The following is a 55,680-nucleotide window of genomic DNA, read 5'->3' on the forward strand; positions in this document are numbered from 1 at the left end:
TAGTCAGATATATCCGGGAGAGGGGACACTGCAGAATACAAGTCCTATAACAGTCAGATATAGCCGGGAGAGAGGAAACTGCAGAATACAAGTCCTATAACAGTCAGATATATCCGGGAGAGGGGAAACTGCAGAATACAAGTCCTATAACAGTCAGATATATCCGGGAGAGAGGACACTGCAGAATACAAGTCCTATAACAGTCAGAATATAGCCGGGAGAGGGGACACTGCAGAATACAAGTCCTATAACAGTCAGATATATCCGGGAGAGGGGAAACTGCAGAATACAAGTCCTATAACAGTCAGATATAGCCGGAGAGGGGACACTGCAGAATACAAGTCCTATAATAGTCAGATATATCCGGGAGAGAGGAAACTGCAGAATACAAGTCCTATAACAGTCAGATATATCCGGGAGAGGGGAAACTGCAGAATACAAGTCCTATAACAGTCAGATATAGCCGGGAGAGGGAAACTGCAGAATACAAGTCCTATAACAGTCAGATATATCCGGGAGAGGGGACACTGCAGAATACAAGTCCTATAACAGTCAGATATATCCGGGAGAGAGGACACTGCAGAATACAAGTCCTATAACAGTCAGATATATCCGGAGAGGGAAAACTGCAGAATACAAGTCCTATAACAGTCTGATATATCCGGGAGAGAGGGGACACTGCAGAATACAAGTCCTATAACAGTCAGATATATCCGGGAGAGGGACACTGCAGAATACAAGTCCTATAACAGTCAGATATAGCCGGGAGTGGGGACACTGCAGAATACAAGTCCTATAACAGTCAGATATAGCCGGGAGAGGGGAAACTGCAGAATACAAGTCCTATAACAGTCAGATATAGCCGGAGAGAGAGGGAACTGCAGAATACAAGTCCTATAACAGTCTGATATATCCGGGAGAGAGGGACACTGCAGAATACAAGTCCTATAACAGTCAGATATATCCGGGAGAGGGGACACTGCAGAATACAAGTCCTATAACAGTCAGATATATCCGGGAGAGAGGACACTGCAGAATACAAGTCCTATAACAGTCAGATATATCCGGGAGAGGGGACACTGCAGAATACAAGTCCTATAACAGTCAGATATAGCCGGGAGAGGGGAAACTGCAGAATACAAGTCCTATAACAGTCAGATATATCCGGGAGAGAGGAAACTGCAGAATACAAGTCCTATAACAGTCAGATATATCCAGGAGAGAGGAAACTGCAGAATACAAGTCCTATAACAGTCAGATATATCCGGGAGAGAGGACACTGCAGAATACAAGTCCTATAACAGTCAGATATAGCCGGGAGAGGGGAAACTGCAGAATACAAGTCCTATAACAGTCAGATATATCCGGGAGAGAGGAAACTGCAGAATACAAGTCCTATAACAGTCAGATATATCCGGGAGAGGGGACACTGCAGAATACAAGTCCTATAACAGTCAGATATATCCGGGAGAGGGGACACTGCAGAATACAAGTCCTATAACAGTCAGATATAGCCGGGAGAGGGGACACTGCAGAATACAAGTCCTATAACAGTCAGATATATCCGGGAGAGAGTACACTGCAGAATACAAGTCCTATAACAGTCAGATATATCCGGGAGAGGGGAAACTGCAGAATACAAGTCCTATAACAGTCAGATATATCCGGGAGAGAGGAAACTGCAGAATACAAGTCCTATAACAGTCAGATATATCCGGGAGAGGGGACACTGCAGAATACAAGTCCTATAACAGTCAGATATAGCCGGGAGAGGGGACACTGCAGAATACAAGTCCTATAACAGTCAGATATATCCGGGAGAGAGGAAACTGCAGAATACAAGTCCTATAACAGTCAGATATACCCGGGAGAGGGGACACTGCAGAATACAAGTCCTATAACAGTCAGATATATCCGGGAGAGGGGACACTGCAGAATACAAGTCCTATAACAGTCAGATATATCCGGGAGAGAGGACACTGCAGAATACAAGTCCTATAACAGTCAGATATAGCCGGGAGAGAGGAAACTGCAGAATACAAGTCCTATAACAGTCAGATATAGCCGGGAGAGGGGACACTGCAGAATACAAGTCCTATAACAGTCAGATATATCCGGGAGAGGGGAAACTGCAGAATACAAGTCCTATAACAGTCAGATATATCCGGGAGAGAGGACACTGCAGAATACAAGTCCTATAACAGTCAGATATAGCCGGGAGAGAGGACACTGCAGAATACAAGTCCTATAACAGTCAGATATATCCGGGAGAGGGGACACTGCAGAATACAAGTCCTATAACAGTCAGATATATCCGGGAGAGAGGGAACTGCACAATACAAGTCCTATAACAGTCAGATATAGCCGGGAGAGAGGACACTGCAGAATACAAGTCCTATAACAGTCAGATATATCCGGGAGAGAGGACACTGCAGAATACAAGTCCTATAACAGTCAGATATAGCCGGGAGAGAGGATACTGCAGAATACAAGTCCTATAACAGTCAGATATATCCGGGAGAGAGGAAACTGCAGAATACAAGTCCTATAACAGTCAGATATATCCGGGAGAGAGGAAACTGCAGAATACAAGTCCTATAACAGTCAGATATATCCGGGAGAGAGGGAACTGCAGAATACAAGTCCTATAACAGTCAGATATAGCCAGAAGAGAGGAAACTGCAGAATACAAGTCCTATAACAGTCAGATATATCCGGGAGAGAGGAAACTGCAGAATACAAGTCCTATAACAGTCAGATATAGCCGGGAGAGGGGAAACTGCAGAATACAAGTCCTATAACAGTCAGATATAGCCGGGAGAGAGGAAACTGCAGAATACAAGTCCTATAACAGTCAGATATATCCGGGAGAGGGGACACTGCAGAATACAAGTCCTATAACAGTCAGATATATCCGGGAGAGGGGACACTGCAGAATACAAGTCCTATAACAGTCAGATATATCCGGGAGAGGGGACACTGCAGAATACAAGTCCTATAACAGTCAGATATATCCGGGAGAGAGGAAACTGCAGAATACAAGTCCTATAACAGTCAGATATATCCGGGAGAGGGGACACTGCAGAATACAAGTCCTATAACAGTCAGATATATCCGGGAGAGGGGACACTGCAGAATACAAGTCCTATAACAGTCAGATATATCCGGGAGAGGGGACACTGCAGAATACAAGTCCTATAACAGTCAGATATATCCGGGAGAGGGGAAACTGCAGAATACAAGTCCTATAACAGTCAGATATATCCGGGAGAGAGGGAACTGCACAATACAAGTCCTATAACAGTCAGATATAGCCGGGAGAGAGGACACTGCAGAATACAAGTCCTATAAACAGTCAGATATATCCGGGAGAGAGGACACTGCAGAATACAAGTCCTATAACAGTCAGATATAGCCGGGAGAGAGGATACTGCAGAATACAAGTCCTATAACAGTCAGATATATCCGGGAGAGAGGAAACTGCAGAATACAAGTCCTATAACAGTCAGATATATCCGGGAGAGAGGAAACTGCAGAATACAAGTCCTATAACAGTCAGATATATCCGGGAGAGAGGGAACTGCAGAATACAAGTCCTATAACAGTCAGATATAGCCAGAAGAGAGGAAACTGCAGAATACAAGTCCTATAACAGTCAGATATATCCGGGAGAGAGGAAACTGCAGAATACAAGTCCTATAACAGTCAGATATAGCCGGGAGAGGGGAAACTGCAGAATACAAGTCCTATAACAGTCAGATATAGCCGGGAGAGAGGAAACTGCAGAATACAAGTCCTATAACAGTCAGATATATCCGGGAGAGGGGAAACTGCAGAATACAAGTCCTATAACAGTCAGATATATCCGGGAGAGGGGACACTGCAGAATACAAGTCCTATAACAGTCAGATATATCCGGGAGAGGGGACACTGCAGAATACAAGTCCTATAACAGTCAGATATATCCGGGAGAGGGGAAACTGCAGAATACAAGTCCTATAACAGTCAGATATATCCGGGAGAGGGGACACTGCAGAATACAAGTCCTATAACAGTCAGATATAGCCGGGAGAGAGGAAACTGCAGAATACAAGTCCTATAACAGTCAGATATATCCGGGAGAGAGGAAACTGCAGAATACAAGTCCTATAACAGTCAGATATATCCGGGAGAGAGGAAACTGCAGAATACAAGTCCTATAACAGTCAGATATATCCGGGAGAGGGGAAACTGCAGAATACAAGTCCTATAACAGTCAGATATATCCGGGAGAGGGGACACTGCAGAATACAAGTCCTATAACAGTCAGATATATCCGGGAGAGAGGAAACTGCAGAATACAAGTCCTATAACAGTCAGATATAGCCGGGAGAGAGGAAACTGCAGAATACAAGTCCTATAACAGTCAGATATATCCAGGAGAGAGGAAACTGCAGAATACAAGTCCTATAACAGTCAGATATATCCGGGAGAGAGGAAACTGCAGAATACAAGTCCTATAACAGTCAGATATAGCCGGGAGAGGGGACACTGCAGAATACAAGTCCTATAACAGTCAGATATAGCCGGGAGAGGGGACACTGCAGAATACAAGTCCTATAACAGTCAGATATATCCGGGAGAGGGGAAACTGCAGAATACAAGTCCTATAACAGTCAGATATATCCGGGAGAGAGGAAACTGCAGAATACAAGTCCTATAACAGTCAGATATAGCCGGGAGAGGGGAAACTGCAGAATACAAGTCCTATAACAGTCAGATATATCCGGGAGAGAGGAAACTGCAGAATACAAGTCCTATAACAGTCAGATATATCCGGGAGAGAGGACACTGCAGAATACAAGTCCTATAACAGTCAGATATATCCGGGAGAGGGGAAACTGCAGAATACAAGTCCTATAACAGTCAGATATATCCGGGAGAGAGGAAACTGCAGAATACAAGTCCTATAACAGTCAGATATATCCGGGAGAGGGGAAACTGCAGAATACAAGTCCTATAACAGTCATATATATCCGGAAGAGAGGAAACTGCAGAATACAAGTCCTATAACAGTCAGATATAGCCGGGAGAGAGGAAACTGCAGAATACAAGTCCTATAACAGTCAGATATATCCGGGAGAGGGGACACTGCAGAATACAAGTCCTATAACAGTCAGATATAGCCGGGAGAGGGGAAACTGCAGAATACAAGTCCTATAACAGTCAGATATATCCGGGAGAGAGGAAACTGCAGAATACAAGTCCTATAACAGTCAGATATATCCGGGAGAGGGGACACTGCAGAATACAAGTCCTATAACAGTCAGATATAGCCGGGAGAGGGGAAACTGCAGAATACAAGTCCTATAACAGTCAGATATATCCGGGAGAGAGGAAACTGCAGAATACAAGTCCTATAACAGTCAGATATATCCGGGAGAGGGGACACTGCAGAATACAAGTCCTATAACAGTCAGATATATCCGGGAGAGAGTACACTGCAGAATACAAGTCCTATAACAGTCAGATATAGCCGGGAGAGGGGACACTGCAGAATACAAGTCCTATAACAGTCAGATATAGCCGGGAGAGAGGAAACTGCAGAATACAAGTCCTATAACAGTCAGATATATCCGGGAGAGGGGACACTGCAGAATACAAGTCCTATAACAGTCAGATATAGCCGGGAGAGAGTACACTGCAGAATACAAGTCCTATAACAGTCAGATATATCCGGGAGAGAGGAAACTGCAGAATACAAGTCCTATAACAGTCAGATATACCCGGGAGAGAGGAAACTGCAGAATACAAGTCCTATAACAGTCAGATATATCCGGGAGAGAGGACACTGCAGAATACAAGTCCTATAACAGTCAGATATAGCCGGGAGAGGGGACACTGCAGAATACAAGTCCTATAACAGTCAGATATAGCCGGGAGAGAGGAAACTGCAGAATACAAGTCCTATAACAGTCAGATATATCCGGGAGAGGGGACACTGCAGAATACAAGTCCTATAACAGTCAGATATAGCCGGGAGAGAGGAAACTGCAGAATACAAGTCCTATAACAGTCAGATATATCCGGGAGAGAGGAAACTGCAGAATACAAGTCCTATAACAGTCAGATATATCCGGGAGAGAGGACACTGCAGAATACAAGTCCTATAACAGTCAGATATATCCAGGAGAGAGGAAACTGCAGAATACAAGTCCTATAACAGTCAGATATATCCGGGAGAGAGGACACTGCAGAATACAAGTCCTATAACAGTCAGATATATCCGGGAGAGAGGAAACTGCAGAATACAAGTCCTATAACAGTCAGATATATCCGGGAGAGAGGAAACTGCAGAATACAAGTCCTATAACAGTCAGATATATCCAGGAGAGAGGAAACTGCAGAATACAAGTCCTATAACAGTCAGATATATCCGGGAGAGAGGACACTGCAGAATACAAGTCCTATAACAGTCAGATATATCCGGGAGAGAGGAAACTGCAGAATACAAGTCCTATAACAGTCAGATATATCCGGGAGAGAGGAAACTGCAGAATACAAGTCCTATAACAGTCAGATATATCCGGGAGAGAGGACACTGCAGAATACAAGTCCTATAACAGTCAGATATAGCCGGGAGAGGGGAAACTGCAGAATACAAGTCCTATAACAGTCAGATATATCCAGGAGAGAGGAAACTGCAGAATACAAGTCCTATAACAGTCAGATATAGCCGGGAGAGGGGACACTGCAGAATACAAGTCCTATAACAGTCAGATATATCCGGGAGAGAGGAAACTGCAGAATACAAGTCCTATAACAGTCAGATATATCCGGGAGAGGGGACACTGCAGAATACAAGTCCTATAACAGTCAGATATATCCGGGAGAGAGGAAACTGCAGAATACAAGTCCTATAACAGTCAGATATAGCCGGGAGAGGGGAAACTGCAGAATACAAGTCCTATAACAGTCAGATATATCCAGGAGAGAGGAAACTGCAGAATACAAGTCCTATAACAGTCAGATATATCCGGGAGAGGGGAAACTGCAGAATACAAGTCCTATAACAGTCAGATATATCCAGGAGAGAGGAAACTGCAGAATACAAGTCCTATAACAGTCAGATATAGCCGGGAGAGAGGATAGTGCAGAATACAAGTCCTATAACAGTCAGATATATCCGGGAGAGAGGAAACTGCAGAATACAAGTCCTATAACAGTCAGATATAGCCGGGAGAGAGGAAACTGCAGAATACAAGTCCTATAACAGTCAGATATATCCGGGAGAGAGGAAACTGCAGAATACAAGTCCTATAACAGTCAGATATAGCCGGGAGAGGGGACACTGCAGAATACAAGTCCTATAACAGTCAGATATATCCGGGAGAGGGGAAACTGCAGAATACAAGTCCTATAACAGTCAGATATAGCCGGGAGAGGGGACACTGCAGAATACAAGTCCTATAACAGTCAGATATATCCGGGAGAGGGGAAACTGCAGAATACAAGTCCTATAACAGTCAGATATAGCCGGGAGAGGGGACACTGCAGAATACAAGTCCTATAACAGTCAGATATAGCCGGGAGAGGGGACACTGCAGAATACAAGTCCTATAACAGTCAGATATATCCGGGAGAGGGGAAACTGCAGAATACAAGTCCTATAACAGTCAGATATATCCGGGAGAGGGGAAACTGCAGAATACAAGTCCTATAACAGTCAGATATATCAGGGAGAGAGGACACTGCAGAATACAAGTCCTATAACAGTCAGATATATCCGGGAGAGGGGAAACTGCAGAATACAAGTCCTATAACAGTCAGATATATCCGGGAGAGAGGAAACTGCAGAATACAAGTCCTATAACAGTCAGATATATCCGGGAGAGGGGAAACTGCAGAATACAAGTCCTATAACAGTCAGATATATCCGGGAGAGGGGACACTGCAGAATACAAGTCCTATAACAGTCAGATATATCAGGGAGAGAGGACACTGCAGAATACAAGTCCTATAACAGTCAGATATATCCGGGAGAGGGGAAACTGCAGAATACAAGTCCTATAACAGTCAGATATATCCGGGAGAGAGGAAACTGCAGAATACAAGTCCTATAACAGTCAGATATATCCGGGAGAGAGGACACTGCAGAATACAAGTCCTATAACAGTCAGATATAGCCGGGAGAGGGGACACTGCAGAATACAAGTCCTATAACAGTCAGATATAGCCGGGAGAGGGGAAACTGCAGAATACAAGTCCTATAACAGTCAGATATAGCCAGAAGAGAGGAAACTGCAGAATACAAGTCCTATAACAGTCAGATATAGCCGGGAGAGGGGACACTGCAGAATACAAGTCCTATAACAGTCAGATATATCCGGGAGAGAGGAAACTGCAGAATACAAGTCCTATAACAGTCAGATATAGCCGGGAGAGGGGAAACTGCAGAATACAAGTCCTATAACAGTCAGATATATCCGGGAGAGGGGACACTGCAGAATACAAGTCCTATAACAGTCAGATATATCCGGGAGAGGGGAAACTGCAGAATACAAGTCCTATAACAGTCAGATATATCCGGGAGAGGGGACACTGCAGAATACAAGTCCTATAACAGTCAGATATAGCCGGGAGAGAGGAAACTGCAGAATACAAGTCCTATAACAGTCAGATATATCCGGGAGAGGGGACACTGCAGAATACAAGTCCTATAACAGTCAGATATAGCCGGGAGAGAGGAAACTGCAGAATAGAAGTCCTATAACAGTCAGATATATCCGGGAGAGAGGAAACTGCAGAATACAAGTCCTATAACAGTCAGATATATCCGGGAGAGGGGACACTGCAGAATACAAGTCCTATAACAGTCAGATATAGCCGGGAGAGGGGACACTGCAGAATACAAGTCCTATAACAGTCAGATATAGCCGGGAGAGAGGAAACTGCAGAATACAAGTCCTATAACAGTCAGATATATCCGGGAGAGGGGACACTGCAGAATACAAGTCCTATAACAGTCAGATATAGCCGGGAGAGAGTACACTGCAGAATACAAGTCCTATAACAGTCAGATATATCCGGGAGAGAGGAAACTGCAGAATACAAGTCCTATAACAGTCAGATATACCCGGGAGAGAGGAAACTGCAGAATACAAGTCCTATAACAGTCAGATATATCCGGGAGAGAGGACACTGCAGAATACAAGTCCTATAACAGTCAGATATAGCCGGGAGAGGGGACACTGCAGAATACAAGTCCTATAACAGTCAGATATAGCCGGGAGAGAGGAAACTGCAGAATACAAGTCCTATAACAGTCAGATATATCCGGGAGAGGGGACACTGCAGAATACAAGTCCTATAACAGTCAGATATAGCCGGGAGAGAGGAAACTGCAGAATACAAGTCCTATAACAGTCAGATATATCCGGGAGAGAGGAAACTGCAGAATACAAGTCCTATAACAGTCAGATATATCCGGGAGAGAGGACACTGCAGAATACAAGTCCTATAACAGTCAGATATATCCAGGAGAGAGGAAACTGCAGAATACAAGTCCTATAACAGTCAGATATATCCGGGAGAGAGGACACTGCAGAATACAAGTCCTATAACAGTCAGATATATCCGGGAGAGAGGAAACTGCAGAATACAAGTCCTATAACAGTCAGATATATCCGGGAGAGAGGAAACTGCAGAATACAAGTCCTATAACAGTCAGATATATCCAGGAGAGAGGAAACTGCAGAATACAAGTCCTATAACAGTCAGATATATCCGGGAGAGAGGACACTGCAGAATACAAGTCCTATAACAGTCAGATATAGCCGGGAGAGGGGACACTGCAGAATACAAGTCCTATAACAGTCAGATATAGCCGGGAGAGGGGAAACTGCAGAATACAAGTCCTATAACAGTCAGATATATCCAGGAGAGAGGAAACTGCAGAATACAAGTCCTATAACAGTCAGATATATCCGGGAGAGGGGACACTGCAGAATACAAGTCCTATAACAGTCAGATATATCCGGGAGAGGGGACACTGCAGAATACAAGTCCTATAACAGTCAGATATATCCGGGAGAGAGGAAACTGCAGAATACAAGTCCTATAACAGTCAGATATATCCGGGAGAGAGGAAACTGCAGAATACAAGTCCTATAACAGTCAGATATATCCGGGAGAGAGGACACTGCAGAATACAAGTCCTATAACAGTCAGATATAGCCGGGAGAGGGGAAACTGCAGAATACAAGTCCTATAACAGTCAGATATATCCAGGAGAGAGGAAACTGCAGAATACAAGTCCTATAACAGTCAGATATATCCGGGAGAGAGGAAACTGCAGAATACAAGTCCTATAACAGTCAGATATATCCGGGAGAGGGGACACTGCAGAATACAAGTCCTATAACAGTCAGATATATCCGGGAGAGAGGAAACTGCAGAATACAAGTCCTATAACAGTCAGATATAGCCGGGAGAGGGGAAACTGCAGAATACAAGTCCTATAACAGTCAGATATATCCAGGAGAGAGGAAACTGCAGAATACAAGTCCTATAACAGTCAGATATATCCGGGAGAGGGGAAACTGCAGAATACAAGTCCTATAACAGTCAGATATATCCAGGAGAGAGGAAACTGCAGAATACAAGTCCTATAACAGTCAGATATATCCAGGAGAGAGGAAACTGCAGAATACAAGTCCTATAACAGTCAGATATAGCCGGGAGAGAGGATAGTGCAGAATACAAGTCCTATAACAGTCAGATATATCCGGGAGAGAGGAAACTGCAGAATACAAGTCCTATAACAGTCAGATATATCCGGGAGAGGGGAAACTGCAGAATACAAGTCCTATAACAGTCAGATATAGCCGGGAGAGGGGACACTGCAGAATACAAGTCCTATAACAGTCAGATATATCCGGGAGAGGGGAAACTGCAGAATACAAGTCCTATAACAGTCAGATATATCCGGGAGAGGGGAAACTGCAGAATACAAGTCCTATAACAGTCAGATATATCAGGGAGAGAGGACACTGCAGAATACAAGTCCTATAACAGTCAGATATATCCGGGAGAGGGGAAACTGCAGAATACAAGTCCTATAACAGTCAGATATATCCGGGAGAGAGGAAACTGCAGAATACAAGTCCTATAACAGTCAGATATATCCGGGAGAGAGGAAACTGCAGAATACAAGTCCTATAACAGTCAGATATATCCGGGAGAGGGGAAACTGCAGAATACAAGTCCTATAACAGTCAGATATATCCGGGAGAGAGGAAACTGCAGAATACAAGTCCTATAACAGTCAGATATATCCGGGAGAGAGGACACTGCAGAATACAAGTCCTATAACAGTCAGATATAGCCGGGAGAGGGGAAACTGCAGAATACAAGTCCTATAACAGTCAGATATAGCCGGGAGAGGGGACACTGCAGAATACAAGTCCTATAACAGTCAGATATATCCGGGAGAGAGGAAACTGCAGAATACAAGTCCTATAACAGTCAGATATAGCCGGGAGAGGGGAAACTGCAGAATACAAGTCCTATAACAGTCAGATATATCCGGGAGAGAGGAAACTGCAGAATACAAGTCCTATAACAGTCAGATATATCCGGGAGAGGGGACACTGCAGAATACAAGTCCTATAACAGTCAGATATATCCGGGAGAGGGGACACTGCAGAATACAAGTCCTATAACAGTCAGATATAGCCGGGAGAGAGGAAACTGCAGAATACAAGTCCTATAACAGTCAGATATATCCGGGAGAGGGGACACTGCAGAATACAAGTCCTATAACAGTCAGATATAGCCGGGAGAGAGGAAACTGCAGAATAGAAGTCCTATAACAGTCAGATATATCCGGGAGAGAGGAAACTGCAGAATACAAGTCCTATAACAGTCAGATATATCCGGGAGAGAGGAAACTGCAGAATACAAGTCCTATAACAGTCAGATATAGCCGGGAGAGGGGACACTGCAGAATACAAGTCCTATAACAGTCAGATATATCCGGGAGAGGGGAAACTGCAGAATACAAGTCCTATAACAGTCAGATATATCCGGGAGAGGGGAAACTGCAGAATACAAGTCCTATAACAGTCAGATATAGCCGGGAGAGGGGACACTGCAGAATACAAGTCCTATAACAGTCAGATATAGCCGGGAGAGGGGACACTGCAGAATACAAGTCCTATAACAGTCAGATATATCCGGGAGAGGGGAAACTGCAGAATACAAGTCCTATAACAGTCAGATATAGCCGGGAGAGGGGACACTGCAGAATACAAGTCCTATAACAGTCAGATATAGCCGGGAGAGGGGACACTGCAGAATACAAGTCCTATAACAGTCAGATATAGCCGGGAGAGAGGAAACTGCAGAATACAAGTCCTATAACAGTCAGATATATCCGGGAGAGAGGAAACTGCAGAATACAAGTCCTATAACAGTCAGATATATCCGGGAGAGAGGGAACTGCAGAATACAAGTCCTATAACAGTCAGATATATCCGGGAGAGAGGAAACTGCAGAATACAAGTCCTATAACAGTCAGATATATCCGGGAGAGAGGGAACTGCAGAATACAAGTCCTATAACAGTCAGATATAGCCAGAAGAGAGGAAACTGCAGAATACAAGTCCTATAACAGTCAGATATATCCGGGAGAGGGGACACTGCAGAATACAAGTCCTATAACAGTCAGATATATCCAGGAGAGAGGAAACTGCAGAATACAAGTCCTATAACAGTCAGATATATCCGGGAGAGGGGAAACTGCAGAATACAAGTCCTATAACAGTCAGATATATCCGGGAGAGGGGAAACTGCAGAATACAAGTCCTATAACAGTCAGATATATCCGGGAGAGAGGAAACTGCAGAATACAAGTCCTATAACAGTCAGATATATCCGGGAGAGGGGAAACTGCAGAATACAAGTCCTATAACAGTCAGATATATCCGGGATATACAGATACACTTTGGCTACCATCTCCACCACATGACTAATGCTATCAGTGTAACCCTACGAGTCGGCCATTTTCTGAGTAGTCGCCTATAGGTTGTATATAGTCCATCCACATACATTAGTGACGTGGGCTTACTGTGAGGTTTGGTCATGTGACAGAAGTTACAGTCGCCCTAAGATAGCGCCATATGTACAATGCTCAGTAACACGAAGGATAGAGCAGATAGCAACACACACTGCGCATGCCCCTTCTCCTGGCGCTCGCTCACAATATCTCCGATCACACTGCGCATGCCCCTCCTCCTGGCGCTCGCTCACAATATCTCCGGTCACACTGCGCATGCCCCTTCTCCTGGCGCTCGCTCACAATATCTCCGGTCACACTGCGCATGCCCCTTCTCCTGGCGCTCGCTCACAATATCTCCGGTCACACTGCGCATGCCCCTTCTCCTGGCGCTCGCTCACAATATCTCCGATCACACTGCGCATGCCCCTTCTCCTGGCGCTCGCTCACAATATCTCCGATCACACTGCGCATGCCCCTTCTCCTGGCGCTCGCTCACAATATCTCCGGTCACACTGCGCATGCCCCTCCTCCCGGCGCTCGCTCACAATATCTCCGGTCACACTGCGCATGATCATACCTTCTCTCTGCACGCGCCTCTGACGCAGTATGGGAAGTCACATGAGCACAGGGGCACGTGATCGTGTGACGTCAGCGGCTGATCGTTTGCGGCTGTTTGTTCCGCTCCGGCCTGAGGCCCGGGATTGTCGGTGCTGATCCGGTGAGTGCGGGAGGCGAGGCCGGGCTATGGAGGACGAGCTATAGGAGACAATATACGGAGCGCTTTATTTGGTGCCAGTCTATAGTACATGATATTTAGGACACAATATAGAGCGAATGTTATTGGGGGAGTCTTCTATAGGAAACACTACTATATAGGAAATATATATAGGAAAAAGTGATTAATAATAGAGAATACTGAGCTGTGGTCAGAGATGATGTCATAGCCCCGCTATATACCATGTATACACACATATATATACAGTATACAGAGATCAGTAACAGATAGTATACAGAGATCAGTAACAGATAGTATACAGAGATCAGTAACAGATAGTATACAGAGATCAGTAACAGGATAGTATACAGAGATCAGTAACAGGATAGTATACAGAGATCAGTAACAGGATAGTATACAGAGATCAGTAACAGGATAGTATACAGAGATCAGTAACAGGATAGTATACAGAGATCAGTAACAGATAGTATACAGAGATCAGTAACAGATAGTATACAGAGATCAGTAACAGGATAGTATACAGAGATCAGTAACAGATAGTATACAGAGATCAGTAACAGGATAGTATACAGAGATCAGTAACAGGATAGTATACAGAGATCAGTAACAGGATAGTATACAGAGATCAGTAACAGGATAGTATACAGAGATCAGTAACAGGATAGTATACAGAGATCAGTAACAGGATAGTATACAGAGATCAGTAACAGGATAGTATACAGAGATCAGTAACAGGATAGTATACAGAGATCAGTAACAGGATAGTATACAGAGATCAGTAACAGGATAGTATACAGAGATCAGTAACAGGATAGTATACAGAGATCAGTAACAGGATAGTATACAGAGATCAGTAACAGATAGTATACAGAGATCAGTAACAGGATAGTATACAGAGATCAGTAACAGGATAGTATACAGAGATCAGTAACAGATAGTATACAGAGATCAGTAACAGGATAGTATACAGAGATCAGTAACAGATAGTATACAGAGATCAGTAACAGGATAGTATACAGAGATCAGTAACAGGATAGTATACAGAGATCAGTAACAGGATAGTATACAGAGATCAGTAACAGGATAGTATACAGAGATCAGTAACAGATAGTATACAGAGATCAGTAACAGGATAGTATACAGAGATCAGTAACAGATAGTATACAGAGATCAGTAACAGGATAGTGTACAGAGATCAGTAACAGATAGTATACAGAGATCAGTAACAGGATAGTATACAGAGATCAGTAACAGATAGTATACAGAGATCAGTAACAGATAGTATACAGAGATCAGTAACAGGATAGTATACAGAGATCAGTAACAGATAGTATACAGAGATCAGTAACAGGATAGTATACAGAGATCAGTAACAGGATAGTATACAGAGATCAGTAACAGGATAGTATACAGAGATCAGTAACAGATAGTATACAGAGATCAGTAACAGGATAGTATACAGAGATCAGTAACAGGATAGTATACAGAGATCAGTAACAGGATAGTATACAGAGATCAGTAACAGGATAGTATACAGAGGTCAGTAACAGGATAGTATACAGAGGTCAGTAACAGGATAGTATACAGAGGTCAGTAACAGGATAGTATACAGAGGTCAGTAACAGGATAGTATACAGAGGTCAGTAACAGGATAGTATACAGAGGTCAGTAAGAGGATAGTATACAGAGGTCAGTAAGAGGATAGTATACAGAGATCAGTAACAGGATAGTATACAGAGGTCAGTAAGAGGATAGTATACAGAGGTCAGTAAGAGGATAGTATACAGAGGTCAGTAACAGGATAGTATACAGAGAGGTTATCATATAGATATACAAAATGAAATACATTTAGACTAATAAATCATTATGATTTTGTAGACCAAAACATGTCCTATTGCAAATATGTGGAGATCAGTATATGGCGCTCAGTATAGGAGGACCAGTATATGGCTGTTAGTATAGGAGGATCAGTATATGGTACTTAGTATATGAGAACCAATATATGGGGTCAGTATATGAGGACCAGTATATGGCGCTCAGTATAGGAGGACCAGTATATGGGGTCAGTATATGAGGACCAGTATATGAGGACCAGTATATGGCTGTTAGTATAGGAGGACCAGTATATGGCGCTCAGTATAGGAGGACCAGTATATGGCTGTTAGTATAGGAGGACCAGTATATGGGGTCAGGATATGAGGACCTTTATATGGCGCTCAGTATATGGGGTCAGTATATGGCACTCAGTATATGGGGTCAGTATATGAGGACCAGTATATGGGGTCAGTATATGAGGACCAGTATATGGGGTTAGTATATGCCACTCAGTATATGAGGACCAGTATATGGGGTCAGTATATGGCACACATTATAGGAGGACCAGTATATGGCGGTCAGTATAAGAGGACCAGTATATGGGCTCAGTATATGAGGACCAGTATATGGGGTCAGTATAGGAGGACCAGTATATGGGGTCAGTATATGAGGACTAGTATATGGGGTCAGTATAGGAGGACCAGTATATGGGGTCAGTTTATGAGGACCAGTATATGGGCTCAGTATGTGAGGACCAGTGTCACGGGATGGTTAGAGTCTATACTATAGGCAATGTGTAATATATATTTCATGTGGAATGTATTCTCTAACCTGTTATATACATCAATGTGTAGTTGGCTGATTAGGGTCTAGTGTGTTAGCACATTGTATGCAAATCCCTCTAACTAGTGAGGACCAGTGAGGACAATGGGTGGAGATAATCTGATCAGTGTCTCCAAGAAGATGTTGGACGGTGCATTGTCCATAGTAGACAGGGAGTCTGCTCTCCTTGGTATAGGTGAGGGGGGAAGGATCTGTGACTCAGCCCTTCCCACCCACAGATATAGGTGTAACAGTCTTAGTATATAGTTGTAGCTGGAGTTAGTATGTGTTAGCCGGCCTGTGCACAGCTCTGCAGAGAGCCAGGATATAGTTACAGGACCAAGGAACCAAAGTTATCATTGGATTGTGACTTCTGTGGACTTATTGTTATTACGGTTGATGTGACCGCCGCCGGCTACTAACTTTGTGGATTACAATAAATTGCTGTTGTCTCCCGACCTCTTGCGTCCCTGTTGATTCAAGATATCCTCCGGAGGAAGACGTATACCTTCGCTCCGTGACAACTGGTTGGCAGCGGTGGGATCAACAGCGGACAGCGAGATGGACTACAGCAGCCCAGCGATTAATGGAGCCACAACCTCAGAATACAGGAACTGGACTATGGCAAGTCTACAAGTAAGGGCCCGGGAACTAAACCTGAGTTACCAGGGAAGAACGAAAGAGCAACTGATCGAGGCACTGGAGGAGATGACCCTGCAAAGCGACCATGAGGAGGGCTGCCCCCAGGAGACTATAGAGATACAGGAGTGGCAGGTACAGACCCAAAAGAGCAGATGGGTTGTTTTGTATGAGGAGGAGTTGGCAGTGCTGGGGCTAGGAGCAACTGCAGAGCAAAGGAGTAGAGCATTACAGAGGGCTCAGGAAACGGAGAAGGAGGAACAGAGAATGGCGTATGAAAAGGAAAGAATGGCGCATGAAATGCGAATGGCTGAGATAACTACGAGGAATTATAATCAAACGTCGACCCCCAGCCCAACAGTGAGAGAACCACCATATGTCTCCCATAAACACTTCAAGACCTTTGATGAAGCGGCTGGGGATGTTGATGGATATTTTCAGGACTTCGAACACCAGTGCCGCCTGATGGAAGTCCCAGAGAAGGATTGGGTCCGGTATCTGGTGGGGCACCTACGAGATGGGGCTGCGGAAGCTCTCAGAGCCATGGACCCTAGTGATCAGCGGGACTATGAGGCCATTAAAAGAGCGGTGCAGAAGTATTATGCAGTCACTCCAGAGACCTACCGAGTTCAGTTCCGCTCTTTGTCTTACAATGGGGGAAGCTCCTTCCACATGTTCGCCCACAAGTTGAAGCAAGCATGCAAGCGCTGGCTAGAAGGAGAGGAGGCTGTCACAGTCGATAAGATCCTCCAAGTCATACTTAAGGAACAGTTCTTTTCCCAGTGCCCCGCTGAGATCCGTGAGTGGGTGCTGGAAAGGAACCCAGCCACAGTTGAGCAAGCTGCTTCTCTTGCAGATGAGGGCCTGACCATCAAGCCGCAGTGGAAGAGGTTGTTTGCAGAGGAGCGGAAAACTACCACAGTCCCCCAGACACCCTTCAGCCACCCATCCACCTTTCGTGCCCGGCCTCAGGATTACAATTCCCCCTCAACCCCTGCCCCAGCCCATCGGCCTCCAGCTATGAACAACCCTGTCCCTAGACAACGACCTACTGGAAGAATGCTAGAGCGCAGATGTTTTGGGTGCGGGCGGCCTGGACATTTGCAAGCTAGCTGCCCTGCTAACATGGGGGCACGGGCCACCGTGGCATCCCGGCCTATTCACTACCTGGGAACCACCCCTAGGACAGAAAGTTTGGCCCCATTTCCAGATGACTCCATGAATGACCCATCTGTTCCACCTCCAGGGGTCTATGGGATTCAGCCTTCCGCCACACATCCCGCAAACCTTCAGCGGAAGCACTTGCAGGAGGTCCTATTGGATGGCCGAACAGTTATTGGATTCCGGGACTCGGGAGCTTTCCTAACGGTAGCGGACCCCCGAGTTGTGCGACCCGAAGCCCTAGAGGAGGGCCCTGGCATTTCCATCAAGTTGGCAGGAGGTACTCAAAGATGTATTCCTAAAGCTACCGTGGAACTCGACTATGGTTATATGGGGTTAGTATAGGAGGACCAGTATATGGGGTCAGTATATGAGGACCAGTATATTGGGTCAGTATATGGCACTCAGTATATGGGGTCAGTATATGAGGACCAGTATATGGGGTCAGTATATGAGGACCAGTATATGGGGTTAGTATATGCCACTCAGTATATGAGGACAGTATATGGGGTCAGTATATGGCACACAATATAGGAGGACCAGTATATGGCGCTGAGAATAGGAGGGCCAGTATATGGGGCTCAGTATAGGAAGACCAGTATATGGCGCTCAGTATAGGAGGACCAGTATATTGGGCTCAGTATATGAGGACCAGTATATGGGGTCAGTATAGGAGGACCAGTATATTGGGCTCAGTATATGAGGACCAGTATATGGGGTCAGTATAGGAGGACCAGTATATTGGGCTCAGTATATGAGGACCAGTATATGGCGCTCAGTATTTGAGGACCAGTATATGGTACTCAGTATATGGGGTCAGTATATAAGGACCAGTATATGGGGTCAGTATATGGCACTCAGTATAGGAGGACCAGTATATGGGGTCAGTATATGGCACTCAGTATAGGAGGACCAGTATATGGGGTCAGTATATGAGGACCAGTATATTGGGCTCAGTTTATAAGGACCAGTATATGGGCTCAGTATATGAGGACCAGTATTTGGCGCTCAGTATAGGAGGACCAGTATATGAGGACCAGAATATGGGGTCAGTATATGGGGTCAGTATATGAGGACCAGTATATGGCGCTCAGTATAGGAGGACCAGTATATGGCGCTCAGTATAGGAGGACCAGTATATGAGGACCAGTATATGGCGCTCAGTATAGGAGGACCAATATATGGGGTCAGTATATGAGGACCAATATATGGGGTCAGTATATGAGGACCAGTATATGGGCTCAGTATAGGAGGACCAGTATATGAGGACCAGTATATGGGGTCAGTATATGAGGACCAGTATATGGGGCTTAGTATATGAGGACCAGTATATGGGGTCAGTATATGAGGACCAGTATATGGGGTTAGTATATGCCACTCAGTATATGAGGACCAGTATATGGGGTCAGTATATGGCACACAATATAGGAGGACCAGTATATGGCACTCAGTATAGGAGGACCAGTATATGGGGACAGTATAGGAGGACCAGTATATGGCGCTCAGTATAGGAGGACCAGTATATGGCGGTCAGTATAGGAGGACCAGTATATGGCGCTCAGTATAGGAGGACCAGTATATGGGGTCAGTATATGAGGACCAGTATATGGCGTTCAGTATATGGCACTCAGTATATGGGGTCAGTATATGAGGACCAGGATATGGGGTTAGTATATGCCACTCAGTATAGGAGGACCAGTATATGGGGTCAGTATATGGCACACAATATAGGAGGACCAGTATATGGCGCTGAGAATAGGAGGACCGGTATATGGGGTCAGTATATGGCACTCAGTATATGGGGTCAGTATATGAGGACCAGTATATGGCGCTCAGTATAGGAGGACCAGTATATGGGGTCAGTATATGAGGACCAGTATATTGGACTCAGTATAAGAGGACCAGTATATGGGGTCAGTATATGAGGACCAGTATATGGGGCTCAGTATAGGAGGACCAGTATATGGCGCTCAGTATATGGGGTCAGTATATGAGGATCAGTATATGGGGTCAGTATATGAGGACCAGTATATGGTGCTCAGTATGTGAGGACCAGTATATGGGGTCAGTATATGGCACACAATATAGGAGGACCAGTATATGGCGCTGAGAATAGGAGGACCAGTATATGGGGTCAGTATATGGCACTCAGTATATGGGGTCAGTATAGGAGGACCAGTATATGGGGTCAGTATAGGAGGACCAGTATATTGGGCTCAGTTTATGAGGACCAGTATATGGGCTCAGTATATGAGGACCAGTATATGGCGCTCAGTATAGGAGGACCAGTATATGGTGCTCAGTATAAAAGGACCAGTATATGGGGTCAGTATATGAGGACCAGTATATGGGGCTCAGTATAGGAGGACCAGTATATGGCGCTCAGTATAGGAGGACCAGTATATGGGGTCAGTATATGGCACTCAGTATATGGGGTCAGTATATGAGGACCAGTATAGGAGGACCAGTATATGGCGCTCAGTATAGGAGGAGTAGTATATGGCGCTCAGTATAGGAGGACCAGTATATGGCGCTCAGTATAGCAGGACCAGTATATGGCGCTCAGTGTAGGAGGACCAGTATATGGGGTCAGTATAGGAGGACCAGTATATGGGGTCAGTATATGATGACCAGTATATGGGGTTAGTATATGCCACTCAGTATATGAGGACCAGTATATGGGGTCAGTATATGGCACACAATATAGGAGGACCAGTATATGGCGCTGAGAATAGGAGGACCAGTATATGGGGTCAGTATATGGCACTCAGTTTAGGAGGACCAGTATATGGGGACAGTATATGAGGACCAGTATATGGCGCTCAGTATAGGAGGACCAGTATATGGGGTCAGTATAGGAGGACCAGTATATGGGGTCAGTATATGAGGACCAGTATATAGGGTCAGTATATGAGGACCAGTATATGGCGCTCAGTATATGAGGACCAGTATATGGCGCTCAGTATAAGAGGACCAGTATATGGGGTCAGTATATGAGGACCAGTATATGGGGCTCAGTATAGGAGGACCAGTATATGGCGCTCAGTATATGGGGTCAGTATATGAGGACCAGTATATGGCGCTCAGTATAGGAGGACCAGTATATGGGGTCAGTACATGAGGACCAGTATATGGCGCTCAGTATGTGAGGACCAGTATATGGGGTCAGTATATGGCACACAATATAGGAGGACCAGTATATGGCGCTGAGAATATGAGGACCAGTATATGGGGTCAGTATATGGCACTCAGTATATGGGGTCAGTATATGAGGACCAGTATATGGGGTCAGTATAGGAGGACCAGTATATGGGGTCAGTATATGAGGACCAGTATATTGGGCTCAGTTTATGAGGACCAGTATATGGGCTCAGTATATGAGGACCAGTATATGGCGCTCAGTATAGGAGGACAAGTATATGGCGCTCAGTATAAAAGGACCAGTATATGGGGTCAGTATATGAGGACCAGTATATGGGGCTCAGTATAGGAGGACAAGTATATGGCGCTCAGTATAAAAGGACCAGTATATGGGGTCAGTATATGAGGACCAGTATATGGGGCTCAGTATAGGAGGACCAGTATATGGCGCTCAGTATAGGAGGACCAGTATATGGGGTCAGTATATGGCACTCAGTATATGGGGTCAGTATATGAGGACCAGTATAGGAGGACCAGTATATGGCGCTCAGTATAGGAGGACTAGTATATGGCACTCAGTATAGGAGGACCAGTATATGGCGCTCAGTATAGGAGGACCAGTATATGGGGTCAGTATAGGAGGACCAGTATATGGGGCTCAGTATAGGAGGACCAGTATATGGGGTCAGTATATGATGACCAGTATATGGGGTTAGTATATGCCACTCAGTATATGAGGACCAGTATATGGGGTCAGTATATGGCACACAATATAGGAGGACCAGTATATGGCGCTGAGAATAGGAGGACCAGTATATGGGGTCAGTATAGGAGGACCAGTATATGGGGTCAGTATATGAGGACCAGTATATTGGGCTCAGTTTATGAGGACTAGTATATGGGCTCAGTATAGGAGGACCAGTAAATGGGGTCAGTATATGAGGACCAGTATATGGCGCTCAGTATAGGAGGACCAGTATATGGCTGTTAGTATAGGAGGACCAGTATATGGCGCTCAGTATATGAGGACCAGTATATGGAGTCAGTAAATGAGGACCAGTATATGAGGACCAGTATATGCCACTCAGTATATGAGGACCAGTATATGGGGTCAGTATATGATGACCAGTATATGGGGTCAGTATATGGCACACAATATAGGAGGACCAGTATATGGGGTCAGTATAGGAGGACCAGTATATTGGGCTCAGTATATGAGGACCAGTATATGGCGGTCAGTATAAGAGGACCAGTATATGGGGTCAGTATATGGGGCTCAGTATAGGAGGACCAGTATATGGGGACGGTATATGGGGTCAGTATAGGAGGATCAATATATGGTACTCAGTATATGAGGACCAATATATGGGGTCAGTATATGAGGACCAGTATATTGGGCTCAGTTTATGAGGACCAGTATATGGGCTCAGTATAGGAGGACCAGTATATGGCTGTTAGTATAGGAGGACCAGTATATGGCGCTCAGTATAGGAGGACCAGTATATGGGGTCAGTATATGAGGACCAGGATATGGCGCTCAGTATATGGGGTCAGTATATGGCACTCAGTATATGAGGACCAGTATATGGGGTCAGTATATGGCACTCAGTATAGGAGGACCAGTATATGGGACAGTATATGAGGACCAGTATATGGCGCTCAGTATAGGAGGGCCAGTATATGGCGCTCAGTATAGGAGGGCCAGTATATGGCGCTCAGTATAGGAGGACCAGTATATGGGGTAAGTATAGGAGGACCAGTATATGGCGCTCAGTATATGAGGACCAGTATATGGGGTCAGTATAGGAGGACCAGTATATGGGGTGAGTAAATGAGGACCAGTATATGGCACTCAATATATGGGGTCAGTATATGGCACTCATTATATGGGGTCAGTATATGAGAACCAGTATATGGGGTCAGTATATGAGGCCCAGTATATGGGGTTAGTATATGGCACACAATATAGTAGGACCAGTATATGGCGCTGAGAATAGGAGGACCAGTATATGGGGTCAGTATATGGCACTCAGTATATGAGGACCAGTATATGGCGCTCAGTATTTGAGGACCAGTATATGGGCTCAGTATAGGAGGACCAGTATATGGGGTCAGTATATGAGGACCAGTATATTGGGCTCAGTTTATAAGGACCAGTATATGGGCTCAGTATATGAGGATCAGTATATGGCGCTCAGTATATGAGGATCAGTATATGGCGCTCAGTATATGAGGATCAGTATATGGCGCTCAGTATATGAGGACCAGTATATGGCGCTCAGTATATGAGGATCAGTGTATGGGGTCAGTATATGGGGCTCAGTATATGAGGACCAGTATATGGGGCTCAGTATATGAGGATCAGTATATGGGGTCAGTATATGGGGCTCAGTATATGAGGACCAGTATATGGGGCTCAGTATATGAGGACCAGTATATGTTGCTCAGTATAGGAGGACCAGTATATGGCACTCAGTATATGGGGTCAGTATATGAGGACCAGTATATGGGGGTTAGTATATGAGGACCAGGATTTGGCGCTCAGTATATGAGGACCAGTATATGGGGTCAGTATATGAGGACCAGTATATGGCGCTCAGTATATGAGGACCAGTATATGGGGTCAGTATATGAGGACCAGTATATGGGGCTTAGTATATGAGGACCAGTATATGGCGCTCAGTATATGGGGCTTAGTATATGAGGACCAGTATATGGCACTCAGTATATGGGGTCAGTATATGAGGACCAGTATATGGGGCTCAGTATATGAGGACCAGTATATGGGGTCAGTATATGGCGCTCAGTATATGGGGTCAGTATATGGCGCTCAGTATATGAGGACCAGTATATGGTGCTCAGTATATGAGGACCAGTATATGTTGCTCAGTATAGGAGGACCAGTATATGGCACTCTGTATATGGGGTCAGTATATGAGGACCAGTATATGGGGCTTAGTATATGAGGACCAGTATATTGCGCTCAGTATATGAGGACCAGTATATGGGGTTAGTATATGGCACACAATATAGTAGGACCAGTATATGGCGCTGAGAATAGGAGGACCAGTATATGGGGTCAGTATATGGCACTCAGTATAGGAGGACCAGTATATTGGGCTCAGTATATGAGGACCAGTATATGGCACTCAGTATATGGGGTCAGTATAGGAGGACCAGTATATGGGGTCAGTATATGAGGACCAGTATATGGGGTCAGTATATGAGGACCAGTATATGGGGTCAGTATATGAGGACCAGTATATTGGGCTCAGTTTATGAGGACCAGTATATGGGCTCAGTATATGAGGATCAGTATATGAGGATCAGTATATGGCGCTCAGTATATGAGGACCAGTATATGGCGCTCAGTATATGAGGATCAGTGTATGGGGTCAGTATATGGGGCTCAGTATATCAGGACCAGTATATGGGGCTCAGTATATGAGGACCAGTATATGGGGCTCAGTATATGAGGATCAGTATATGGGGTCAGTATATGGGGCTCAGTATATCAGGACCAGTATATGGGGCTCAGTATATGAGGACCAGTATATGTTGCTCAGTATAGGAGGACCAGTATATGGCACTCAGTATATGGGGTCAGTATATGAGGACCAGTATATGGGGGTTAGTATATGAGGACCAGTATATGGCGCTCAGTATATGAGGACCAGTATATGGGGTCAGTATATGGCGCTCAGTATATGGGGTCAGTATATGGCGCTCAGTATATGAGGACCAGTATATGGGGTCAGTATATGAGGACCAGTATATGGGGCTTAGTATATGAGGACCAGTATATGGCGCTCAGTATATGAGGACCAGTATATGGCGCTCAGTATATGAGGACCAGTATATCGGGTCAGTATATGAGGACCAGTATATGGGGCTTAGTATATGAGGACCAGTATATTGGGTCAGTATATGGCACTCAGTATATGGGGTCAGTATATGAGGACCAGTATATGGGGCTCAGTATATGAGGACCAGTATATGGGGTCAGTATATGGCGCTCAGTATATGGGATCAGTATATGGCGCTCAGTATATGAGGACCAGTATATGTTGCTCAGTATAGGAGGACCAGTATATGGCACTCAGTATATGGGGTCAGTATATGAGAACCAGTATATGGGGCTTAGTATATGAGGACCAGTATATGGCGCTCAGTATATGTGGACCAGTATATGGGGTCAGTATATGAGGACCAGTATATGGGGCTTAGTATATGAGGACCAGTATATGGCGCTCAGTATATGAGGACCAGTATATGGGGTAAGTATATGAGGACCAGTATATGGGGCTTAGTATATGAGGACCAGTATATGGCGCTTAGTATATGGCGCTCAGTATATGAGGACCAGTATATGGGGTCAGTATATGAGGACCAGTATATGGGGCTTAGTATATGAGGACCAGTATATGGCGCTCAGTATATGAGGACCAGTATATGGGGTCAGTATATGATGACCAGTATATGGGGCTTAGTATATGAGGACCAGTATATGGCGCTCAGTATATGAGGACCAGTGTATGGGGTCAGTATATGAGGACCAGTGTATGGGGTCAGTATATGAGGACCAGTATATGGCGCTCTGTATATGAGGACCAGTATATGGGGTCAGTATATGGCGCTCAGTATATGAGGACCAGTATATGGGGTCAGTATATGAGGACCTTTATATGGCGCTCAGTATATGGCACTCAGTATATGGCACTCAGTATATGGGGTCAGTATATGAGGACCAGTATATGGGGTCAGTATATGAGGACCAGTATATGGGGTCAGTATATGAGGACCAGTATATGGCGCTCTGTATATGGGGTCAGTATATGGCGCTCAGTATATGAGGACCAGTATATGGGGTCAGTATATGATGACCAGTATATGGCGCTCAGTATATTAGGACCAGTATATGGGGTCAGTATATGAGGACCAGTATATGGGGTCAGTATATGAGGACCTTTATATGGCGCTCAGTATATGAGGACCAGTATATGGCGGTCAGTATAAGAGGACCAGTATATGGGGTCAGTATATGAGGACCAGTATATGGGGTCAGTATATGAGGACCAGTATATGGCGCTCTGTATAGGAGGACCAGTATATGGTGCTCAGTATATGGGGTCAGTATATGAGGACCAGTATATGGGGTCAGTATATGAGGACCAGTATATGGGCTCAGTATATGAGGACCAGTATATGATCTCTTCTCAGTATTAGGGCTGCACTCACATTTTCGTGATATCTGTTTTTCATCCTTTGTCCCAGACTTTGCAGCATTTGAGGCTTTCCGGCCACAGACAGACCCTTTTTCTTGCCCATATTGCTGAAGTGTGGGGCTGCTTAATAATGTGGAACAAGTCGTTTCCTTTAATTGGTGTCCCCTGGCAAAGTAATGGAGGGCTGAACCCAAAGAGCTCGAGACACAGAACAGCCACAAGGGCAATGGAAAGACAACAAATAAATCCAGCTTACAGAATAATCTGTGCAGTGTATAGAGATCAGTATGGGGCACAGTATATAGAGTGCAGCGTATAGAGATCAGTATGGGGCACAGTATATAGAGTGCAGTGTATAGAGATCAGTATGTGGCACAGTATATAGAGATCAATATGTGGCACAGTATATAGAGTGCAGCGTATAGAGATCAGTAGGTGGCACAGTATATAGAGATCAGTATGTGGCACAGTATATAGAGATCAGTATGTGGCACAGTATATAGAGTGCAGTGTATAGAGATCAGTATGTGGCACAGTATATAGAGTGCAGTATATAGAGATCAATATGTGGCACAGTATATAGAGTGCAGCGTATAGAGATCAGTAGGTGGCACAGTATATAGAGATCAGTATGTGGCGCAGTGTATAGAGATCAGTATGTGGCACAGTATATAGAGTGCAGCGTATAGAGATCAGTATGTGGCACAGTATATAGAGTGCAGCGTATAGAGATCAGTATGTGGCACAGTATATAGAGTGCAGTGTATAGAGATCAGTATGTGGTACAGTATATAGAGTGCAGTGTATAGAGATCAGTATGGGGCACAGTATATAGAGTGCAGTGTATAGAGATCAGTATGGGGCACAGTATATAGAGTGCAGCGTATAGAGATCAGTATGTGGCACAGTATAGAGATCAGTATGTGGCACAGTATATAGAGTGCAGTGTATACAGATCAGTATGGGGCACAGTATACAGTCCTATGAAAAAGTTTGGGCACCCCTATTAATCTTAATCATTTTTTGTTCTAAATATTTTGGTGTTTGCAGCAGCCATTTCAGTTTGATATATCTAATAACTGATGGACACAGTAATATTTCAGGATTGAAATGAGGTTTATTGTACTAACAGAAAATGTGCAATATGCATTAAACCAAAATTTGACCGGTGCAAAAGTATGGGCACCCTTATCATTTTATTGATTTGAATTCTCCTAACTACTTTTTACTGACTTACTGAAGCACAAAATTGGTTTTGTAACCTCAGTGAGCTTTGAACTTCATAACCAGGCGTATCCAATCATAAGAAAAGGTATTTAAGGTGGCCAATTGCAAGTTGATCTCCTATTTGAATCTCCTCTGAAGAGTGGCATCATGGGCTACTCAAAACAACTCTCAAATGATCTGAAAACAAAGATTGTTCAACATAGTTGTTCAGGGGAAGGATACAAAACGTTGTCTCAGAGATTTAACCTGTCAGTTTCCACTGTGAGGAACATAGTAAGGAAATGGAAGAGCACAGGGACAGTTCTTGTTAAGCCCAGAAGTGGCAGGCCAAGAAAAATATCAGAAAGGCAGAGAAGAAGAATGGTGAGAACAGTCAAGGACAATCCACAGACCACCTCCAAAGAGCTGCAGCATCATCTTGCTGCAGATGGTGTCACTGTGCATCGGTCAGCAATACAGCGCACTTTGCACAAGGAGAAGCTGTATGGGAGAGTGATGAGAAAGAAGCCGTTTCTGCACGTACGCCACAAATAGAGTTGCCTGAGGTATGAAAAGCACATTTGGACAAGGTAGCTTCATTTTGGAAACAAAAATTGAGTTGTTTGGTTATAAAAAAAAGGCGTTATGCATGGCGTCCAAAAAGAAACAGCATTCCAAGAAAAACACATGCTACCCACTGTAAGATTTGGTGGAGGTTCCATCATGCTTTGGGGCTGTGTGGCCAATGCCGGCACTGGGAATCTTGTTAAAGTTGAGAGTCGCATGGATTCCACTCAGTATCAGCAGATTCTTGAGAATAATGTTCAAGAATCAGTGACGAAGTTGAAGTTACGCCGGGGATGGATATTTCAGCAAGACAATGATCCAAAACACCGCTCCAAATCAACTCAGGCATTCATGCAGAGGAACAATTACAATGTTCTGGAATGGCCATCCCAGTCCCCAGACCTGAATATCATTGAACATCTGTGGGATGATTTGAAGCGGGCTGTCCATGCTCGGCGACCATCTAACTTAACTGAACTTGAATTGTTTGTCCAAAATACCTTTATCCAGGATCCAGGAACTGATTAAAAGCTACAGGAAGCGACTAGAGGCTGTTATCTTTGCAAAAGGAGGATCTACTAAATATTAATGTCACTTTTCTGTTGAGGTGCCCATACTTTTTCACCGGTCAAATTTTGGTTTAATGCATATTGCGCATTTTCTGTTAGTACAATAAACCTCATTTCAATCCTGAAATATTACTGTGTCCATCAGTTATTAGATATATCAAACTGAAATGGCTGCTGCAAACACCAAAATATTTAGAACTAAAAATGATTAAGATTAATAGGGGTGCCCAAACTTTTTCATAGGACTGTATAGAGATCAGTATGGGCACAGTATATAGAGTGCAGTGTATACAGATCAGTATGTGGCACAGTATATAGAGTGCAGTGTATAGAGATCAGTATGGGGCACAGTATATAGAGTGCAGTGTATAGAGATCAGTATGGGGCACAGTATATAGAGTGCAGTGTATAGAGATCAGTATGTGGCACAGTATATAGAGTGCAGTGTATAGAGATCAGTATGTGGCACAGTATATAGAGTGCAGTGTATAGAGATCAGTATGTGGCACAGTATATAGAGTGCAGTGTATAGAGATCAGTATTTGGCACAGTATATAGAGTGCAGTGTATAGAGATCAGTATGTGGCACAGTATATAGAGATCAGTATGTGGCACAGTATATAGAGTGCAGTGTATAGAGATCAGTATGTGGCACAGTATATAGAGTGCAGTGTATGAAGATCAGTATGGGGCACAGTATATAGAGTGCAGTGTATAGAGATCAGTATGGGGCACAGTATATAGAGTGCAGTGTATAGAGATCAGTATGTGGCACAGTATATAGAGTGCAGTGTATAGAGATCAGTATGGGGCACAGTATATAGAGTGCAGTGTATAGAGATCAGTATGTGGTACAGTATATAGAGTGCAGCGTATAGAGATCAGTATGTGGCACAGTATATAGAGTGCAGCGTATAGAGATCAGTATGGGGCACAGTATATAGAGTGCAGTGTATAGAGATCAGTATGTGGCACAGTATATAGAGTGCAGCGTATAGAGATCAGTATGTGGCACAGTATATAGAGTGCAGCGTATAGAGATCAGTATGGGGCACAGTATATAGAGTGCAGTGTATAGAGATCAGTATGTGGCACAGTATATAGAGTGCAGCGTATAGAGATCAGTATGTGGCACAGTATATAGAGTGCAGTGTATACAGATCAGTATGTGGCACAGTGTATAGAGATCAGTATGTGGCACAGTATATAGAGTGCAGTGTATACAGATCAGTATGTGGCACAGTATATAGAGTGCAGTGTATAGAGATCAGTATGGGGCACAGTATATAGAGTGCAGTGTATAGAGATCAGTATGGGGCACAGTATATAGAGTGCAGTGTATAGAGATCAGTATGTGGCACAGTATATAGAGTGCAGTGTATAGAGATCAGTATGGGGCACAGTATATAGAGTGCAGTGTATAGAGATCAGTATGGGGCACAGTATATAGAGTGCAGTGTATAGAGATCAGTATGGGGCACAGTATATAGAGTGCAGTGTATAGAGATCAGTATGTGGCACAGTATATAGAGTGCAGTATATAGAGATCAGTATGTGGCACAGTATATAGAGATCAGTATGTGGCACAGTATATAGAGTGCAGTATGTGGCACAGTATATAGAGATCAGTATGTGACACAGTATATAGAGTGCAGTGTATAGAGATCAGTATGGGGCACAGTATATAGAGTGCAGTGTATAGAGATCAGTATGTGGCACAGTGTATAGAGATCAGTATGTGGCACAGTGTATAGAGATCAGTATGTGGCACAGTGTATAGAGATCAGTATGTGGCACAGTATATAGAGATCAGTATGTGGCACAGTATATAGAGTGCAGCGTATAGAGATCAGTATGTGGCACAGTATATAGAGTGCAGTATATAGAGATCAGTATGTGGTACAGTGTATAGAGATCAGTATGTGGCACAGTATATAGAGATCAGTATGTGACACAGTATATAGAGTGCAGTGTATAGAGATCAGTATGGGGCACAGTATATAGAGTGCAGTGTATAGAGATCAGTATGGGGCACAGTATATAGAGTGCAGTGTATACAGATCAGTATGTGGCACAGTATATAGAGTGCAGTGTATAGAGATCAGTATGTGGCACAGTATATAGAGTGCAGTGTATAGAGATCAGTATGTGGCACAGTATATAGAGTGCAGTATATAGAGATCAGTATGTGGTACAGTGTATAGAGATCAGTATGTGGCACAGTATATAGAGTGCAGTATATAGAGATCAGTATGTGGTACAGTGTATAGAGATCAGTATGTGGCACAGTATATAGAGATCAGTATGTGACACAGTATATAGAGTGCAGTGTATAGAGATCAGTATGTGGCACAGTATATAGAGTGCAGTGTATAGAGATCAGTATGTGGCACAGTATATAGAGTGCAGTGTATAGAGATCAGTATGTGGCACAGTATATAGAGTGCAGTGTATAGAGATCAGTATGGGGCACAGTATATAGAGTGCAGTGTATAGAGATCAGTATGTGGCACAGTATATAGAGTGCAGTGTATAGAGATCAGTATGTGGTACAGTATATAGAGTGCGGCGTATAGAGATCAGTATGTGGTACAGTATATAGAGTGCAGTGTATGCAGATCAGTATGTGGCACAGTATATAGAGATCAGTATGTGGCACAGTATATAGAGTGCAGTGTATAGAGATCAGTATGTGGCACAGTATATAGAGTGCAGTGTATACAGATCAGTATGTGGCACAGTATATAGAGTGCAGTGTATAGAGATCAGTATGTGGCACAGTATATAGAGTGCAGTGTATACAGATCAGTATGGGGCACAGTATATAGAGTGCAGTGTATAGAGATCAGTATGTGGCACAGTATATAGAGTGCAGTGTATAGAGATCAGTATGTGGTACAGTGTATAGAGATCAGTATGTGGCACAGTATATAGAGTGCAGTGTATACAGATCAGTATGTGGCACAGTATATAGAGTGCAGTGTATAGAGATCAGTATGTGGCACAGTATATAGAGTGCAGTGTATACAGATCAGTATGTGGCACAGTATATAGAGTGCAGTGTATAGAGATCAGTATGGGGCACAGTATATAGAGTGCAGTGTATAGAGATCAGTATGTGGTACAGTATATAGAGTGCAGTGTATACAGATCAGTATGTGGCACAGTGTATAGAGATCAGTATGTGGCACAGTATATAGAGATCAGTATGTGGCACAGTATATAGAGTGCAGCGTATAGAGATCAGTATGTGGCACAGTATATAGAGTGCAGTGTATAGAGATCAGTATGTGGTACAGTATATAGAGTGCAGTGTATAGAGATCAGTATGTGGCACAGTATATAGAGTGCAGCGTATAGAGATCAGTATGTGGCACAGTATATAGAGTGCAGTGTATAGAGATCAGTATGTGGTACAGTATATAGAGTGCAGCGTATAGAGATCAGTATGTGGCACAGTATATAGAGTGCAGTGTATAGAGATCAGTATGGGGCACAATATATAGAGTGCAGTGTATACAGATCAGTATGTGGCACAGTGTATAGAGATCAGTATGTGGCACAGTATATAGAGATCAGTATGTGGCACAGTATATAGAGTGCAGCGTATAGAGATCAGTATGTAGCACAGTATATAGAGTGCAGTGTATAGAGATCAGTATGTGGTACAGTATATAGAGTGCAGTGTATAGAGATCAGTATGTGGCACAGTATATAGAGTGCAGTGTATAGAGATCAGTATGTGGTACAGTGTATAGAGATCAGTATGTGGCACAGTATATAGAGTGCAGTGTATGAAGATCAGTATGGGGCACAGTATATAGAGTGCAGTGTATAGAGATCAGTATGGGGCACAGTATATAGAGTGCAGTGTATAGAGATCAGTATGGGGCACAATATATAGAGTGCAGTGTATAGAGATCAGTATGGGGCACAGTATATAGAGTGCAGTGTATAGAGATCAGTATGGGGCACAGTATATAGAGTGCAGTGTATAGAGATCAGTATGGGGCACAGTATATAGAGTGCAGTGTATAGAGATCAGTATGTGGCACAGTATATAGAGTGCAGTATATAGAGATCAGTATGTGGTACAGTATATAGAGTGCAGTGTATGCAGATCAGTATGTGGCACAGTATATAGAGATCAGTATGTGGCACAGTATATAGAGTGCAGTGTATAGAGATCAGTATGTGGCACAGTATATAGAGTGCAGTGTATACAGATCAGTATGTGGCACAGTGTATAGAGATCAGTATGTGGCACAGTATATAGAGATCAGTATGTGGCACAGTATATAGAGTGCAGCGTATAGAGATCAGTATGTGGCATAGTATATAGAGTGCAGTATATAGAGATCAGTATGTGGTACAGTGTATAGAGATCAGTATGTGGCACAGTATATAGAGATCAGTATGTGACACAGTATATAGAGTGCAGTGTATAGAGATCAGTATGTGGCACAGTATATAGAGTGCAGTGTATAGAGATCAGTATGGGGCACAGTATATAGAGTGCAGTGTATACAGATCAGTATGTGGCACAGTATATAGAGTGCAGTGTATAGAGATCAGTATGTGGCACAGTATATAGAGTGCAGTGTATAGAGATCAGTATGTGGCACAGTATATAGAGTGCAGTATATAGAGATCAGTATGTGGTACAGTGTATAGAGATCAGTATGTGGCACAGTATATAGAGATCAGTATGTGACACAGTATATAGAGTGCAGTGTATAGAGATCAGTATGTGGCACAGTATATAGAGTGCAGTGTATAGAGATCAGTATGTGGCACAGTATATAGAGATCAGTATGTGGCACAGTATATAGAGTGCAGTGTATAGAGATCAGTATGTGGCACAGTATATAGAGTGCAGTGTATAGAGATCAGTATGTGGCACAGTATATAGAGTGCAGTATATAGAGATCAGTATGTGGTACAGTGTATAGAGATCAGTATGTGGCACAGTATATAGAGATCAGTATGTGACACAGTATATAGAGTGCAGTGTATAGAGATCAGTATGTGGCACAGTATATAGAGATCAGTATGTGGCACAGTATATAGAGTGCAGCGTATAGAGATCAGTATGTGGCACAGTATATAGAGTGCAGTGTATAGAGATCAGTATGTGGTACAGTATATAGAGTGCAGTGTATAGAGATCAGTATGTGGCACAGTATATAGAGTGCAGTGTATAGAGATCAGTATGTGGCACAGTATATAGAGTGCAGTGTATAGAGATCAGTATGTGGCACAGTATATAGAGTGCAGTGTATGAAGATCAGTATGGGGCACAGTATATAGAGTGCAGTGTATAGAGATCAGTATGGGGCACAGTATATAGAGTGCAGTGTATAGAGATCAGTATGGGGCACAGTATATAGAGTGCAGTGTATAGAGATCAGTATGTGGCACAGTATATAGAGTGCAGTATATAGAGATCAGTATGGGGCACAGTATATAGAGTGCAGTGTATAGAGATCAGTATGTGGTACAGTATATAGAGTGCAGTGTATGCAGATCAGTATGTGGCACAGTATATAGAGATCAGTATGTGGCACAGTATATAGAGTGCAGTGTATAGAGATCAGTATGTGGCACAGTATATAGAGTGCAGTGTATAGAGATCAGTATGTGGCACAGTATATAGAGTGCAGTGTATAGAGATCAGTATGTGGCACAGTATATAGAGTGCAGTGTATGAAGATCAGTATGGGGCACAGTATATAGAGTGCAGTGTATAGAGATCAGTATGGGGCACAGTATATAGAGTGCAGTGTATAGAGATCAGTATGTGGCACAGTATATAGAGTGCAGTATATAGAGATCAGTATGTGGTACAGTGTATAGAGATCAGTATGTGGCACAGTATATAGAGATCAGTATGTGACACAGTATATAGAGTGCAGTGTATAGAGATCAGTATGTGGCACAGTATATAGAGTGCAGTGTATAGAGATCAGTATGTGGCACAGTATATAGAGTGCAGTGTATAGAGATCAGTATGGGGCACAGTATATAGAGTGCAGTGTATGCAGATCAGTATGTGGCACAGTATATAGAGATCAGTATGTGGCACAGTATATAGAGTGCAGTGTATAGAGATCAGTATGTGGCACAGTATATAGAGTGCAGTGTATACAGATCAGTATGTGGCACAGTGTATAGAGATCAGTATGTGGCACAGTATATAGAGATCAGTATGTGGCACAGTATATAGAGTGCAGCGTATAGAGATCAGTATGTGGCACAGTATATAGAGTGCAGTATATAGAGATCAGTATGTGGTACAGTGTATAGAGATCAGTATGTGGCACAGTATATAGAGATCAGTATGTGACACAGTATATAGAGTGCAGTGTATAGAGATCAGTATGTGGCACAGTATATAGAGTGCAGTGTATAGAGATCAGTATGGGGCACAGTATATAGAGTGCAGTGTATACAGATCAGTATGTGGCACAGTATATAGAGTGCAGTGTATAGAGATCAGTATGTGGCACAGTATATAGAGTGCAGTGTATAGAGATCAGTATGTGGCACAGTATATAGAGTGCAGTGTATAGAGATCAGTATGTGGCACAGTATATAGAGTGCAGTATATAGAGATCAGTATGTGGTACAGTGTATAGAGATCAGTATGTGGCACAGTATATAGAGTGCAGTATATAGAGATCAGTATGTGGTACAGTGTATAGAGATCAGTATGTGGCACAGTATATAGAGTGCAGTGTATAGAGATCAGTATGTGGCACAGTATATACAGTGCAGTATATAGAGATCAGTATGTGGTACAGTGTATAGAGATCAGTATGTGGCACAGTATATAGAGTGCAGTGTATAGAGATCAGTATGTGGCACAGTATATAGAGTGCAGTGTATAGAGATCAGTATGGGGCACAGTATATAGAGTGCAGTGTATACAGATCAGTATGTGGCACAGTATATAGAGTGCAGTGTATAGAGATCAGTATGTGGCACAGTATATAGAGTGCAGTGTATAGAGATCAGTATGTGGCACAGTATATAGAGTGCAGTATATAGAGATCAGTATGTGGTACAGTGTATAGAGATCAGTATGTGGCACAGTATATAGAGTGCAGTATATAGAGATCAGTATGTGGTACAGTGTATAGAGATCAGTATGTGGCACAGTATATAGAGATCAGTATGTGACACAGTATATAGAGTGCAGTGTATAGAGATCAGTATGGGGCACAATATATAGAGTGCAGTGTATAGAGATCAGTATGGGGCACAGTATATAGAGTGCAGTGTATAGAGATCAGTATGGGGCACAGTATATAGAGTGCAGTGTATAGAGATCAGTATGTGGCACAGTATATAGAGTGCAGTGTATAGAGATCAGTATGTGGCACAGTGTATAGAGATCAGTATGTGGCACAGTATATAGAGATCAGTATGTGGCACAGTATATAGAGTGCAGCGTATAGAGATCAGTATGTGGCACAGTATATAGAGTGCAGTGTATAGAGATCAGTATGTGGTACAGTATATAGAGTGCAGTGTATAGAGATCAGTATGTGGCACAGTATATAGAGTGCAGTGTATAGAGATCAGTATGTGGTACAGTGTATAGAGATCAGTATGTGGCACAGTATATAGAGTGCAGTGTATGAAGATCAGTATGGGGCACAGTATATAGAGTGCAGTGTATAGAGATCAGTATGGGGCACAGTATATAGAGTGCAGTGTATAGAGATCAGTATGGGGCACAATATATAGAGTGCAGTGTATAGAGATCAGTATGGGGCACAGTATATAGAGTGCAGTGTATAGAGATCAGTATGGGGCACAGTATATAGAGTGCAGTGTATAGAGATCAGTATGGGGCACAGTATATAGAGTGCAGTGTATAGAGATCAGTATGTGGCACAGTATATAGAGTGCAGTATATAGAGATCAGTATGGGGCACAGTATATAGAGTGCAGTGTATAGAGATCAGTATGTGGTACAGTATATAGAGTGCAGTGTATGCAGATCAGTATGTGGCACAGTATATAGAGTGCAGTGTATGCAGATCAGTATGTGGCACAGTATATAGAGATCAGTATGTGGCACAGTATATAGAGTGCAGTGTATAGAGATCAGTATGTGGCACAGTATATAGAGTGCAGTGTATAGAGATCAGTATGTGGCACAGTGTATAGAGATCAGTATGTGGCACAGTATATAGAGATCAGTATGTGGCACAGTATATAGAGTGCAGCGTATAGAGATCAGTATGTGGCACAGTATATAGAGTGCAGTATATAGAGATCAGTATGTGGTACAGTGTATAGAGATCAGTATGTGGCACAGTATATAGAGATCAGTATGTGACACAGTATATAGAGTGCAGTGTATAGAGATCAGTATGTGGCACAGTATATAGAGTGCAGTGTATAGAGATCAGTATGGGGCACAGTATATAGAGTGCAGTGTATACAGATCAGTATGTGGCACAGTATATAGAGTGCAGTGTATAGAGATCAGTATGTGGCACAGTATATAGAGTGCAGTGTATAGAGATCAGTATGTGGCACAGTATATAGAGTGCAGTGTATAGAGATCAGTATGTGGCACAGTATATAGAGTGCAGTATATAGAGATCAGTATGTGGTACAGTGTATAGAGATCAGTATGTGGCACAGTATATAGAGATCAGTATGTGACACAGTATATGGAGTGCAGTGTATAGAGATCAGTATGTGGCACAGTATATAGAGTGCAGTGTATAGAGATCAGTATGTGGCACAGTATATAGAGTGCAGTGTATAGAGATCAGTATGTGGCACAGTATATAGAGTGCAGTGTATAGAGATCAGTATGGGGCACAGTATATAGAGTGCAGTGTATAGAGATCAGTATGTGGCACAGTATATAGAGTGCAGTGTATAGAGATCAGTATGTGGTACAGTATATAGAGTGCAGCGTATAGAGATCAGTATGTGGTACAGTATATAGAGTGCAGTGTATGCAGATCAGTATGTGGCACAGTATATAGAGTGCAGTGTATGCAGATCAGTATGTGGCACAGTATATAGAGATCAGTATGTGGCACAGTATATAGAGTGCAGTGTATAGAGATCAGTATTTGGCACAGTATATAGAGTGCAGCGTATAGAGATCAGTATGTGGCACAGTATATAGAGTGCAGTGTATACAGATCAGTATGTGGCACAGTGTATAGAGATCAGTATGTGGCACAGTATATAGAGATCAGTATGTGACACAGTATATAGAGTGCAGTGTATAGAGATCAGTATGTGGCACAGTATATAGAGTGCAGTGTATAGAGATCAGTATGTGGCACAGTATATAGAGTGCAGTGTATAGAGATCAGTATGTGGCACAGTATATAGAGTGCAGTGTATACAGATCAGTATGTGGCACAGTATATAGAGTGCAGTGTATAGAGATCAGTATGGGGCACAGTATATAGAGTGCAGTGTATAGAGATCAGTATGTGGCACAGTATATAGAGTGCAGTGTATACAGATCAGTATGTGGCACAGTATATAGAGTGCAGTGTATAGAGATCAGTATGTGGCACAGTATATAGAGTGCAGTGTATACAGATCAGTATGTGGCACAGTATATAGAGTGCAGTGTATAGAGATCAGTATGGGGCACAGTATATAGAGTGCAGTGTATAGAGATCAGTATGTGGTACAGTATATAGAGTGCAGTGTATAGAGATCAGTATGGGGCACAGTATATAGAGTGCAGTGTATAGAGATCAGTATGGGGCACAGTATATAGAGTGCAGTGTATACAGATCAGTATGTGGCACAGTGTATAGAGATCAGTATGTGGCACAGTATATAGAGATCAGTATGTGGCACAGTATATAGAGTGCAGCGTATAGAGATCAGTATGTGGCACAGTATATAGAGTGCAGTGTATAGAGATCAGTATGTGGTACAGTATATAGAGTGCAGTGTATAGAGATCAGTATGGGGCACAGTATATAGAGTGCAGCGTATAGAGATCAGTATGGGGCACAGTATATAGAGTGCAGTGTATACAGATCAGTATGTGGCACAGTATATAGAGATCAGTATGTGGCACAGTATATAGAGTGCAGTGTATAGAGATCAGTATTTGGCACAGTATATAGAGTGCAACGTATAGAGATCAGTATGTGGCACAGTATATAGAGTGCAGTGTATAGAGATCAGTATGTGGCACAGTATATAGAGTGCAGTGTATAGAGATCAGTATGGGGCACAGTATATAGAGTGCAGTGTATAGAGATCAGTATGGGGCACAGTATATAGAGTGCAGTGTATAGAGATCAGTATGTGGCACAGTATATAGAGTGCAGTGTATAGAGATCAGTATGGGGCACAGTATATAGAGTGCAGCGTATAGAGATCAGTATGTGGCACAGTATATAGAGTGCAGTGTATGCAGATCAGTATGTGGCACAGTATATAGAGATCAGTATGTGGCACAGTATATAGAGTGCAGTGTATAGAGATCAGTATGGGGCACAGTATATAGAGTGCAGTGTATAGAGATCAGTATGGGGCACAGTATATAGAGTGCAGTGTATAGAGATCAGTATGTGGCACAGTATATAGAGTGCAGTGTATAGAGATCAGTATGGGGCACAGTATATAGAGTGCAGCGTATAGAGATCAGTATGTGGCACAGTATATAGAGTGCAGTGTATGCAGATCAGTATGTGGCACAGTATATAGAGATCAGTATGTGGCACAGTATATAGAGTGCAGTGTATAGAGATCAGTATGTGGCACAGTATATAGAGTGCAGTGTATAGAGATCAGTATGGGGCACAGTGTATAGAGTGCAGTGTATAGAGATCAGTATGGGGCACAGTATATAGAGTGCAGTGTATAGAGATCAGTAGGTGGCACAGTATATAGAGTGCAGTGTATAGAGATCAGTATGGGGCACAGTATATAGAGTGCAGTGTATAGAGATCAGTATGGGGCACAGTATATAGAGTGCAGTGTATAGAGATCAGTATGGGGCACAATATATAGAGTGCAGTGTATAGAGATCAGTATGGGGCACAGTATATAGAGTGCAGTGTATAGAGATCAGTATGGGGCACAGTATATAGAGTGCAGTGTATAGAGATCAGTATGGGGCACAGTATATAGAGTGCAGTGTATAGAGATCAGTATGGGGCACAGTATATAGAGTGCAGTGTATAGAGATCAGTATGTGGCACAGTATATAGAGTGCAGTGTATAGAGATCAGTATGGGGCACAGTATATAGAGTGCAGTGTATAGAGATCAGTATGTGGCACAGTATATAGAGTGCAGTGTATAGAGATCAGTATGGGGCACAGTATATAGAGTGCAGCGTATAGAGATCAGTATGTGGCACAGTATATAGAGTGCAGTGTATAGAGATCAGTATGGGGCACAGTATATAGAGTGCAGTGTATAGAGATCAGTATGGGGCACAGTATATAGAGTGCAGTGTATAGAGATCAGTATGTGGCACAGTATATAGAGTGCAGTGTATAGAGATCAGTATGGGGCACAGTATATAGAGTGCAGTGTATAGAGATCAGTATGGGGCACAGTATATAGAGTGCAGTGTATAGAGATCAGTATGGGGCACAGTATATAGAGTGCAGTGTATAGAGATCAGTATGGGGCACAGTATATAGAGTGCAGTGTATAGAGATCAGTATGGGGCACAATATATAGAGTGCAGTGTATAGAGATCAGTATGTGGCACAGTATATAGAGTGCAGTGTATAGAGATCAGTATGGGGCACAGTATATAGAGTGCAGTGTATAGAGATCAGTATGTGGCACAGTATATAGAGTGCAGCGTATAGAGATCAGTATGGGGCACAGTATATACAGTCATGGCCACAAATCTCCTCTTGTCACATGATCTGCTCCCTCTGGTTTCTGTGTGTTGTCAGATGTTTTTATCACATACAGAAATAGAATTGCAATCATATTCTGAGTAATAAAAGCTTATAGTGACAGTTAGAAGGAGTTAGTGCAGCGGTGTAATATTTGCAGTGTTGCCCCTTCTTCTTCTTCAGGACTCTGCAATTCACCCTGGCAGCTCTCAATCACCTTCTGGACCAAATCCTGACTGATAGCCGTCCATTCTTGCACAATCAATGCTTGCATTTTGTCAGAATTTGTAGGTTTTTGTTTGTCCACCCGTCTCTTGATGATTGACCACAAGTTCTCAATGGGATTAAGATCTGGGGAGTTTCCAGGCCATGGACCCAAAATCTCTCTGTTTTGTTCCCTGAGCCATTTAGTTCTCCCCTTTGCTTTATGACAAGGTGCTCCATCATGCTGGAGAAGGCATTGTTGGTGGCCAAACTGCTCTTGGACGGTTGGGAGAAGTTGCTCTTGGAGGACATTCTGGTCCCATTCTTTATTCATGGCTGTGTTTTTAGGTAAGACTGTGAGAGAGCCGATTCCCTCGGCTGAGAAGCCACCCCACACATGAATGGTTTCAGGATGCATTACAGTTGGCATGAGACAAGACTGGTGGTAGCGCTCACCTCCTCTTCTCCCAATAAGCTGTTCTCCAGATGTCCCAAACAATCGAAAAGGGGATTCATCAGAGAAAATGACTTTCCCCCAGTCCTCAGCCGTCCACTCCCTGGACCTTCTGCAGAATATCAGTCTGTCCCTGATGTTTTTTCTGGAGAGAAGTGGCTTCTTTGCTGCCCTCCTTGAGACCAGGCCTTGCTCCAAGAGTCTCCGCCTCACAGTGTGTGCAGATGCACTCACACCTGCCTGCTGCCATTCCTGAGCAAGCTCTGCACTGCTGGTAGCCCGATCCCGCAGCTGAAACACTTTTAAGAGACGGTCCTGGCGCTTGCTGGTCTTTCTTGGGCGCCCTGGAGCCTTTTTGCCAACAATGGAACCTCTCTCCTTGAAGTTCTAGATGATGCGATAGATTGGTGACTGAGATGCAATCTTTCTAGCTGCGATACTCTTCCCTGTTAGGCCATTTTTGTGCAGTGCAATGATGACTGCACACGTTTCTTTAGAGATAACCATGGGTAACAGAAGAGAAACAATGATGCCAAGCACCAGCCTCCTTTTACAGTGTCCAGTGGTGTCATTCTTACTTAATCATGACAGATTGATCTCCAGCCCTGTCCTCATCAACACCCACACCTGTGTTACTGGAGCAATCACTGAAACCATGTTAGCTGGTCCTTTTAAGGCAGGGCTGCAATGATGTGGAAATATGTTTTGGGGGATAAAGTTCATTTTCTAGGCAAATATTGACTTTACAAGTAATTGTTGTTCAGCTGATCACTCTGTATAACATTCTGGAGTATATGCAAATTGTCATTAGGAAAACTGAAGCCGTAGACTTTGTAACAATTACTATTTGTAGCATTCTCAGAACTTGTGGCCATGACTGTAGATAGCGTCAGTGTGTAGTGATTAGTATGGGGGTCATTATATGTAGAGTAGTATATTGGGATCCGTAGGGGGTTCAGTATATAGATTATAGAATATAGTGGTCAGTATATAGAGTGCAGCATATAGGGGTCAGTATATAGAGTATAGTATATGGGGGTCAGTATATAGATTGCAACATATAGCGCTTAGTATGGGGGTCAGTATATAGAGTGTAGTATATTGGGATCCGTAGGTGGTTCAGTATATAGATTATAGAATATAGTGGTCAGTATATAGAGTGTAGCATATAGGGGTCAGTATAGAGTGTAGTGTGTGGGGGTCAGTATATAGAGTGAAAATGCAAAGAGAGAAGTCATGCAAGCAGGAAGCCCAGCGTATGCCTTAGTCTATGGGTATATATAATGTGTAGGATACTCTGGTGTGATATAGGAGGGTATATATAATGTCTAGGACACCCTAGTGTGATATATGAGGGTATATATAATGTCTAGGACACCCTGGTGTGGTATATGAGGGTATATATAATGTGTAGGACACCTTGGTGTGATATAGGAGGGTATATATAATGTGTAGGACACCTTGGTGTGATATAGGAGGGTATATATAATGTGTAGGATACTCTGGTGTGATATAGGAGGGTATATATAATGTGTAGGACACCCTGGTGTGATATAGGAGGGTATATATAATGTGTAGGACACCCTGGTGTGATATAGGAGGGTATATATAATGTCTAGGACACCCTGGTGTGATATATGAGGGTATATATAATGTCTAGGACACCCTGGTGTGATATAGGAGGGTGTATATAATGTGTAGGACACCCTGGTGTGATATAGGAGGGTATATATAATGTGTAGGACACCCTAGTGTGATATAGGAGGATATATATAATGTGTAGGACACCCTGGTGTGATATAGGAGGGTATATATAATGTCTAGGACACCCTGGTGTGATATAGGAGGGTATATATAATGTGTAGGACACCCTGGTGTGATATAGGAGGGTATATATAATGTGTAGGACACCCTGGTGTGATATAGGAGGGTATATATAATGTGTAGGACACCCTGGTGTGATATAGGAGGGTATATATAATGTGTAGGACACCCTGGTGTGATATAGGAGGGTATATATAATGTGTAGGACACCCTGGTGTGATATAGGAGGGTATATATAATGTCTAGGACACCCTGGTGTGATATAGGAGGGTGTATATAATGTGTAGGACAGCCTAGTGTGATATAGGAGGGTATATATAATGTGTAGGACACCCTAGTGTGATATAGGAGGATATATATAATGTGTAGGACACCCTGGTGTGATATAGGAGGGTATATATAATGTCTAGGACACCCTAGTGTGATATAGGAGGGTATATATAATGTCTAGGACACCCTGGTGTAATATAGGAGGGTATATATAATGTGTAGGACACCCTGGTGTGATATAGGAGGGTATATATAATGTGTAGGACACCCTGGTGTGATATAGGAGGGTATATATAATGTGTAGGACACCCTGGTGTGATATAGGAGGGTATATATAACGTGTAGGACACCCTGGTGTGATATAGGAGGGTATATATAACGTGTAGGACACCCTGGTGTGATATAGGAGGGTATATATAATGTGTAGGACACCCTGGTGTGATATAGGAGGGTGTATATACAATGTGTAGGACATCCTAGTGTGATATATGAGGGTATATATAATGTGTAGGATACTCTGGTGTGATATATGAGGGTGTATATATAATGTGTAGGATACTCTGGTGTGATATAGGAGGGTATATATAATGTGTAGGACACCCTGGTGTGATATAGGAGGGTATATATAATGTGTAGGATACCCTGGTGTGATATAGGAGGGTATATATAATGTGTAGGACACCCTGGTGTGATATAGGAGGGTATATATAATGTGTAGGATACCCTGGTGTGATATAGGAGGGTATATATAATGTGTAGGATACTCTGGTGTGATATAGGAGGGTATATATAATGTGTAGGACACCCTGGTGTGATATAGGAGGGTATATATACAATGTGTAGGATACTCTGGTGTGATATAGGAGGGTATATATAATGTGTAGGACACCCTGGTGTGATATAGGAGGGTATATATAATGTGTAGGACACCCTGGTGTGATATAGGAGGGTATATATAATGTGTAGGATACTCTGGTGTGATATAGGAGGGTATATATAATGTGTAGGACACCCTGGTGTGATATAGGAGGGTATATATAATGTGTAGGACACCCTGGTGTGATATAGGAGGGTATATATAATGTGTAGGATACTCTGGTGTGATATATGTAACATTCCATGTTTTTCAGCTGATGTTATGTTTGGATTTCAGGTATTTTCAGAGATATAAAGGATGTCACACGAGAAGAGCTTCCTGGTGACCGGGGACCCCTACTCTAACCCCCCCTACCCTGTAGGACCCACTCCGGTTGCAGCCCCAGGATATGGACAACCCCCATACCCTAATACTGCCCCCTATCCTACTGAGGTGCCGTACCCCAATGCTGTACCATACTCCAATGCTGTTCCGTACCCCAGTGCTGTTCCTTACCCCACCCACCAACCTATGGGACAACCCCCGTTCCCTCCTGCTTATAACCAGGGTCCCTATCCAGGTGCCCCATATCCTGGCCAGCCATACCAGCAGCCCCCATATGGACCAGGCAACTACCCCTCGGAGCAGAGTGGTGAGTAAGGGGTGTGGAGGGGCGCACCGTCCTCTCACCAGATCTCTTATAATGGGCACCCTCCCCTTTGTTTTGTCAGCAGACTTTGGCTCCCCCATACACAGCACCACGTACCACGAGGAGGGGCCCCCGTCATATTGTGATAACCAGGATTTTCCCATCAGCCACTGGGATGATAAGAACATTCGGCGGGCATTTATCCGTAAGGTGAGTGGGGGCCGCAGGACGTGGGGCTGTGGAGGGTCAATCCATCATATATACCCGTCTGGTATCTATTAGCCATTTCTGAGGCCTCGGATCTATTAGCCATGTCTGGGGCCTCGGATCTATTAGCCATGTCTGGGGCCTCGGATCTATTAGCCATGTCTGGGGCCTCGGATCTATTAGCCATGTCTGGGGCCTCGGATCTATTAGCCATGTCTGGGGCCTCGGATCTATTAGCCATGTCTGGGGCCTCGGATCTATTAGCCATGTCTGGGGCCTCGGATCTATTAGCCATGTCTGGGGCCTCGGATCTATTAGCCATGTCTGGGGCCTCGGATCTATTAGCCATGTCTGGGGCCTCGGATCTATTAGCCATGTCTGGGGCCTCGGATCTATTAGCCATGTCTGGGGCCTCGGATCTATTAGCCATGTCTGGGGCCTCGGATCTATTAGCCATGTCTGGGGCCTCGGATCTATTAGCCATGTCTGGGGACTCCGATCTATTAGCCATGTCTGGGGCCTTTGGTGCTGATCTATTAGTGATGTCTGGCGGTGATATCTTTGCTCCTCTTGTCAGGTCTTCCTCGTTCTCACGGCTCAGCTCCTGGTCACTTTTGCTTTTGTTGCGGTTTTCACCTTTGTGGATGACGTCCGGCTGTACGTCAGGAAGAACGCATGGACCTATTACCTCTCGTACGCTGTCTTCTTTGTCTCTCTCATCACTCTCAGCTGCTGTGGAGATTTCCGCCGCCGCCACCCATGGAACCTTGTGGCCCTGGTAAGTGCCATGATGTTTGGGGGCCCATTATGTGGATGACGGTTGGTGGAGCGGTCTAACACCAGCTTTCTCCTCACAGTCCATCCTGACACTCAGCCTCTCCTACATGGTGGGGATGATCGCCAGCTTCTACGAGACGGACGCAGTAATCATGGCCTTGGGGATTACAGCTGCCGTCTGCTTTACTGTGGTCCTGTTCTCCTTGCAGGTAAGTAGCCGCCATAGTCCAGACGCTTCCGCTAACTACTATCCCCATCATTTCATCACCTGTTTTACTTGACAGACAAAATACGACTTCACTTCCTGCATGGGGGTCCTGATGGTCAGTCTGGTGGTCCTCATCATCTTCTCCATACTCTGCATCTTCATCCGCAACAAGATCCTGCAGATTGTCTACGCGTCACTGGGGGCGCTGCTCTTCACATGTGTAAGTACACCTATACCTCTGGGGGGCGCCGCTCATCACATGTCAGTACACCTATACCTCTGGGGGGCGCCGCTCATCACCTCCCTCTGGTATTCAGTGAATAACCTGTCACAATACTCACTGTACTCCTTGATAAATTCCTTGAGGGGTCTAGTTTCCAAAATGGGGTCCCTTTCTTCGGGGTTTCCACTGTTTCAGCACCTCAGGGGCTCTGTAAATGGGACATGACACAGCACCCCCATAGCTCACTGGCGCCCCCTCCCATATATCAGGTTACACCCACATGTGGGGTATTGGGGTAGTTGGGAGAACTTGTATAACAAATTTTGGGTGGCATGTTCTCCTTTAACCCCTTGTGACTGTAAATGTCACCTCCATGTTGTCTTCATTTCCTTGTAAGTCTCATAATGTCCATAAAACATAAAAGGGGATTAAAGTCTGATGTGACGTAAGCCGAGATCTGGGACACGAGATTTCGGCTATAATTCGGGGGCTCTGACTACCAGTACACCATACACAGCATATCAAACTTTTTAAAATGCAGATTTTTCAAAATTTACACCAAATTTCTTACATTTTTCATTACTAAACACAAAGCATATCGACCAAAATTTACCAATAAGACGAAATACAAAATGTCACGAAAAAACAATCTCTGAATCACTCGGGAGAGAGAAAGTTATTGCGGCATAAAGTGACCGGTGTCAGAGCTGTCAGGAAGGGGTTAATGAGATTCTAGAGTTAGTAATATGATGTAATTAGGCCAAAGAACCAGTGTCCGATTATTAGAGACTTTAAGACCGAGGCCACAAGACTGAACCAGAGGAGTCCTGCCCGGCTCCTCCAAACATACAGAGGCTTGGCGGAGTGGTGCAAGTGTACTCAACTGAGAAAGATGCTCTCCTGTCCCCGGGCCTCTCCCCCGGACCTCTCCAACCGGTCCTCCCGCCCCCAGGCCTCTCCCCCGGACTCCCTGGTCCTCCCGCCCCCGGGCCTCTCCAACCGGTTCTCCCGCCCCCAGGCCTCTCCCCCGGACTCCCCGGGCCTCTCCGTCCGACTCCCCGGTCCTCCCGCCCCCAGGCCTCTCCCCCGGGCCTCTCCAACCGGTTCTCCCGCCCCCGGGCCTCTCCAACCGGTTCTCCCGCCCCCGGGCCTCTCCAACCGGTTCTCCCGCCCCCGGGCCTCTCCAACCGGTTCTCCCGCCCCCGGGCCTCTCCAACCGGTTCTCCCGCCCCCGGGCCTCTCCAACCGGTTCTCCCGCCCCCGGGCCTCTCCAACCGGTTCTCCCGCCCCCCAGGCCTCTCCGTCGGACTCCCCGGTCCTCCCGCCCCCCGGGCCTCTCCCCCGGTCCTCCCGCCCCCCGGGCCTCTCCCCCGGTCCTCCCGCCCCCGGGCCTCTCCCCCGGTCCTCCCTCTCCCCCGGTCCTCCCGCCCCCGGGCCTCTCCGTCGGTCCTCTCGCCCCCGGGCCTCTTCCTCGGTCCTCCCGCCCCCCAGGCCTCTCCGTCGGACTCCCCGGTCCTCCCGCCCCCCAGGCCTCTCCCCCGGTCCTCCCGCCCCCCAGGCGTCTTCCCCGGTCCTCCCGCCCCCCGGTCCTCCCGCCCCCCGGGCCTCTCCCCCGGTCCTCCCGCCCCCCGGGCCTCTTCCCCGGTCCTCCCGCCCCCTTCCCCGGTCCTCCCGCCCCCCGAGGCCTCTTCCCCGGTCCTCCCGCCCCCCCCAGGCCTCTTCCCCGGTCCTCCCGCCCCCCCAGGCCTCTCCGTCGAACTCCCTGGTCCTCCCACCCCCCAGGCCTCTCCGTCGGACTCCCTGGTCCTCCCACCCCCCAGGCCTCCCCCCCCCAGACTCCTTTGGCAGCAGGTTAGGTCACCTCCTTGTGAACAGTAGGATTGGGCATTTGGTCTCCCCGACTTTGTACTGTCGGGAGACGGCCATACACCGCACGCGGTCGGTCCCTCTGTGTGGTTTTGGCAGTAGACGTATAGGGCACATTAGATTTGGCAGGGCAGTTAACCCTTTGGGCCCCTTGTGCATGCTGAGCTCTGTTTCTTCTTTCCCGTGTAGTTCCTGGCGGTGGACACGCAGATGATCCTGGGGAACAAGCAGTTGTCTCTCAGCCCTGAAGAATACGTGTTTGCTGCCCTCAACCTGTACACAGATATTATTAACATCTTCCTATACATCCTGGCTATAATCGGCAAGGCCAAGGAGTGATGGGCCCCCGACCCCTGCACTCTGCTCCAGGACCCTCCTCTGCTACTCCTGTCAATGTTCTCGCTAATGTTACCTGTAAGCAGCCCCCTCCCCAGTCACTAGCTGCACTTTACCCCCCCCCCCCCCCAGCGGCCTCCACATTCCCTCCTCCGGTATGTAGACGCTGCGGCACATGAGACACCAGTCATTTCATACCCCTCAATGTGAATGGGCCCCGAGCTCCTCTCCGGCCTCAGCATGGGCTGTCGGGGCCATCTTGTCATGGGATTGTATATAATTCTACAAGCATTGCCCACTCAAGACGTTGGCTTTATTGCATGGATACGGAGACACTGGACCAATTCCCCTCTGAGTCTGCTGTGGACGATGCACGCGGCTTCCCTCCAGGAGAATCTTGCAGTATTGTACTTGTGAATATAGCGCCGTGTATGATCTAGTTATTCTATGGATTATAAAGTATTTCATACAGTTGTCACTGGCCTGAGATCTCATTCTTGGTCCAAACTGGTCACCTTTAGAAATGCTCTACAGACCAGGACGTCAGACATCATGGAGAGACCTCGTGTAACTGCCTATATAGGGGTGATGTCCATACATGGGGTGGAAGCTCACTGGTCTCTGGTGGCTTTCCCTCATGATGTCCATACATGGGCTGGAGGCTCACTGGTCTCTGGTGGCTTTCCCTCATGATGCCTGGACATGGGGTGGAGGCTCACTGGTCTCTGGTGGCTTTCCCTCGTGATGCCTGGACATGGGCTGGAGGCTCACTGGTCTCTGGTGGCTTTCCCTCGTGATGCCTGGACATGGGGTGGAGGCTCACTGGTCTCTGGTGGCTTTCCCTCGTAATGCCTGGACATGGGGTGGAGGCTCACTGGTCTCTGGTGGCTTTCCCTCGTGATGTCCATACATGGGCTGGAGGCTCTCTAGTGGCCTTCCCTAGTGATGCCTGGACATGGGGTGGAGGCTCACTGGTCTCTGGTGGCCTTCCCTCGTGATGCCTGGACATGGGGTGGAGGCTCACTGGTCTCTGGTGGCTTTCCCTCATGATGTCCATACATGGGGTGGAGGCTCACTGGTCTCTGGTGGCTTTCCCTCGTGATGCTTGGACATGGGGTGGAGGCTCACTGGTCTCTGGTGGCTTTCCCTCGTGATGCCTGTACATGGGGTGGAGGCTCACTGGTCTCTGGTGGCTTTCCCTCGTGATGCCTGTACATGGGGTGGAGGCTCACTGGTCTCTGGTGGCTTTCCCTCATGATGCCTGGACATGGGGTGGAGGCTCACTGGTCTCTGGTGGCTTTCCCTCGTGATGCCTGGACATGGGGTGGAGGCTCACTGGTCTCTGGTGGCTTTCCCTCATGATGTCCATACATGGGGTGGAGGCTCACTGGTCTCTGGTGGCTTTCCCTCGTGATGCCTGGACATGGGGTGGAGGCTCACTGGTCTCTGGTGGCTTTCCCTCGTGATGCCTGTACATGGGGTGGAGGCTCACTGGTCTCTGGTGGCTTTCCCTCGTGATGCCTGGACATGGGGTGGAGGCTCACTGGTCTCTGGTGGCTTTCCCTCGTGATGCCTGGACATGGGGTGGAGGCTCACTGGTCTCTGGTGGCTTTCCCTCATGATGTCCATACATGGGGTGGAGGCTCACTGGTCTCTGGTGGCTTTCCCTCGTGATGCTTGGACATGGGGTGGAGGCTCACTGGTCTCTGGTGGCTTTCCCTCGTGATGCCTGTACATGGGGTGGAGGCTCACTGGTCTCTGGTGGCTTTCCCTCGTGATGCCTGTACATGGGGTGGAGGCTCACTGGTCTCTGGTGGCTTTCCCTCGTGATGCCTGGACATGGGGTGGAGGCTCACTGGTCTCTGGTGGCTTTGCCTCGTGATGCCTGGACATGGGGTGGAGGCTCACTGGTCTCTGGTGGCTTTCCCTCATGATGTCCATACATGGGGTGGAGGCTCACTGTTCTCTGGTGGCTTTCCCTCGTGATGCCTGGACATGGGGTGGAGGCTCACTGGTCTCTGGTGGCTTTCCCTCGTGATGCCTGTACATGGGGTGGAGGCTCACTGGTCTCTGGTGGCTTTCCCTCGTGATGCCTGGACATGGGGTGGAGGCTCACTGGTCTCTGGTGGCTTTCCCTCGTGATGCCTGGACATGGGGTGGAGGCTCACTGGTCTCTGGTGGCTTTCCCTCGTGATGCCTGGACATGGGATGGAGGCTCACTGGTCTCTGGTGGCTTTCTCTCGTGATGCCTGGACATGGGCTGGAGGCTCACTGGTCTCTGGTGGCTTTCCCTCGTAATGTCCATACATGGGGTGGAGGCTCACTGGTCTCTGGTGGCTTTCCCTCGTAATGTCCATACATGGGGTGGAGGCTCACTGGTGGCTTTCCCTCGTGATGCCTGGACATGGGCTGGAGGCTCACTGGTCTCTGGTGGCTTTCCCTCGTGTTGCCTGGACATGGGCTGGAGGCTCACTGGTCTCTGGTGGCTTTCCCTCGTGATGCCTGGACATGGGCTGGAGGCTCACTGGTCTCTGGTGGCTTTCCCTCGTGATGCCTGGACATGGGATGCAGGCTCACTGGTCTCTGGTGGCTTTCCCTCGTGTTGCCTGAACATGGGGTGGAGGCTCACTGGTCTCTGGTGGCTTTCCCTCGTGTTGCCTGGACATGGGCTGGAGGCTCACTGGTCTCTGGTGGCTTTCCCTCGTGATGTCCATACATGGGCTGGAGGCTCACTGGTCTCTGGTGGCTTTCCCTCGTGATGCCTGGACATGGGGTGGAGGCTCACTGGTCTCTGGTGGCTTTCTCTCGTGATGCCTGGACATGGGGTGGAGGCTCACTGGTCTCTGGTGGCTTTCCTTCGTGATGCCTGGACATGGGGTGGAGGCTCACTGGTCTCTGGTGGCTTTCCCTCGTGATGCCTGGACATGGGCTGGAGGCTCAATGGTCTCTAGTGGCCTTCCCTCGTGATGCCTGGACATGGGGTGGAGGCTCACTGGTCTCTGGTGGCTTTCCCTCGTGTTGCCTGGACATGGGCTTGAGGCTCACTGGTCTCTGGTGGCTTTCCCTCGTGTTGCCTGGACATGGGCTGGAGGCTCACTGGTCTCTGGTGGCTTTCCCTCGTGATGCCTGGACATGGGCTGGAGGCTCACTGGTCTCTGGTGGCTTTCCCTCGTGATGCCTGGACATGGGATGGAGGCTCACTGGTCTCTGGTGGCTTTCCCTCGTGTTGCCTGAACATGGGGTGGAGGCTCACTGGTCTCTGGTGGCTTTCCCTCGTGTTGCCTGGACATGGGCTGGAGGCTCACTGGTCTCTGGTGGCTTTCCCTCGTGATGTCCATACATGGGCTGGAGGCTCACTGGTCTCTGGTGGCTTTCCCTCGTGATGCCTGGACATGGGGTGGAGGCTCACTGGTCTCTGGTGGCTTTCTCTCGTGATGCCTGGACATGGGGTGGAGGCTCACTGGTCTCTGGTGGCTTTCCCTCGTGATGCCTGGACATGGGGTGGAGGCTCACTGGTCTCTGGTGGCCTTCCCTCGTGATGCCTGGACATGAGGGGGAAGCTCACTGGTCTCTGGTGGTTTTCCCTCGTAATGTCCATACATGGGGTGGAGGCTCACTGGTGGCTTTCCCTCGTGATGCCTGGACATGGGCTGGAGGCTCACTGGTCTCTGGTGGCTTTCCCTCGTGTTGCCTGGACATGGGCTGGAGGCTCACTGGTCTCTGGTGGCTTTCCCTCGTGATGCCTGGACATGGGATGGAGGCTCACTGGTCTCTGGTGGCTTTCCCTCGTGTTGCCTGAACATGGGGTGGAGGCTCACTGGTCTCTGGTGGCTTTCCCTCGTGATGTCCATACATGGGCTGGAGGCTCACTGGTCTCTGGTGGCTTTCCCTCGTGATGCCTGGACATGGGATGGAGGCTCACTGGTCTCTGGTGGCTTTCCCTCGTGATGCCTGGACATGGGGTGGAGGCTCACTGGTCTCTGGTGGCTTTCCCTTGTGATGCCTGGACATGGGGTGGAGGCTCACTGGTCTCTGGTGGCTTTCCCTCGTGATGCCTGGACATGGGGTGGAGGCTCACTGGTCTCTGGTGGCTTTCCCTCGTGATGCCTGGACATGGGCTGGAGGCTCACTGGTCTCTGGTGGCCTTCCCTCGTGATGCCTGGACATGGGGTGGAGGCTCACTGGTCTCTGGTGGCTTTCCCTCGTGATGCCTGGACATGGGCTGGAGGCTCACTGGTCTCTGGTGGCTTTCCCTCGTGATGCCTGGACATGGGGTGGAGGCTCACTGGTCTCTGGTGGCCTTCCCTCGTGATGCCTGGACATGGGGTGGAGGCTCACTGGTCTCTGGTGGCCTTCCCTCGTGATGCCTGGACATGGGGTGGAGGCTCACTGGTCTCTGGTGGCTTTCCCTCGTGATGCCTGGACATGGGGTGGAGGCTCACTGGTCTCTGGTGGCTTTCCCTCGTGATGCCTGGACATGGGGTGGAGGCTCACTGGTCTCTGGTGGCCTTCCCTCGTGATGTCCATACATGGGGTGGAGGCTCACTGGTCTCTGGTGGCTTTCCCTCGTGATGCCTGGACATGGGCTGGAGGCTCACTGGTCTCTGGTGGCTTTCCCTCGTGTTGCCTGGACATGGGCTGGAGGCTCACTGGTCTCTGGTGGCTTTCCCTCGTGATGTCCATACATGGGCTGGAGGCTCACTGGTCTCTGGTGGCTTTCCCTCGTGTTGTCTGAACATGGGGTGGAGGCTCACTGGTCTCTGGTGGCTTTCCCTTGTGATGCCTGGACATGGGGTGGAGGCTCACTGGTCTCTGGTGGCTTTCCCTCATGTTGCCTGGACATGGGGTGGAGGCTCACTGGTCTCTGGTGGCTTTCTCTCGTGATGCCTGGACATGGGGTGGAGGCTCACTGGTCTCTGGTGGCTTTCCCTCGTGATGCCTGGACATGGGGTGGAGGCTCACTGGTCTCTGGTGGCTTTCCCTCGTGATGTCCATACATGGGGTGGAGGCTCACTGGTCTCTGGTGGCTTTCCCTCGTGTTGCCTGAACATGGGGTGGAGGCTCACTGGTCTCTGGTGGCTTTCCCTCGTGATGCCTGGACATGGGGTGGAGGCTCACTGGTCTCTGGTGGCTTTCCCTCGTGATGCCTGGACATGGGGTGGAGGCTCACTGGTCTCTGGTGGCTTTCCCTCGTGATGTCCATACATGGGCTGGAGGCTCACTGGTCTCTGGTGGCTTTCCCTCCTGATGCCTGGACATGGGATGGAGGCTCACTGGTCTCTGGTGGCTTTCCCTCGTGATGCCTGGACATGGGGTGGAGGCTCACTGGTCTCTGGTGGCTTTCCCTCGTGATGTCCATACATGGGGTGGAGGCTCACTGGTCTCTGGTGGCTTTCTCTCGTGATGCCTGGACATGGGGTGGAGGCTCACTGGTCTCTGGTGGCTTTCTCTCGTGATGCCTGGACATAGGGTGGAGGCTCACTGGTCTCTGGTGGCTTTCCCTCCTGATGCCTGGACATGGGCTGGAGGCTCACTGTTCTCTGGTGGCTTTCCCTCCTGATGCCTGGACATGGGGTGGAGGCTCACTGGTCTCTGGTGGCTTTCTCTCGTGATGCCTGGACATGGGGTGGAGGCTCACTGGTCTCTGGTGGCTTTCCCTCGTGATGCCTGGACATGGGGTGGAGGCTCACTGGTCTCTGGTGGCTTTCCCTCGTGATGCCTGGACATGGGGTGGAGGCTCACTGGTCTCTGGTGGCCTTCCCTCGTGATGCCTGGACATGGGGTGGAGGCTCACTGGTCTCTGGTGGCTTTCCCTCCTGATGCCTGGACATGGGCTGGAGGCTCACTGTTCTCTGGTGGCTTTCCCTCGTGATGTCCATACATGGGCTGGAGGCTCACTGGTCTCTGGTGGCTTTCCCTCCTGATGCCTGGACATGGGCTGGAGGCTCTCTAGTGGCCTTCCCTCGTGATGCCTGGACATGGGCTGGAGGCTCACTGGTCTCTGGTGGCTTTCCCTCGTGATGCCTGGACATGGGGTGGAGGCTCACTGGTCTCTGGTGGCTTTCCCTCGTGATGTCCATACATGGGGTGGAGGCTCACTGGTCTCTGGTGGCTTTCTCTCGTGATGCCTGGACATGGGGTGGAGGCTCACTGGTCTCTGGTGGCTTTCTCTCGTGATGCCTGGACATAGGGTGGAGGCTCACTGGTCTCTGGTGGCTTTCCCTCCTGATGCCTGGACATGGGCTGGAGGCTCACTGTTCTCTGGTGGCTTTCCCTCCTGATGCCTGGACATGGGGTGGAGGCTCACTGGTCTCTGGTGGCTTTCTCTCGTGATGCCTGAACATGGGGTGGAGGCTCACTGGTCTCTGGTGGCTTTCCCTCGTGATGCCTGGACATGGGGTGGAGGCTCACTGGTCTCTGGTGGCTTTCCCTCGTGATGCCTGGACATGGGGTGGAGGCTCACTGGTCTCTGGTGGCCTTCCCTCGTGATGCCTGGACATGGGGTGGAGGCTCACTGGTCTCTGGTGGCTTTCTCTCGTGATGCCTGGACATGGGGTGGAGGCTCTCTGGTTTCTTACCAATGGTTCTCTCTGGACCTCTTGCCCTCATTCATGATGCCCAGACGTGGGGTGTATTGGACACATGTGGGTTACCACTTGTTTGCTCCTGACCTGTGGTTGTGTGTGCCCTGGGCCTTTATAAAGGTGAGGGCACTTTACAGGTCTGGTGTGATCACTGGGGCTCACCACAAGAGGGCGTAGATGGGGTGGGGGGACATTTCTATCTGGGTTATCGAGTGTACATTTGTTCACACACAGCAGCTCAGTGAGTACGGAGTGGGAGCCTCATACGAGGGATGATGTGCACCAGATATAATCTATAGGGTCAGCCGGTACAGCCACCACACACATACATATATAATCTATAGGGGCAGCCGGTACAGCCACCACACATATACATATATAATCTATAGGGTCAGCCGGTACAGCCACCACACACATATACATATATAATCTA

At 46.2% G+C, this 55,680-nt stretch overlaps 1 protein-coding gene across 2 annotated transcripts; it reads left to right on the forward strand.

Moving 5' to 3' along the window:
* The first annotated feature begins 13,657 nt into the window (after positions 1–13,657).
* On the forward strand, positions 13,658–49,137 carry GRINA (glutamate ionotropic receptor NMDA type subunit associated protein 1). Of its 2 annotated transcripts, none has more exons than XM_075261740.1 (7): positions 13,658–13,757; positions 44,695–45,049; positions 45,129–45,256; positions 45,831–46,031; positions 46,111–46,239; positions 46,315–46,458; positions 48,517–49,137. In XM_075261740.1, exons 2-7 carry the CDS (start codon positions 44,716–44,718, stop codon positions 48,664–48,666), a joined length of 1,086 nt encoding a protein of 361 aa, XP_075117841.1. In that variant the 5' UTR covers positions 13,658–13,757; positions 44,695–44,715; the 3' UTR covers positions 48,667–49,137. The 2 variants fall into 2 exon arrangements, with proteins under 2 accessions (XP_075117841.1, XP_075117842.1); XM_075261741.1 differs by having other exon boundaries at positions 45,132–45,256.
* The last annotated feature ends 6,543 nt before the right edge of the window (positions 49,138–55,680 follow it).

Source organism: Leptodactylus fuscus, unplaced genomic scaffold (genome assembly GCF_031893055.1).
Source record: "Leptodactylus fuscus isolate aLepFus1 unplaced genomic scaffold, aLepFus1.hap2 HAP2_SCAFFOLD_338, whole genome shotgun sequence".
In the NCBI taxonomy this organism is placed as follows: Eukaryota; Metazoa; Chordata; class Amphibia; order Anura; family Leptodactylidae; genus Leptodactylus; species Leptodactylus fuscus.

What these genes read in the sequence shown, in the direction of transcription:
- GRINA (XM_075261740.1), top strand. Translation starts at nt 44,716, where the DNA reads ATGTCACACGAGAAGAGCTTCCTGGTGACCGGGGACCCCTACTCTAAC. An exon ending in CTACCCCTCGGAGCAGAGTG is followed by an intron (nt 45,050 to 45,128) that starts GTGAGTAAGGGG and finishes TTGTTTTGTCAG; the next exon opens with CAGACTTTGGCTCCCCCATA. An exon ending in TGGTCCTGTTCTCCTTGCAG is followed by an intron (nt 46,240 to 46,314) that starts GTAAGTAGCCGC and finishes TTTACTTGACAG; the next exon opens with ACAAAATACGACTTCACTTC.